The following is a 72,089-nucleotide window of genomic DNA, read 5'->3' on the forward strand; positions in this document are numbered from 1 at the left end:
GCTGCCTTGATGTGGATCTGTCACCCCTCAAGGACCCTCGGCCTCACTGCACGGATGACACAGATCTTTAGGATGATGTGGGGGTTGAACTTTGAGCTCAGGGGTAGTCTTGAACAAAATAGTCGAAAGACCTACAACTGAAGTAATTCCCCGTCGCTCGGTAACACTCTCCAGGGTGCCTACGCCCGCAGGTCAAACAAACTGGGTGAGACAATGCCCTCTTAAATATATTGGCACTCAATCCCGAAGCGGAAGATAAGGGTCTCTTACGTGAGTCAGACCTACCTCCATAACCTGAGCTTTGAGTTACTCCTCTAGATGACCCTGAAGATGGTCTCCCTGATCTATGAGAGCCTCTGGCCCACTTTGCTGACGATTGAGATAGCCTCGTAACCTCTAGAGCCCTCTGACTCTGTCCCACTGAGTCACTCACCTCTTGAGCATTCTTTCATAGAATTGTCTCAACTACTTTAGTATATCGGGTCAGATATGTAAATGCACGAGGGGGATTAACTACTAACTGAGTCTAGATATCCAAATGGAGACCATCCCTAAACTTCCTATAATAGTGAGCCTCGGTCGGGATAAGCTCTGACGCATACTTGCTTAGCCTGAGAAACTCCTTTTCATACTCAAGTACTGTCTGATCACCCTGAGTCAAATATAGAAACTGATCGTGCAGATCGTCAGTTTGAGCCTCTTCAATATACTTCTCACGGAACTCTGACAAAAATAACTCAAGATGGGATTATCTGGCTCTATTACCAGCTCTACAGTCTCCCGCCAATCAATTGTGTCACCGTTTAGAAGGGCGATGACACACTCTAACTTGCTATTGGGAGTGAAGTGTAACTGAGGTAACATGTGGAGTGTCTTTCGGAGCCACTGGTCAGCAGAGATGAGATCATCATACCCGAATCCATAGAAGTCGGTCATCATGTATCGACGGATTCTCTCGACCAGAGACTCTTAATTCATCAAACAAGCTGAAATGGGGGTACAGGTGGGGAATGGGGCATAGAGAACAAATTCAGAGTGACACGCACTATGTGCCTAAGGGTCAAGTTCAGATTGTGAAAGAAAATAACCTCATCTACTCCTTCCTCTGTGTGTATCTCATACTCAGAGTCTAGGGTGTACTCATCGCCGAAATCTCCTGCCAATGAGCACGACTCTCTTTCTGACCCTCATGACTAGGAATCGTATTGTTGGCCATGGTCAAATCCTACAAATATAAGGAAAGAGAGGTCACTATCGAAATTTCATAATCTTAAGTATTCTTGACATTCTAGGGGTATGTACTCACACAGATACTTACTGACTCTGACCCGCGAGTCTTACAAAGAACTAAACCTGGACGCTCTTATACCACTAAATGTAACACCCTAATCTATTCCGACCCAAAGATCCATGGATTATGATATCACTTGGAACCACTGAAATGTTTACAAAAATTTTGTTTTACAACATTTGTAATCATCAAAATAATTCATCATAAATTGCATCAGAAATCAATTCAACGTTTACAAAATATATGAGTCCTCTAAAATACGTACATCGTGACCATAGGGTTTAAAATCAAAGTAGAGTTATGACTCAACTATACAAGGTCCATATAGAATACATGCCCTCTACAAATACTCAAGACATACTATGGTAATCGGCTAGTCTGGAATGTACAGATGCGATAGGATCCCTCAGCGATCCTCAACTAACCTGCGCACAGAAACACATTTCACGCGTTTAGCTCACAAGCTTAGTGCTACGAAAATAACTATGCAATACTACATGCATTCATTACATGAACATACCAGAATGAAAATTCATAAATATGTGTAAGTACATATCAAACATGAGATAGGCCAAGTGGTGTAGTCTGAAGAATTTACGTACATCTCGGACAACACACTAGCCTATCTAGAACATGATAGCTTCGGAGTAATAATTAAAATTTATATGCGTTAGAACTTATAACCCTTATTCTACATTGGATCCTCGAGAGGTTAGGGAGAGGTTTGGAATTTACGTGCATTCAAAGCTCGCATCTCGTACCTAATCGAGCATAGAGTATGATTTCGTAATATACGTGCATCAGAATTCAACTGATGCGACCCAAAATTTACGTGCATCAGATGCATACCAAACAGACAATAGTCGGATATTAACAAACAAATGATGATTGTAATAATGCTAGAGTAAATCGGGTGTTTGAACCGTTTCCCGAGTGTCACACAAGGTCAATCTTATATCATCCTATCTTGCTTGATTTCTAGGTGAGAAATTAGAAGCATTGATTATTTTCATTTGTATTTAACACTTGAAGCTCATATGGGCTCAAAACACCCAAGCTCGTACCCCCAAACTGATTGAAAAAATTGCCAAAAAATCATTGTGGGTATCGATACTGGGCCAGCAGTATCGATACTCACCCATTGGGTATCGATACTCAACTGGGTATCGATACCAAAATTTGCTTCCTTGTTTTGAAAAATACATGGGTATTGGTACCTTGGGTATTGATACCCCTGTAAGTATCGGTATCCTTGTGAGTATCGATACCCAATTTAGCTTCGTGTTTTCAAAAATACGTCGATATCGATACTAACCCTCTGAGTATCGATACCGAGTATCAATACTTCTATATGTAGTATCGATACTTCCCTTGCAAAATAACCTGATTTAGGCCTTACACGAAAAATAGTATCGGTTCTGTTCTTCCAGTACTGATATTGACATACTAGAATGTTATATTTTGAATATGAAAACATACTCAAATTGTAACACCCTTAACTCGTATATGTCTCGATATACGAGTCAAAGATGTCTCATCAACTTGAAAATATTTACTGAACTGAAATATCCTTAAAATTTTATTTCCTTTAAAAACGCTTATGCTAACTTTAAAAATATTTTAAAGTATATCTCAACTTATGATTTATTTCTTTATTACAGGAAAATAAAATCATTTGTTAAGAAGTAATTTTACTAAACCATGTCTTTTCGTAAAATCTTTTAAGAACATAATAATGTAATAAATTCTTGTCATGCATAGATACCGATAAAACTAACTAAGTAAAATAAACTAAAATAGTCCTAGTTTACTATTACAAATTATTTAAAATAAATACGATAAATAGAAACTATAGACATAGTTATACATGCCACTATAAGATAAAAGAAACATCATAGATGTCTTGCTGATACTGATGATATGTATGTCTTTCCAAAAAGATGTTCTGATAGCTCCTTACTGATCGTACTTATCCTTATTAGAAGTTACGCATGAAAATCATCACGCGCTAAGTATAACTTAGTGAGACAGTAATAATGTAAGGTAAGAAAAATCTGAAAATATCATAAACATAAATAAAATAATTCAAAGTAAAACATTAAACTAGCAAAACAACATATCCAAGTCGATTTCTTCAGTGAGACCTGAAATTTTGTTTTAAATCATGAACTCATGAAAATCCTGATACATCATATTTGATAAAATAAGCATATCATACTTTCTGTCAACTGAAAATCATTCACAACTTGCATAGTCATTTTCATAGCCCAATGCATATTTAGAAGAACATAAGATAAGTGAGTAAGGTGCACACTATGCACAACATGGTGCAAATCTTAACTGATATTGAGATATGATGCACTTCAGTGCCATCATAACTTGAATAAGCACCAACGGTGATGGACATTGATACACGAATGTACCAAAGATGATATGATAACATTGATACACGAATATACCAAAGCTGATATGATAACATTGATACACGAATGTATCAAAGCTGATAATGGAGAAATACTCAACTAATGGCATGCCAAGTGTACCAACAGTTCTCACTATAACACACATTGGGCTGATGTATCATAATCAATTCATAATCAAAATATCAAGCTTGGGCAGTTCATACCCTAAATCATTCATAAGATTGATATAGAATATTATAAAAATATTCTTTATAAACTTTATAAATCATATTGTAAATTGGAATGAGGTTGACTTATCGCAAGTCGTCCTCGATCAAAATAAATAAATAAACTCACTCACCTTTGCCGCACTACAGAGTCACAAGCTTTGTCCTTTCCATTCAAATCGTTCGGATTGATAGATTTAATGTAGCCTGACAATACCAAATTATAACACAAAAATTGTTCCAACTACATATTAGTATCGTACTAATATAAGCTCATTTTTAACATTGGAAAATCTATAAAATAAAATCGATATCAACCAAACTCATAACTCCATTATAACTTCAAACTTATCGAAACACTTATTCAATTCCATAAATAATTATTCCCAACATGATTCTTCAACTTTTACCAATTATAAAATCAAACTACATATTCTAAATTCTTTCTAGAATTCAACTCAACTTTTCCTTTAATTCATAATGGTCTTTCACCATTATGATAATTTTACATTAATTACTAAAATTCCAGCACTTGAATAAAATACCCAAATCAATTCTTCAATATTCAAAACATTATAAATTTCAACCTAAACTTTCCTAAACTTTCGATTTTCAACACTTAACTTTATAAATTTGTAATTCAACCTCAACTCAATATTTAATTCAAAATTCAGCATACTAATAAATTTTCCAGCATTCTATAATTTACTCAAATAATACTTCTTCATTTAAGAACTTGCAAACAAGTCCCCAAAGTTTTGGAACCTTTCGAATTCCACCATCTAACCATTAAAATGAATTCTTTTAAAATTCTTCTCAATATATTTCCAATTTATTCAAAATGGTCTCTTGCATTTTAAATTCAATTCCAAGCATCCAAAAATATATTCAACATTTAAACATTACTCTTCATCTTCTAATCCATTTCAACTTAAATTCTAAAATTTCCATATTCATACAACTTGCACTACCTTTAAAGAATCAATATTCTATATTTATATACACACTGGAATTTAATTTTTTTATTCCATTGAAAAATATACTCGAATACGAATCTATCCATATAAATAAATCATTTTAATTCATTTTGTACAATTTATGGTGAATTTTCAAAGTTGACTGACAGAATCTGTTTTGTGCAGAATTTGTTGCCCGTTTTTCTGATCTTTCCTCGGTTAAAAATTCATATCTTTTTGTATACACCTTAACATTGATCCCTGTTTGTTTAATAAAAATAGATTGATATCGAACACAGATATATAAAAATAACCTCCAAATAATTTTTAAAGAGTTTTTGGTGAATTTTCAAACTCACAGCTAGATTCAAAATCTAATTGTTTTCATTAACTTCATCCTTAGGTTCTTTATCAATTCTTACAACCAATTCTTTAAAATCACTTAACTCTTCATAACCCCTAAACACAAGAAAACAACATCCCCTTCATTAACTCAAGATGAACTTGAACATAAACCCTACTGATATTCATGTCAAAACGTAGCGAATTGAATGTAAAACGTTTTTCCTAACTACATCGAAGTCTAATTCTCAAGAAAATAACATCAAAAATGAAAATAAAAATCTTACCTTGCTAAGTAGACTTGGCAATAGCTGAAGATGGAGAGAGAGAGAGTTTGTGAGTTTTCTTGAGAAAAATCTCCCCACTTATCTTTAATATATAATTAAAAATGAATCTTATATTCATTTTGGGCCAAAAACCCAAATTACCCTTAATAAATTCCCACAATTACCTCCATGCCACTCCTTCATCTCTATTTTAATATTATTAAAATTGTTGTAAAATTTTCATCTCTCAATTTTTCATTTTGACCCTTCAATTTTCCAAAATTTCAATTTAGTTACTAAATTTTCAAAACTTATATTTTTAGTTACTAAATAAAATTTGGGGTATTATAATTCGTCCTCGAATTCATACATATCTACATACTTGTATTAAATAGATGAGGAAAATTTTCCTTCATATATTCTTCTCGTTCCCAAGTTGCTTCCTCAACTTTACGGTTCCGCCAAAGAACTTTTACTAGCGGTATCGTCCTATTTCTTAATTCTTTGACTCTATATGCTAGAATACTTACTGGCACCTCTTCATATGATAAGTTCGATTGAATCTCAATTTCCTCTGGTGTAATCACATGTGAAGGATCTGATCGATATCTTCGAAGCATTGATACATGAAATACATTATGAATCTTATCCATCTCTAGAGGTAAAACCAACTGATAAGCTATTGGTCTAACTCTCTTTACAATCTCGTATGGTCCAATAAATCTTGGACTCAATTTTCATTTTCTTACAAATCTCAGAATCTTTTTCCAAGGTGACACTTTAAGAAATACCTTATCACCTACTTGATATTCAATCTCTTTTCTTTTTAAATCAGCATAATATTTATGTCTATATGCAGCTATCTTGAGATTATCTTGAATGATCTTCACTTTGTTTTCCATTTCCTTAATTAGATCTGGACCAATTACATCTCGATCTTTTAATTCATACCAATTCAGTGGCGTTCGGCATTTTCTTCTATATAATGCTTTAAAATGAGCCATTTTGATACTCGATTGATAATTATTGTTATAAGCAAACTCTGCTAAAGGAAAATAATTTTCCTATGATTCTTTGAAATCAATAACACACGCCCTTAGCATGTCTTAAAGTATCTGAATAGTTCGTTCAGATTGACCATTTGTCTAAGGATGATAAGTTGTGCTGAAATTTAATCGAGTTCCTAATGCCTCATGCAAAGACTTCCAAAATCTTTGCTTGCTCCATTCTATCTAGACAGTTATTATCTTTATTTTGAATATCCTTGATTCGATCTACTAGGGTAGGTCTCAATCTCAATTCTGTAACCAATTCACCATTTTCGTCTATTGATAGTCGTGCATCTAATGTTCTCATAGCAGCAAAGGTTTTTCGGCTAAGTATGTCAGCTACCACATTAGCATTCCCATGATGATAATCAATAATCACATCATAGTCTTTGAGAAATTCAACTCATCTCTTTTTCCTTAGATTTAACTCTTTATGAGTGAGAAAATATTTTAAACTCTTATGATCTATATAAATGTAGCATCACTCACCATATAAATAGTGCTGCCATATCTTCAGAGCAAACACTACAGCTGCTAGCTCCAAATCATGTGTCGGATAATTGTGTTCATGTAACATCCTCAATACCGGGTTAGTGACCAAATTGTAAAGTTTCAAAAATTGGTGATTAAAGTAGGATAATTGAATAGTTCAATGATTTATTGGAAATATAATGAAGGTTATTTAGTAATTATTGAATGAAATAAAGGGTAAAATGGTCAATTGACAAGTAAGATTTTTATATTCCTTTTATAAGATAATGAATCACGTGGGAAATGAGAGAATTATCCAGAGTTTTCTTTCTTCTTCTTTCTCCTCCCATATCTCCAAGCTCAAAGGTGAGTTTCTTTGTTTATGGATTAATTGTTGATTTTAAGGTAGGGGTTTGATTATTAGATGATAACTAAGCTTAAGGAAAGCTTGAGTTATCTTAAAATCAAAGTATGATGGAGTTATGAGGGATTAAAGATTTGAGGTTCTTGGGTGAAATCTTGAAATAGAGTTCATAACTAGAGTGGGAAGTTAAATTTAACTTGTCAAGGGTCTAATTAAGAACTTAGAAGCAATAGAATTGATTTTGGAACATGTTGAAAATTTAGTGTAATTCTTTAATTACATATGGAGAATAGGATTTTGATGTTAAAGAGGTGATTAATGAATAAAAATGAGTTTGAATATGTGTATGTGAGTTGAGACATGAAAGAGGATGAAAGATGAAGCATTTGAGTAGATTTTCGGGCTTAAAAAATGAATTCTGGGCTATGTGCATCGATGCATATTCAAGGTGCACCGATGCATCAAGGGTAAATCTCCAGAAATTGTTCAGTGTGTATCGATGCACAGGAAGTGCATCGATGCACCCCTTAAAAATGGAAACATCGAATGCAATTAGTGCATCGATGTATAAGGAGTGCATCGATGCACATGTTAAAGGATGCATCGGTACACTGTAGAATGCATCGATGCACTTCAAGGGGAAATTGAAATAGACATTTCTTTTGGTCTAAGAAATGATAGATTAGAGTATATCAATGGGATATTGATATGTATTAATGTATGATTATGTAGATACTGAACATGAACAAGTTCTGGAACGAGTATCAAGTTAAGATTCGATCGAAAGAAAGGAAATCATAAAAGGGGACCGAAACTTAGTGAGGCCAAGGTGAGTGCATATTCGATAGTATATGATAGATGATGGAAATAAGACTTGCGACAAGTCTATTTCCTATAGTGTTGCGTATGAATTTATGAATAGTAACTTGTGTTTAATATGAGTGTGTGTATGCTTGTTTATATGAATTGATTTGTTCTTGTATGTGCTATGTGAATATGAAAATGATCTATGTGCATATGTGATATATATGATATACAGGAACATATGTGAATAAGAGATGAAAAATGATATACATGTTATATGAACACATGGAAAGTGTTATAAGATAAGTGATATATGAATATGAAATCATATGAACAATGATATGTACATATGAATATGTGACATGATAGATTACTAATGCCCATGTTGTGTAAAGAGAGCTAGAGGTATAGTTGGCATGCCAAGAGTTGAGGGTCTACGGGGTCCTTCGGGACATATAGTGATCCTTCGGGACAAATTTCATAGCCCCTAGTGGGACCCCATACGAGATGTGGTGACAGCATAGTGCACAACCTTAATAGACTCACATATCTATAGTTCTCATAAATGTACATGGGCTAGACAAAGATATAACAATAAATATATTACATGTGAAGAATATGCTTTTGTGATATGAATTGTATTATATGATTAATATGATGATATGTGTATGGATTGAATGAGTTATATGTTGATAAAAATGTATGATTAAAGGATATAAATGATAATAATATAGATAGTGAAATAAGATTAATTAAGTAAATGATGAGTGTATGTCTCTGTAAATGATGAGTGTATGTCTCTGTGTATATTTGATTATACATAATGTTATATTGTTTTGTGTTATAGCATAGTATGATATGTGCATGCATGGTTAAGAAGTTAGAGTTTTTCTTATAAGTTTAATGACTCACTAAGTCATAGACTTAGCGTGTGATTATTTCACACGTAGGTTCTGGAAAGCAAAGTGAGAAGCTAAGAGGAGCAAGACAGGTCAGCATTTTCCTTATAAAGTTTCAGATCAGAAAATAATGATTTAAATGTGTTTGGTTAATTTGAATATAGTTGGCATGTACTAATTGATTGAGTTGAATATGCTCTTATCGATTTTGGTTATTTTAGTCAATTTATGTAAATAAACAACTTTTATTTTAATGAAAGTTTTAAATTTTATTTGAATTTTGTCAAGAGTCAAAGTTTGAAAAGTCAATGTGACACCTCATATTCGTATTCGGGTCAGATACGGGTTGAGGGTGTTACACTACCACTTTACCTTTTTGCATTAAAACACATCCCAAACCATTATTGGACGCATCACTGTAGATTACATAATCTTTTCCTGACTCTGGTTGCACTAACACCGGGGCCTCTGTCATAATCTTTTTAAGCATATTAAATCTTTCTTGACACTTTCAATCAGACAAATGGTACATCCTTTTGAAGTAACTTAGTAAGTAGGGATACAATTATTTAAATATTCTTCACAAATCTCCGATAATATCCAGCTAATCCCAAGAAACTTTGAACTTCCGAAACATTTTGCGAAGGTTTCCACTCCACTATTGCTTGCACCTTCTTGGGATCTACTTTAATTCCTTTTGCTTAAATCACGTGTCCCAGAAAGGCGACCTCTGACAGCCAAAATTCACATTTTGACAGTTTAGCATATAACTTTTTATCTCGCAACGTATGTAGGATGATACGGAGATGTGTGTCATGCTCTTCCTTAGTTTTAGAATACAACAAAATATCATCAATGAATACAACCACAAATTGATCCAAATACAGTTGAAATACACGATTCATCAAATCCATAAATGCTATTGGAGCATTGGTCGGTCCAAACGGCATCACAACAAACTCATAATGAACATATCGGGTTTTGAAAGCCATCTTGGGAATATCTTCATCCTTTATCTTTAGTTGATGATACCTTGACCGAAGATCGATCTTCGAAAATACGGAAGCACGCTTGAGCTGATTAAACAGATCATCGATCCTTGGGAGGGTATTTATTCTTCACCGTCACCTTATTCAATTTACGATAATCAATACATAATCTCATCGATCCATCTTTCTTTTTAACAAAAGTACCGGTGCACCCCATGGAGATATACTCAGTCTAATAAAACCTCGATTAAGTAGCTCTTGCAATTGAGCCTTTAATTATCTGAGTTTCGTTGGAGCCATCCTGTATAGAGCCATTGAAATAAGTGCAGTGCCTGGGAAAATATCAATTTTAAACTCCACTTCTCGATCAGGAGGTAATCCAGGTAATTCATCAGGAAATACATCTGGAAATTCTCAAACTGTCGGAATATCCTCCAATCAAATTTCAGGTGTTGTGTATCAATCACATTTGCTAAGAAAGTTGTACAACCTTTTTTCCATCATTTTCGTTGCTGTCACTGCTGATATTACATTAGGCAAAGATCTCTCTTTTTGTCCAATTACTACCTTCCACATCCTTTATAAATAATCGCTTCATGTGACAATCTACCCAACCATAATGTCGAGATAACCAATCCATGCCCAATATAATCTCAAACTCGTCAAATGGTAACTCCAACAAATTCGCCGAGAATACAACCCCTTGAATCTTTATCGGACAATTTCTACTAATTTGTGTACCTCTAGAACTATAACCCAGTAGATTTATAGTTATCATATCACTATTTATGGGTTCTAACGGAATATTCTTATTTTTAACTAATTCTGAACTAACATAGGAATGCGTAGAACCCGGATCAATAAAAACAAATGCAGGCTCATCATAAAGATAGAAGATACCTGCTATGATCTTTGGGTCGTCACGGTCCTCATTAGTCTTCATGTTGTAAGTTCTCGCTGGAGCACGAACATCAGACTGAGAGGATGTCTCTGAATATCCCCTCCCTCTACCTCTGCCTCGACCACCTCTCTGAGGCATTGCCACTGATCACTCTATCTGAATAGATCTCTCTCCTACCATCAGGCAGTCTCTGATATAATGACCTGGGTCTCCACAATGAAAACAAACTCCTGATCCCGCTTTACATTTACCAGAATGATACTTTCCACACCGTGGACATAATGGGTGTTGTCCCTGAGACTGAGTTGTTCTGCTAGCTCCTGTAGCCATTGTATGTACCTGACGCCCTTTTTCCTTAGCCTCAGATCCTCTGCAACTAGATGCACCGACTTCTGATTTACTGTGGTACTGATATCCTGAACCTCGACCTCTTTTAGATTGAGATAAGGATGATGCTCCTTATCTTTTAGACTGTCATCTCCGCTCTATCATAAAATTCTCATTTTACGCCATTTCCAAATCTTTTGCTTTGTTCACCACTTCTTGAAAAGTGGTTAAGTTTGTAGCCAACAGAAGTTCCCTGAGTCTGGGATTAAGACCTCGAATAAATTTCTGACATATATCTCTCTCAGTGGGAACCATCTCCGAGGCATATCGAGAAAGTTTATTAAACTCACATTTACACTCGTACACAGATTTACCACCCTGAATCAGATTGAAGAAATCCTACTTCATCGGGGTAATAAACTGCTCACCGATATATTTCTTCTGAAAGGCCTCTAAGAAGAATCACTACGTGATCTGATCTGGAGGAACACATGTTGTCACATTCGTCCACTATATACGAGTCTGGCCTCGTAACAGTGAAACTACTCCATCCAATCTTTCATCCTCGGAACAGTGAAGATTGTCCAACATTATTTTCACATCATTTAGCCACATATCTGCCACTATTGGGCCTTCATTTGCTTCACCTTTAAACTTATTCAATTCCATAAATAATTATTCCCAACATGATTCTTCAACTTTTACCAATTATAAAATCAAACTACATATTTAAAATTCTTTCTAGAATTCAACTCAACTTTTCCTTTAATTCATAATAGTCTTTCACCATTATGATAATTTTACATTAATTACTAAAATTCCAGCACTTGAATAAAATACCCAAATCAATTCTTCAATATTCAAAACATTATAAATTTCAACCTAAACTTTCCTAAACTTTCGATTTTAAACACTTAACTTTATAAATTTGTAATTCAACCTCAACTCAATATTTAATTCTAAATTCAGCATACTAATAAATTTGTCAACCTTCAATAATTTACTCACATAATACTTCTTCATTTAAGAACTTGCAAACAAGACCCCAAAGTTTTGGAACCTTTCGAATTCCACCATCTAACCATTAAAATGAATTCTTTTAAAATTCTTCTCAACATTTCAATTTTTTCAAAATGGTCTCTTGCCATTTAACTTCAATTCCAAGCATCCAAAAATATACTCAACATTTAAACATTACTCTTCATCTTCTAATCCATTTCAACTTAAATTCTAAAATTTCCATATTCAGACAACTTGTACTACCTTTAAAGAATCAGTATTCTATATTTATATACACAATGGAATTTAATTACATTTATTCTGTTAAAAACTAGACTCGAATACAAATCTATCCATATAAATAACTCTTTCTAATTCATTTTTACAATTTATGGTGAATTTTCAAAGTTGACCGACAAAATGTTTTGTGCAGAATTTGTTGCCCGTTTTTCTGACCTTTCCTCGGTTAAAAATTCATATCTTTTTGTATACACCTTGAAATTGATCCCCGTTTGTTTTAAACAAAACTAGATTGATATAATAACACAAATATATAAAAATAACCTCTAAATAATTTTTATATAATTTCTGGTGAATTTTTAAACTCACTGACAGATTCAAAATCTAACTGTTTTCATTAACTTCATCCTTAGGTTCTTTATCAATTCTTACAACCAATTCTTTAAAATCACTTAACTCTTCATAACCCCTAAAACACAAGAAATCAACATCCCCTTCATCAAATCAAGATGAACTTGAACATAAACCCTAGTGATATTCATGTCAAAACGTAGCGAATTGAACGTAGAACATTTTTCCTAACTACACCGAGGTTTAATTCTCAAGAAAAAAACTTCAAAAATGAAAATAAAAATCTTACCTTGCTAAGTAGACTTGGCAATAGCTTAAGATGGAGAGAGAGAGTTTCGTGAGATTTCTTGAGAAAAATCTCCCCCTTATCTTTAATATATGATTAAAAAAATGAATTTTATATTCATTTTAGGCCAAAAACCCTAATTAACCTTAATAAATTCTCACAATTACCTCCATGTCACTTCTTCATCTCTATTTTAATCATCTCTATTTTAATATTATTAAAATAGCTGGAAAAATTTTATCTCTCAATTTTTCATTTTGACCCTTCAATTTTCTAAAATTTCAATTTAGTTACTAAATTTTCAAAACTTACATTTTAGTCACTAAACAAAATTTGCGGTATTACCCAAATCTCACCCAAGCACTCTCATAAGACTAGTAAATCTTATTAATTTCTTATTTGAGGTCTTAGAGGTAAAAATGAACCATCTTTCATGCATATAACACACAAATATGAATCTTGCCATGAAATTACTCTAACATGCTCGCATGAACAAAACATACATTTTATGCACATTTAATGAACTACATGTGGTATGGACAACTTAGAATTGTGTTACCTTGTTGTTGGCTTGCTGAAAAACATCCCCAAATTACCCAAGAGTGAGTTTTCCTTCCCCCTTGGCTTAGAGCTCTCACCCCTCTCTTGAACTAATTAGGACAAATAATATTTATTAACTCATTTTAAAGCTTAGGAATGTGTTAAAAACAATCCTATAACCCAAAACTTCCCCAAAATGGATAAACCCCAAGGTTCTATAAACACCATCAAAACTCGTTTTTGTGAAACTTAACCAAAACTTGCTAATAGGGGTTTGAATAGAAGCTTGGGAGATGATGATTGCAATTATTACCTTAGGATTCACGAAGGATACCTGGAACTCTTAAAGTTAAAATCTTTAGTTTGATTTCTTGAAGAGGAAGAAATTGAAAATAATAGAGAAAGAAGAGACAAACAATACATGAAAAAAGGAGGAGTGGCAGATGTGATATCATCAAAATTCAATGGAAATCAGCTTTGATTTAAATAAATGGGTAAATTAATCACCTAGTCCCTCCACATTTAGGTCCAGATTAAAAACACCCTTTTTCTCACTTGTTAGTCTCATCCCAAACCCAAATCAATTACTACTTGGGTTAACTCTTCATGGGATAAGAGGATTTTATTCTAAGGTCCAAATCATATATACCCGAAACTCCTAACTCGAAATTCGGGGCGTTAAATTATAGGAAATTTTCCTAATTATGTGCTTAATTTACGATTGTGATTGTAAATCTTTATTGTAATTTGAGATATTTCCTATTTTAAATAAAATTAGTTGTTTCTATAATATATATATAAACATGTACATATTTTGAAAAAATAATCATTTTCAATTGTTTTATACTAAATATAATCTAATAGTAATAAAATTATTATTAATTTTAATAAAATATAAAATTCTCCTTGAAAAATAATTGTGGAGAGTAATATTTAACGCGAACAAAAATTAGATTTCGTGAGTCAATTATGTGTGAATAAAGTTAGAACACTTTCACTGTACCTAAAATCTTGTACATATAAAAAATGAATGTTGTTTTATATTTAAAAAAATGCTTACATTATAAATAAGTAAAACGTTATTTTTTTTATCTAAGTGCCTAAATTACATATCTTTAAATTTGTTTAAAACTTCACGCTTATACCAACTTTTTCTGTGGCAGTTATTTTCCTTGGTTGTCGGTTACACAACTTTCTACCTCTCAGGCAGCGATGGTGACCTTTAACGGTAATCTCTCTGTTATGTTATTCCTCTTTTCCATTAATTTTTATCATACTTTTACTAGTTTTCAATTATAGTTTAATAAATTTTAATAATAATTTTTTTATCATTTTCTGGTAAAGGGTATCATAACTATCGATGTTTTTGGACTTTCGGTACATATTTCTTCTTTTGATCTTCTTCTAGGTATGTGATTCTACATGATTTCATGGTTGATTACTTTTCCTATATCTGATTTCTTTGTTCATTTATCCATGACAATCCGTTGATTCTCGAATCGCTGTGCCGGATGGGATTGTCGTTAAGGGGAGATCGCTTTTTCATTTGTTCGTTTTTGGATTTTCTTCAAGTTTTTATCATACATGTTCGATGCTCGGGGCCGTTGGAGTGATCCATTTATGTACGTCGTTGCCTCAAATGTTTACGCTTTTGCTTACCAGACAATCACTAGTCGATCATTGTTATATTTTACTTATGATAGTCACAACTGTACTTGTTCAGTTTGTATTTGACAAGACGTTGTTGATGATGATAATGCTTCCAAGAAATGAATATATCATAGTTCTACTTAAAAAAAGAAAAGTGCCTCAAGTACTTTTTTGTTCAAAACTAATACTTAAATTTATCTTTTAAGTCAAATAACTACATAAAATATTTTTTTGATCAAAATAGATACATGAAGAATTCAATTTTTCATCTAATTTTTAAAAAATTTAACATGTGACATTAATTAAAAATATTTTAAATACTTAGACTTGACATGGAAATTATGAATCTCATTGAAGATGGACTTCAGCAGTGAGATTTTGACGTTGGCGGTTCTTGCTTCTTTTGTTCTTGTCATTAACAAGAAGAATGAGGCCATCTGGGCATATTTCTTTGACCCTGAATCATCATCATACATGGACGGCGATCGCAGATTTCGATGTAAAAGCTAAACGGTACGAAAGTGGATGGAAGAGGGAATAAATAGAAAATGCCCTAGAAGAGCGATTATATTTGTATCATATTTAAATATTGAGAGTTAATTTTTAAAATTAGGAGCAAATCATAATAAAATATAAAATTTGAGGATTATAATGGTCACTCAAATTTGAGTAAAAGTATTTTTAACACTAATAAATTTCTTATTGATCTTCTGTTGTTGAATGTATATATATAATACAGGCGCACGTACGTTGTTTACAAAGGAGGAAAAACTAATGTTAAATAGGTGTGTAGCTGATTTAGCAGTTGCAACGGCTGTAAGTTTTTTGAAGTTGGTTAAATTTTCTTTTGTTTCTGTTGGTTGTTAAGCTCTCGTCTTATTGGATTATTCTCTTGTATCCTCCCTATGCTTGTTGGTATTGGGAAAAGTACTCCATTTGGTTTAAATTTATTATATAATGACTATTGCCATGTCGACGAATCTTTCTAGAGGGAAAATGGCTGCCTCTTCACACGCTTGCTGCGTCTCCAGAAATTTGGGCAAACTATATATATATTTTGAATAATACAGGGTAAGTACATGACAGTATCTGTTTAAAGATAATTCTCAATCTTTTGACGTTGATCGCTCACACTCCTGACATTTATAGAGTTCGAACCCATCTCTTCAAGAAATAATAATAATAATATTTTTTTATCACGGAAGCGACTTTGATTCGTACATTTGGGCAAACTATATAAATTTGTTATATTTGGATCTTGCTCATCCGAGACTCTTGAAGTCGGTTATTTGTAAAGGCAAGCTGAAATTGAGGGACATACTGAGCCTGCTTGTAACCGAACTAGTAGATGTTCGTGTAACTAGTATTAGTCGGGGGATAGAGGAAGGAACTACTTGAGCCTGAAATATTCTGCGATGCACGGTACATGTGCACCGTCGAAACCCTTTTTTCGTCGTCAGAAATGCTTGACGCTGAACTTTTTTTTTTTTGTCTTCGAGATCACTGGCGACACTCTGAAACTCTACTCCAAGCTTTGACAAATGATCATTTCTAAGGTTAAGGATTCCGACAAATGAGTTCGATGGAAAATCTTTGAAAGGATGATATATTAACTGCGACAACCATTAAAAAATATATCTCTTATAAATCATATCAAATGTCGGTCAACAATATAGAAGAGTCAAAAGATTGGGCTCAAGTGATAAAACGGTACGAAATCATGCTAATATGCCACATCAACATTTGATAACCTCCAATAACATTTATTAACGATAAGGAATCGATTGCTATAAATTAATAGCATTAATGATCAAAATATTAATTTTAAAACATTAGTATGATTAAAAAATTTATTCAAAAATTAGTGATCATTTTATGTGGTTTATCTTAGACTAATTTATTATTACTTTTTAAGTCAAGAGACTCAAAACAAATCTCTCTATTCGAAAGGGATTATATGAGTATTTTATTCGACAAAGAAAGACACTTAGGTGGCGTTTGATTCGCATGAATCTCATGGAATTAGGGGGAATTGGAATCTCTCATGACTTCAACTTTCCATCAAATGAGGGAAAGTGAATTTCATTCATTCTATAATGGAATTCAAGTCCCTTGTTGGAGAGAATTGAAATTTGACCATAATACCCTCATATCTTTTAGTAATTTATTCATATATTGAATAAAAATATTTTTTTATTATTTAGGGTCGGGGCGGGTTTCTAATTCATATATTCTGGTCGGGTCGGTTGAAACTTTATTTTGGTCGGGTCGGATTGATTTTTTTTAAGTGTGATATTCAGGTCGAGTTTGGGTTTAGGGTGAAAAATACCCAACCCGACCAGACCTAAAAAAATATATAATTTTACCTTATATATTTAGGAATAATTACAATAATACGCATCTATATATATATATTTTTTCAATTAAGTCACTGTTTTTATTGAATAAAAATAATTTTTTTATTATTTCAGGTCGGGTCGGGTTTCTAATTCATATATTCGGGTCGGATCGGGTGAAACTTTATTTTAATCAGGTCGGGTCTCAGATAGAGGTTCCCTTGTTCTCGGATCGGGTCGGGTAGACCAAAAACCCAACCCGACCTTTGACAATCCCTAATTAAAATGATTTTAACTTATGATGTTTATTAACATGATTTTTATAATTTATTGAAATGAATAATCAATCAATAAAATTAAAATTTAATATTTTTTAAATTTTTATAATATATTATTACATGTAATTTATAAAACAAACTAAAATTAAGCAAAAAAAAATAAGAAGGACAATCTTATCATTTTATATTACTAAAATCAAATTTATTTAAAATATCTACGAATTAAATAGAATATAAAATTATATTACAATTCAATTTACTATTAATCAAACATATATGAAATTGGATTTTAATTCTCTCTGACATATTCCAATACATAGCCAACCAAACGCCAAGGGTTTATCGGAAAGCTAAGAACTTTAGCCCCAAACCGGCCAAAACCCCCTCAAAACTTCTCCACTTCACCATGAAGAAGGCTTCACTTTCACTTATTTCAAACTTCAATCGTCAAAGATTGAGGGGAATTTCCTCTTTCCTCACCAGAGATTATATTTCTGTTAATTCTCCATCATCGTCGTCGTCTTCTTCACCGCTTCACTCAATAGACCGTCGTATCCAATCCTGTGCCAAAACCCATGTCTCAATCCTTAAAACCATTCAATTTCAAACAAACCCGTATCGTTATCTCGGTAGCCTTGCGGGAAAACCAACCCAATTGTCTTCTAGGCAGAGAAAACTGAGAGAAAAATCTGATCTTGAGGAAGCTTTTGAGTCTGCCAACACCTCTGAAGAAATGCTCAAAGCATTTAAAGATATGGAAGCTTGTTTTGACGAGAGAGATCTGGGTTTAGCTTCACTCAAAATTGGACTCAAACTTGACCAAGAAGGTGAAGACCCTGAAAAGGCTCTATCTTTTGCTGAAAAAGCATTGAGAGCATTGGACCAAGATGGTAAACCTTCCTTACTCGTTGCCATGGCTTTACAATTGATGGGTTCTGTTAATTATAGTCTAAAAAGGTTTAGTGATAGTTTAGGCTATCTAAATAGGGCTAATAGGTTGCTTGGTAGATTAGAGGAAGAGAAAGCTGCTAGCGTCGAGGATATCAGGCCGGTTCTGCATGCGGTGCAGCTTGAATTGGGGAATGTGAAGACAGCTATGGGGAGGAGAGAGGAGGCTCTTGAGAACCTTAAGAAGGCTTTAGAAATTAAAGAGATGACTTTGGAAAAGGATTGTAAGGAATTGGGGGTGGCTTATAGGGATTTGGCTGAAGCTTATGTTTCGGTTCTAAATTTTAAGGAGGCGTTGCCATTTGGTTTGAAGGCACTGGAGATTCATATAAAGGAGCTGGGCCATAACTCGGTGGAGGTTGCTCATGATAGGAGGATTCTTGGTGTTATATATACCGGTATGGAGGAGCATGCAAAGGCATTGGAGCAGAATGAGTTATCACAGAAGGTTTTGAAGAACTGGGGCCTTGGTTCAGATTTGCTTCGTGCAGAAATTGATGCTGCAAATATGCAGATCGCGTTAGGGAAGTATGATGAAGCTGTTAATACTTTGAAAGTTATAGCTCAGAAGACAGACAAGATAGCGAGAACCGAGCTCTGGTGTTTATTTCGATGGGAAAGGCTCTATGCAATCAGGAAAAAATTGCTGATTCAAAGAGGTGTTTGGAGATTGCTTGTGGAATTCTTGACAAGAAAGAGAGGGTTTCTCCAATTGAAGTTGCCGAGGCATACTCTGAGATATCAATGCAATATGATAGTATGAATGAGTTTGAGACTGCAATTTCATTGTTAAAGAGAGCATTGGCTTTGCTGGCAAAGCAACCTCAGGTGCAGCACTCTGAGGGAAGTGTTTCCGCTAGAATAGGATGGCTACTCCTGTTGACAGGCGAGGTGCCACAGGCAATTCCATACTTGGAGAGTGCAGCAGAGATAATGAAAGAGAGCTTTGGTTCCAAGCATTTTGGAGTCGGGTATATTTACAACAATTTGGGGGCAGCATATTTAGAGTTAGATAGACCTCAATCAGCAGCACAGATGTTTGCAGTTGCAAAAGACATCATGGATGTCTCACTTGGTCCTCATCACGTGGATTCTATAGAAGCTTGCCAGAATCTTTCCAAGGCTTATAGTGCAATGGGAAGGTAAGATGTTTTGCTTGGCCTTTTTCTTTTATTATTGGTGCTTGACACTATTACACTAGTAATATGGTGATATCGTTCTTGCTATGTCTGTTTATATATCCTTACCAGAACTCTGAAGCCTTTAGCTTTCGGCAGGTTGAGATTAGTCCCCTGAACAGCCATATTTACCTAAATTTAAAATGGTTACCTTATACTCCATTGTTAAACGACAAACAATATGAGGATTGCATTTTACTGAAACACTTGATGCTTCTATCTTGTTGAAATATTGGTTTCTAATGGTTAATCACATTTTAATTAGTTTTCTATTGGTATATGAATAAAAAGTACTGGATAAAAGAGGTTTCAAAAGATAAATAAATGGAAATTATTGGGGGTCAAGTTCAGGAGTGACATGGGAGTAGCCTGGGACAGTGCTGAAGTGAAATAAGCTCTCAGCTATACTATAAAGGGAATGAAATGGAATTTTAAGGGGGCAAACAGATATGAAAGAGGTCTAAAGGTGAAAATTTCAAGGTTCAATACTATAATAAATCGACAGGATATTATATGGTCATATACATTCATTAAGCTGTTCTTAATTCTTCAACCTCCAGAAATATTACCACTTTGATTTATATTTATCTAGATTCTAATGTATGCTATACAAAACATACATACACGTTACTCTTATTATTGTCTAGTACTCTTAGAGTCTAGAATGACGCATGTAGATGTATTAACATATTGTTTGCCTGCCAGTAAACATTTTCTGAAATGAATCTGCTTTACAATGTGTATTGGCTTTGAGTTGTTAAAATTGGATCTGAAATTTTAATTTTCGGATGTTGTAGCTATCCCCTTGCAATTGAATTCCAGCAGCGAGTAATCGATGCCTGGGAAGGTCACGGAGCAAGTGCTGAAGCAGAACTCAGAGAAGCACAAGAAGTCCTTAAAGAGTTAAAGATAAAGGCCCGAGGTAAATCAACCAATCTGCATCCTACAAAGGCCTTGCCTTTGCCTCAACATAGTCTTGCTTCCAGAAATTTGCAACCCGATGTTCCTCTCAACCAGAATTCAGCCAGTTCAATACGGTAGACTTATAGTATTATTAAGCCATGTGATCACCATGTTAATGCAGTGTCCCTTTGGTCTTGACTGTCATTTGAAATAGATATGAACACATTTTGGTTCCTAAGCAGCAAGTTTGTGTTTGTGTTTAATTTTTCTCCTAAGCAGCAAATTTCTTTAATGAAGTGAACTTTTTGTTTCCTTTTTCAACGAGATTCTTTAAAGAAAAAGTATTAGAACGTATAGATACAAATGTCAAACATGAATACTTCAAGAAAAGGTAAAAGAGTTGAGCAATGTTAGCAACGAGTCAAACGATTAGTTGCAATTGAACAAAATCAATCCTGCAGCAAAATGATCTGTACAAGACGAAAGAAGTTGGTTTTATTTCTGTAACGTGGCAGAGTTACTCAATATTGGGTCCCTTCTCACTTTACTCCACCCTTCTCTATCCCTCCTCTGTCTTTCTCTGCAAACTCAAAGCTTAGAATGTCTTGTTTGCAATCATTGTCGTTCATGAAGAGCGAGTCCTCAGAAATGGAATGAAATCAATCTGATCCCCACAGTGCCTCGAGCAATGATTTCCCACACCGATTTTTATTTTGTTTTTTGTAAGGATTCATTTGCTTTTTTTCTTTCTCAGTGTGCAAAATATCACTGAAAAGTCGCTCTACGCTCTTTTGCTTTCCTCATTTGCCTCAAAAAAATCCATCTTAAAGAAAGCAAAGCAACAAAAAGCTAATTTTAAGCAATCTCTAATTACAAATCAAAATTCAGGCAGGAAGTACAACGTTTCTGGGTCTCCGGCCATGTTAAAATGGAAATAAAGATGTACGAGCTCTATTACTGCATTATTCGGTGGTATTACTCCCTCCGGGATGTCTGTTTTGTTGAACGATGGCTTGAACCGGTTGTTGAAGCTGCCGGTCGACGGTGGAATCTAACGAGAAAGATCTCCTGATAGGTTGGGTTGACAAGTCATCTTCTTTCTGTCTGACGTCAATGCACTCAATTTCCATAATTGAGAGATGGTGCTGATGCTGTTTTCTTGATTTTAAGTTCCAATGCTTCTGCTCCAGCTTTTTGATGATTGACCCCTAGGCTGCAACGGCAACGACGACAACGATTCACTTGAATTGTCCCTTTCTTGTTGTCTATATGACAATATGGAATCTCCATCTCCTCCGAGTTCTATCACTATGAAGTCCTCGTCCCTACTGATCAAGCTATCGGTACTGGATGGCTGTGAGTCTGGAGGTGAAGAGCTAGATGCGACAATATGATTGATCGGATACTGCAAATTTCCCAAAACGCTCGTTCTGCAAATAGGACAATTGTCGTTGCTTTGGAGCCATATATCGATGTAATCCAAGTGAAAAGCAAGGCTGCATTTGGGAAGAACTCTAAGCATGTCATGCTCTTGAAAGTCATTCAGACAAACCACACAACCGTACATGCTTCTCTCGTTGCCTTCTCTTTCGAACCTAAAAATTGGTCTCTCTCAAATGGCTGATTCATCGAGGCCCATCGGAGAGAAAGCAATGAATGTATCCTCCTCCCGTATCAATCGAAACAAAGATATTCGGCTTAGCAGGTTAAGTTGGCACTAGCCAGAGATGCGACATCTGCTCACAAAAACAAAATAAGCAGCCAGCAAGAAAGCAGTACACATATTGCTTAGCACAACAATGGCTAGAACTGGAAATGCAGGGTCTGAAGTAGGCAAGGGAGGCTGATATGCTGGATTCTGTTGAGCTCTGATGAGTGAAAGAGATTGAAATACCAGGTTATGGTATGCTGCCATGAGCAAAATATGTACTTGAATATATCACATAAAAAGGCTATATTGAGAAAGAATTAAAGAGTGAAGAGGGGGGAATATTAAATATGGTGTGAGAAAATTATAAATAATGTGTCAAAATATGAAAACTTATAAATACCGAAAAGTTGTCTTGATAAATTGCCAACGCTTGTCAATTGAGTTGGCTCAAGAAGATATCACAAATATGTACAAAGAAAATACATGGAAATTGAATGAAATTTTAATATGATCAATGACTTGCAATTGTTTGTTTTATGCACACATCACAAAGCTAACAGTGAATCATTATAGCATGCTCCTAAATCTTGAGATGAGGATTTTCAAGAACCAACCTTATCATCATGAATCTATATACAACAAAGAATACAGAGTTTCAGGAGAAAAGTACCACACAAAAAGCTAAGTGCTTAATAGATCAATTGATACTTGGGGGCCTTAAATTTACAGTGGGAGTTTCAGGAGGTCTACTGTAAATATCATCGAAATGAAGATTTACATCTTCTCCGGCTTCGAGATCGTCCAAATAAGTTGTCCGGGATAACCTCCGAGAATCCCTCCAATCTAGGAATTGATCATGCTCTTCTACACTTCTCTCGGAGAAGTTATCATAAGGGTGGTTTGAAGGATAGTGGTTGAAATCGGGAGGCTCAAGGAAACTTGTTTGGGGTTCCGCACCATGTGGATCAGTTCTAAGCCACCAACAGCTCCGCGTATGTTGTTGCATCGTTTCATTTGTATCGTTATGCTGAAGTACACTCTCAAGGAAGAAAGGAGCTGACGTCGAAGCTTCGAGATGTGACCGTAGCCCATCATCAAAGAGATGTGGCCGGTATTCTTCATCTCTTGCTTCGTTATGTGTTGTGTTGATCGGCACCCAATAATGATCATGCTGTTCCTGAACTGGTTCTAATGGCCTTGTTGCAGTGTCTCTTCCGTAACTGGGCACACAGTGAGCTCGAGAGGTATAATACCAATCTAGAAGATATGGGTGATTCTTTTGATCAGCCTCGAGTAGCCATAAAGAACCCATATTGAACCCCGTGCCCTGTATATTCTGCAGTGTTTGCATTGAATAAAGGCCGTTTCTATCACCGAAAGCTCTCGGCGGGCTACCTTGCCAATGTCTACCTGAATAATATGCATGTCTAGCTCCCTGCCCTTGCAACATTTGCTCCCTGAAAGTTCTAATATTCAACAGAAACTGCTTACCCTGAGTATCTGGTTCCCATGAAGGGTAGCTACTCTGGAAACTGCAATTGCAAAAAGATTAAAGATTATACATTAGAGGAGATTCGACGCAATATAAAGTGGAGAATAACCATGAAAAATCACAAAACTGAGCTTTAAAATAATGGAAAAAGAAATTTTGAAAGATATGGGGGAAATAATGACGAAGGATACGAAGGCATTTGAAGCAATCAACCAAGAAGTAATCGTAACTTGTAGATAAATGGCATTTCTTACAAAGCATTAACATATTCAAAGCTTGCTGTCAGCTCTTATCAAAGAGAATACTTGATGGAGAGTAAACTCTAAACAGCTCATAAACTTTCCCAAAAAAAAAAGAAGGTGAACGTGACTGAATGAAGGTGATTTTGGATTTACAAAACTACATTCACCAAGCAAAGAGCAAGAATGAAATGTGCAGGTGTAGGCAAGAATATAAATTTGGTTAACCTAATCATACCTCAAGAATGATTTCTCCATTTTCCCCTGGGAGCTCCTCTGTTCATGAGGTGCATTGTGTGGAGAGCCATAATTACAATTGCCATGTTTCTGGAAATCAAAGACACTAAAACTGCAATCAAGGAAAGGAAAAATTATTAGACACATTATCTCGATTTAACTGGACATGAATGTGCTAGTAATGAACTGGTACCAAAAGAATCTCTACCTGCAAACGTGACCAACACCTTCAACATCCACTGTAAAATCAGCAATGAACTGCAAGATGTCATCCACCCGCTGCAAAAATAAACAAACAACATTTTAGTACAAAAGTTAAAATTTCAGGCACAGGACAACGATAGAAATAATGACCAAAAAAAAACCTTTGGCACAACAAATAGAAGCAAGAATGGAGTGAGGAAAATAGAGGCCATCTCCTCCAGCAACATCATTCCAGTATACTGCATCACAACATTAAAAAAATACGACGAGTAAAAATAATTCAAAAAGTCTTAAGTAAATAGACGAAAGGACCAAAGATATTTTGTTACTTAAAAATCCTTAAGACTTCTTGGAGATGTAAAAATAATAAACTAGGAACACAACAATTAAACTGGGCTTCGAACAACTAGGAAAGCAATGAGAAATGCAACTACTCATATGGCTATATGACAGTTAAAACATCTTATAGTCGATTTTTACAATTGAACAAGCATGCAAATCCTAAATTACTGGTAAAACAAAGATAAGAACCAAGCTTGATTACCTGAAACAGAGTTTCAAACTCTATTCGGACTGTTTCAGTATTTTCTTTACCACGCCATCTCTTTGGCATATAATGCGTATGTTGCACCACTATAGACATTGCTCCTTCTGGATCAAGGACCAAAATTTCATCTGTAACAGCAGCCCGGCTAATAGCTGTTATGGTTCCAAAAACAGCCGCATACCAAAACAAGTTCCGACCAAATATCTATTACATTCAACAGCAAAATAAATAAATAACTGAATTGAAATACAGATATAAAATAGAAGACACTGAAAAGATGGAAGTTCAAAAACATTACATGGCCTTCTAACAAAGATTCTTCCAGAAAGGCAATGATGATCAAGACAGCAGCAAAGCCACCAGATACAAATGAAATAAACTTTGCAATGATGGAAATAATTGGTGAGGGGAATTGCTTTAGGTACTCAGACGCATGCATTACACTGCTATTAATCCGATGCTTGAATAAATGGTCAACCTGTAAGTCAAAAGGCAACAGCGTATGCAAAGATACAGTATTACAGTATGTGAAAACAGGAGAATCTAGAAGTATAAAATATCCAACTGAAGAAAAAATTGTTGTCATCTATTTTCACGGTAGGTTCCACGATAATTTTTCTTTATATATATATATATGCGCATGTATATTGGATTTGTAAAAATTAAAACATTCACAAAAACAAAAGAATGTAACTTCAAACAAATGACTGCTCGAGAGTCCCAGTTCATAATAGCAAACTTGTGAGGTTAGGTAGTGTATCAATCCTTAGAAAGGGGGATGATGGTACCTCGTTGAATTCCCTAAACATCCACTTTGCCAAATTTGACCATCTCCGGGATGAAGCTGTGCTTGGGTGATTATAGAATTGTTCAGCATGTCTTAAGAAGAGATAAACCACCATGAATATAACAAGGAACGGGGAGAGAAGAAGCATGGCAAGCCCGACAACCATGAGCCTCTTCTTCAATGTTCTAGGATTAGAAATGAAGTCCCCTCTAATGCAGAACTTTCTGTAAAAAAGAAATACTTGGTTATAACCCCCTAAAGTTTAGTAGTTTTCTTTTCTTCAAAAAACTCAAAAACTTTTCCAATGTTAATTTCAGCATAATATTTTAACTTTGAAGTACTTCATAATTTTGTTTCTTGCCAAAGAAAATTTATTGTAATCAACTCCTTCTAGCTACTTATGACACCATATCAACCATTAAAGACCCAGCACTACCAAAGTCAAAGACTTTGTATGAAAAATGAAAAATGTAGGTGTTTCTGAAAATTAGAGCATCAAAATCAGCTTTATGTGCTGAAACCAGGAACAAGATGATACAAAGAAAAAGTAAATCTTTCCTTCACCACAAAAATGTCAAAGCTACATAGACACGGACCATTTACGCAGAGTTATCCAAAAAGCACCCACCAACACCAAAACTGCATTTTGTTATGCCTCTTTGCAAAGAAAGGATTGTAATTTGTATAATATTCTTGAAAATGAAATATTACGCATTAAAAAAATAAAGAAATAAGTAATTTTATTATTAGTCTGACAGTAGGAAGTCATGACATTTCCATAGATTACTTTGCTAAATATACATGTTGGAACAAATTGGGAAGAACATACATAAATAAGAAAGTCAAATGCTCATTGAAAATTAGACATACCCGTCAAACATGCTCTGCAGTATACACCAATTTAAGGCCCATTCAAGTGTCTTTGTCAGTATTAGACGATGTTGCATTCCATCAGGGCCAAGTTTGAAAGTTGGACCAGCACCCGGAACCCAGGTCGAGAGAGGAAATGCAAGCACTCCTTTGTTAAGCATTCCAATCAAGTAGTTCTCCTTCCGCATCAATCGCATAACAACATCATGAGCAGAAAGATCTTTGACTACACAGAGTTGCTGTGAGATTTGTAATCGGACAACCCTTTCCAGAATCGTTTCCCAAGGCATGGTTTGAATTTCATTGTCAGTAACATGGAGACTGCAAAATATAATTTCAAACATAATTAGTCATTTAACATTTATAAGAAATTCCAAATGTACCGAATGTTAAACTAAAGCTTCCAGTGTATCTTGTAACTTATCAAATATAAACTTACCTATTATAATAGAAATGGCGTATTTCAAGTGTATCTTTTAATTGTGCAAAAAACCTAAAAAAACAGAATATCCAGTAGATGGAAAATAGCCCCAAATATCCAACTATAATTGCTTTTGAAAGTGTTAACGGGGTTAATGGGTGCTGGTGAAGAGCTTCCTTAGAAAGATCACATTGCTTTATTCCAGATTCAAATGCATCCATACCACACTTTGCATTTCGGAGACCGTTCCAATCAACAAACAATAAGAAAAACCCAGAGAAACATATGGTAAAGCCTAGGCTCAGGAGTTCAACTATCCATTTTATAATGATGCACCAAAGGCCTTTCTCACAATAGTAGCTATAGAGCCGTTCAAAGAACAAGTCCAAGTCAGCAATCGGTTCCACATTCAGAGTCTCACCATTAAGAAGCCCTGAAGGACTCTCACTACCAGGACTTGGTGGTACTCTTCCATATCCAGATAACTCAATTTCAGGAGGTGCATCACCTAGTAAGCCTGTTGTCAAAGAGGATTCACCACCCCATTTCCACTTAAATATGCCAATAGAATTTGCAGCCTTTTGCCTACGGAACATCATTTATAAATCTTGATGGCAGGGAAAAACAACCAGTCCATCCCAAAACACAAATGTTTATTGCAAAATTCTGCCAAAGAGAAGAAAATCAGATAAATTCAGTTTTGCATGGTATGTATGCAAATGCCCACATGCACTGGATGCGGAGGTAAATAGAAGAAAAACAGAAAGTTAATCCCTTATAATATGCATCAGAACAATGAAGGGTCTAAACAACATTATGAGTTACACAAAACTTAGTGGAGATCATTCTAATATAAAATTCAACTACTGAAACAACAAATAGAACAATAAATGAAAGAAACAAATCATTGCAAAAGATTTTTACTACTGCTTAAAATAATTAACTGAGTTCAAATACCTGCAAATCATAAGTTGGAGCAAAGCCACAATCTTTCCTTAGAAGAACCAGCTTCCAAGAAGCTACAAGACGCAGCAATTTGATCCAAGAAACTCAATTGTGATCCTGAACACAAATAGTAGCGACTAAATCAAATATCCATATAAATTCTGCAGAAGAAAAAGAAAGTGGCAAAATCAAATACCACACCAAGATTATCCGATCATGAAAAATAAATATCAAAAAGTATCGGAATTCACCTCCGACCCACCAACGAGCACCTCCAATAACACCGAAAGAACAAAAGTGGCCAACACCCACTAAGGATTATTCCACGAGAAATCAATACAGCATAAGGTTGACCGCTACAAGGAGAACTCCAAGAAAGGAAGGAAGGGAATAGAGGGGTTTGTTGCGTGGAAGGAAATAAGAAAGAAAAGATTCAATCTTTTAGTGAATCGTTTCTAAAATTACAAAGTTAATCAATTTAAGAAGTTACAGAAATGGGTTTATTCGGGCTTCTCTTCCTCTCCTTCTCCTCCTCCTCGTCTGTGAAAATTAAAAATTGAAAAAAAATGAATGAAGGAGACGTGAAGGCGAGTAATACCTCTTGTTGTTTTGGTTTGAGCAGCCGAAGAAGGCAAAAGGGAGAACTTTCTGTATTTGTTTTCTTGTTACAATGAACACAAAAGCAACAATCTCGGACTCCAACATGTTGTAGCTTAGTTTAAACCCAATGGGCCTTTCCAAGAAATTAGCAACTCTTTTTAATATTTTGGGCCATCGCCAAGTTCGTTTTGGGCCTGATTTTTAAATGGGATATCCCTGTGTAAATTAGACTAACCGTTTACACTGCTCTCCATACAAGCCTTCAAAGAATCCGCGGGACGTAACGAATCAAATTGGCGATAATACACGTGCCAATCATAGGTAGCTGTTCCTTCCCGCCAGGAAAAAAAACAAAAAAAAACCTTTCTTATATACTCCCACTCTTTACTTCTTCTGCCGTAAAGTCACCTGATTAGGCTTTTTTTTGTTTGTCTGATCTGTAAGTTTTAAGCTATGAGCTCCTCAGATTCTCTCAAATCAACCCCTTTGAAGTCCAAGGCTTCTCGGAGCCTAACCTCGAAATCTCCGGTTTCCAAAACCCCGGAAAAGAACTCCTCTCGGCTCCCCAACCGTGCTTGTAACCGTGAAGTCGCCCTCTCCGCTAAGGAGATCCGGCAAGTGGCTCAGACTCGATCCAAAGCTTCTACCCTCCAGATCAAGTCAGCCCGAAAGCAGATCTTATCCTGGCCCACTGAATCTCCACCACCCAAAGCCTCCGGTGGCCGTCCCGATAAACTCCCTGAAAAGTAGGTCCGCTTGACACACTCAGCCTAATTTCTTTTTTTTTTAATACTGTTACTGATTGAAGGCTTTTGGAATAGGTACGAGATATTGTGTGAGTTTTACGATAGTTTAGATTCTGCAATCCGGCTGCTAAGATTGAAGGGGTCAATGCCCACTTTTACAAATATCAGCCCCAAAATAGAGTGTTTAACTGATAGGTAATTTCACCTTAATCATCTCAGTTAGTGGTTTGTTTTTAAGTTCTGTCTGGCTTGTTTTGTTTGAGTATTTTATTTTTTGGGTTTGATGTTGTTTTATAGGAGGTTTTTATACAGTCACTTGGCTCAACTAAAGCATATTTTAGCGGAGGCGATTGAGATAAAGAGAATTCTTGTGTTTGATGAGATGACTAGTTGTATGAAACCAGATCTCCACGTAAGCATCATTCTGGATGCGATTGACTTTGGGGACAACTTAAAATCCGAGACTAAGAATCTGAGGTTAAGGAAGGTTTTTCGAGCTCGTCTTGTGGACTATAGCAAGGCTCATCCTGAGGTATTAATACCAATTTGTATTAGGCCTAATGGTTAAGTTCTAGCATTCTAGATCTTAAGCTTACCTAATATTCTTTTAATTGGAAATCGCAAATTACCATGAAATGAAAAAGAATAACTAAGAAACAGTGGTGTTATGAAGCTGTTCATTTAGAAATGCAAGAAACTCATTTATTTGGACCAGTAACCATCTGTTAGATATGGTTTGCTTGTATGTGAGGCCTCTAGGCCTTTAATTGATGAAGCCCAATGGCTAGTTCTAGCAATAACCCCCTGGTCAAGGTACACTTGTAGTTATAGCAAATACATACTCTCCCATTACTTTTTGAGCCTTGGGTACCAAAAAATTGTGCTTAGTTCTAGGGTCTTGGTGGTTAAAGTTACTTGAAATACTTATAAATATGAAAGATTAGTCATTCCGAGGCTATTCATTTATTAAAGTTCAGTACTTGGTTTTGTTTGTAGCAATGACCAACTATTTAGAATGAAACAAATCTTATCATGTTGTTCCTAGATTAATGCTTTTACCTGTACTTGAAAATGAAAGCTTATAATTAGTTAAGTCTTGTGGTCAGTTCTATTCAGCAATAACGGTTTCGTATGCTCACGGAAGACCCAAGTTAAAGCAAACATGCAGTGGCAATGTTAGAAAGCCTACATTTTTGTAGAAGTGATGAAAAACATTTTAACTCTGGAAGATAAAACTTACCTAATGCTGTTCTAACTGTTTTCTTTTCAAGTACCATGTTGGTTTGACTACAATTATTTTGCTTCCAGGGTGATGAAATTCCAGAAGAAGATCTCCCAGAGCCGTTCAATCGGTCAAAGCAGAATTTGCAACTGAATGCATCATCAATTGATACACTCACTGAGAAGAAAACTTTGGCAATGCAAGGTGAAGTTATTCAAGAGGAAGTAGAGCCACATCCTTCCAATCATACAAAGTTCAATTCAAAGCTAGCTCCGGAGACTTTATCTGGTTTCGTTAATGACCAGCAACCTGTGGTAGCATCACATGTATCTAGATCATTTAGAAAGCGCTTTTCCCTGAAAACCACAAGCAAAGCTCAGGAAGCTTTGCAAAAATGTTCAGATTTTCAAGTACCAGATGTATGTACCGACAGATCTGCCTCCAGTGGTGACACTACCTTTGCTCCAACTCCATCCCCAACAAAGCTTTTATCTAAACAAACTACCAGTGAGACATATCCAAAAAATTGCCTCCCTGCAACTCCAATCAAAGAGTTAAAACCGTTAAAAACTGCAGATGAGTCCCCTATGAAAGCTGTTAATATTGATTCCACTCCTGTGAAACTCGCTTCAACTCCTGCCAGGCTGATGATGGCCACACCTACTCTACAGTCACAAAAGAGATGTTACATGAGCCCAGATGAGGTTTCTGTTACTTCATCAAGCAAGCTGGTACGCCGACCACCACGTACCAGGTCCTTGAAATTTGACACTCCCCTGAAGGAAGAGAAACTTGTTGGTGAAGTGCAAGAAATGGCAGGCAAACCAGTTGATAATGATGAAGATGATGTTCTTTCTATTTTGACTGAAAGCCTTCAGCACTCGGTAAACCCACTTAGAAATCCTTTTGCTATCATCTTTTTAAAACATGAATTATGTGTGTTTTAGTTTCTATTGGATATAATACTTCCATCTGGAAATGAGTCATCCGTGTTTCATATCCTATCCCAAGGAGAATGGAGGTTCATAAATTAGTATTTCCCAACAGTGTTACTCTCAAGATTTCTCAGTATCATTTAGCACAAAGTTCAGTTGGAAGTGAAATCAAATAGTGTATGGGGGTTGTAAGGGTTTGGCCTTGATTGAATGAGTAAAAAGCATTAGGTAACCGTTCATTATCCTTGCAGACAAGGGAGAAAGAGAGGAAAGCATTGGAGGAGCGAGATCCAGCAATCTCGGAAGCAAAGAGACGGCAACAAATGATTGCCTGCCTACCTAATCTCTTCAACATGATTCACTATTTTTTCCAGTCCATAAATTGGTCGGTTATTACAAAAGAGGAGCTTATGCACAAACTAATTGCTGGTCATTGTGATATTGCAGATAGAGGTAAACCTTTTGGCTAAACAGTTTGCATCTCATGATATTTGATTGGATCGTGAAACATTAGTTGAACTGCCTTTGGTCTTCTTTCACAGGAGAAGTTGAAGAACAGTTAAAACTGTTGCAAGAGCTAGCTCCAGAATGGATATATGAAAAGATGGCCTCTGCTGGGGATTTACTTGTTTGGTGAGTCTTAACTAAATTTTTACCCTTATTTGGTATGTTGATAATTGCTGATGACTGTCCACCTATTTTATTACAAAATCTAGCATATGTTTGTATTTAAGAAATTCTTCTATTCGATTGAATTATCCATTATTTGCAGCATCAATAAAGTGGCAAGCCCAGAATCAATACGAATGTGTCTCCAGGAGGCAAAATGAGAGGAGAATCAGTGCTGTGTTTCATTAAATTATTAATATTAACAGCTGGAGTTTGAAGTTTCCGCGTAGCTTCAGCTTTTGTACACAATTTAGATGTATGTATAACCCATATTTATGTATTTAGATGGTAGGGATGCTAAGATGAAAATTCATAAATGCTTTCCATGACTGCTTTTGGTATCTTGTTTTTAGGGTATCTTTACCACCATCACAACGTGAAAACATTCCTGTTGGTCTTGAGTTTTGATGATAATGTGATCCTTTTTCCTTTCCACAGTAGCAAATGTGAACCGATGATACCAATTGCTCCACCTAGTATACTGAATGGTAAAACAAGAAATAGTGTTTTCTAGAGATAATATAGTGCTTTGGTAAGTATGAAATGAACCATGGCTTTTTGTTTTCGCCTACCCAAGTGTAGTTTTCAACCAGAATAAAGAATGCAGAGAAAGGGGAATAAACATTGACAAAGACTGGCCCTTTTTCTTTCAAGCACCAAAACTGGAGAAAGATAGAAAACACCAGAGCATACAATTCCCTGGCATATTCAATTCCAAACTACCTGCCTCAAGACAATGTTTCCAACAAATATATATATAACTAACACGTTTAAAATATGGTAGCAGCCATGAAAATACAGAATATGTAACGGTCCAGAAACGGATACTGAACATCTTGATCAACCATGCAGCCAGTCTGTGCTGTCCGAGCACCGTGAAGACAGCAGATTGCTGCACGGCCCCGATACAATTCATTCACATGACGTTTGTGACAGTTGCGCTGGGCTACAACTGCCTACAGAGTTCACCAATTTTATGAGAAATTGGGAATTTATGCTAACTGCATTGAATAATTTTGATCTAAGAGTTGCTGCAGTACGTGTATGCGTGACCTTATTTTTAAAAGGTATAATATCAAAATTAGACACCATCATTACTAAAATGGTCATTTTGGTCTCAATTCTTTTTTAAAAAAGTTATTTTATTCTCAATTTTTATTTTGGGACAAAAAGGTCCCTCCGTGGATGAAAACCATTATTTAACAAAAGGTTTTTTTATTTGAAGTTAACAAACGGTTAACGCCCTAAAATAGGGGCTTTTTCTCTCTAAGATGAAACGTTTGGGGTGCTAAAAAGCTTCATGGTAAAAGAATATGGGTCAAAGTGACTATTTAGTCAAATGTTAGGACCTTTTGCCCTAAAATGAGACATTGGAACCAAAATAATTAAAAAAAATGAGCCAAAATGATCATTTTGATAAACGTTGGAGGGATAATTTTGATACTACTTTAAAATCTATTAAAACTTTGAAATATTATGTGTGATAAGTCAACTTTTATTTTAGAGTTACACTGTAGGGTCAGATCCATTTCTGAGATTTTAGTGGCCTGGGACAAACATAGAAATTAGGCCTCAAATAACAAAAAAAAATTGAATTATAAGAGCAAAAAAAATACGTGTAAATTATTTTTATAACGTTTAATAAACTATCTAATAAATCATCATATTTTAAACAGAAAACATCAATAAATTTTATTAACACCCAACTACTCACACAAAACAAACATGACCCTCTTTTAAGAGGGTCCAAGTTCGATTTCAACCTTCTGTTTTGTTTTGTTTGTGTTTCCCTTGATGTATACTAGAAATGGCCATCAAGGGAACACACCTATATCAGTTAATCTATACCGGCTAAGTCTTATGCTTCCAACGAACAATAGTACTAGGTCATATGGAACAGAAACCAAAAGATAATGTATTATTGTAAAAGAATTGATGTAATAATACATAATTAAATGAAATTAATTAGTAATTCAATTAATAACACTCATGTGTAACTCTAATCAAACGTGTAGAGTCTTTTTGAGTTGAATAAAGGTGATTCGGATCTACTGGAGAACAGTGTGGAGAGTGATCACCTTCAGAACATGATATCGAAGAGTAAGATCATATATTTGAGAATTTACTTAACATAATTATAGTGTAAGCTCTAAAAGATGCAAAACAGGATTTTTGGGTCAAAATTTGGTAAAACGAATTCAGGACGCTGAAAAATATCGAGATAGAAGTCTTAGAGAAAGAGTCAACAGGTCAAAGTCAACGGTCAACAGTCAATGATCAATAGTAAATAGTGAACTGGTTGAGTTAAAGTTAATATGTCAACTTAGTTTGGTTCAGGTTCGATCAACTTGGATGAGTTAGATCGATTTAAGATCGGTCCAGTCTGACTGGTTCAACCAACTAAACCAGTTTGTAAGAAAAGTAACTCAATACGCTCAATGGCATTGTGTGTGGCGCATGGCCTAGACTCCGATGGCCGGCATTACACCAAAAGTTCTAGACTTATTTTTTCGACGTAGAGAGTCCATTGTTAAGGCTAGTTCATGACGAAAAGCACCAGAGACGCGATTTATATAAAACCTGAAAATTAACCTACTCCGCCCCTATTAACGACATTAATAGTGATAAATCCAGGACCACCAGTAGAACAAAAATAACAAGTCGAACAGATTGACGTTAGCGGTGACGTTCACGACAACAAGAATCATGACGAAATTAAAAAAAAACCATGATCGAAGAGAGAGATAGAGATGATTCCATAAAAGAAAAATGAAAATTAGAAAAATAAGCAAAATTGAAAATATATTTTTAAATACCACATTTTTGGTTTAATTATAGAAGAAACCCTTACACTATTGAAGATTCCACAAAATGATACTAAACTTTAAAAATTAAAATGTTTAACATTTAACCCCATTTTTACGTGCGACAACTTTCCCCTTAAGAAAATTTCAACCTCGAAATTTTCATGACAGAATCTAAATAACTCTCTCAAACTGACCATCAAACCACAGATGATAAGATTAAGATGTACCAATGTTTAGTTGAATGCACAAAGCCTTCAAGAATGGCGATGTAAATCCCAGATCTCCAGTAGAAAATTAGTCGAGGGAATCCCACGAAGACGAACAACCTTAGAAATATAAAATCGAGCCAATTTGTCCAGAGTACAACTAGTTTGAACTAAAATGAAGTAGCCAGACTTATTAAGAGGGTCAATAATAACCCAGACTGAATCTTTTTTGGACTCTGTCAAAGGTAATCCACCGATAAAGTTCGCATTTACTCATTTCTTTTTTTTACCCCGAAATTTGCATGGGTTGAATTAAACCAAACGGAAACTGATATTTAATCTTCTTACCTTCAGAATCATGCTTGAAATTGATTTGCTTCATTAGAATATATTTTAGAGTTTAATACTTATGTTGGACACTTACTACACATCAATCAGAATTAAAGTTCACTTAACGGTAACAAGTAATATATAAACTATACACAGAACTCTTGTGCAGGACACCTTTCAGAATACTTCAGAACATATACAAAAGTTTTAGAATAATGAACATAAAAAAACATAGTTGACGATACCGGAGAGGGATATAGCAATGTTGGGTCATTTCCCTCAAGACAGACTGAATCAGAATAGTACAAATATTATATATTTCCAATTTTTAGAACATTTTCATTAATATGAATGAGAGAGCCCTTAACAAACATTGGAATTGATTTATTAAGAGTCTCAAGTTCAGACAAAAATATTTCATTTCAGAATGTAAAACATTACATGAATCTTTAATAGTTCTAGGGTTACAGATATATCGTTGTCAAAAATCATAATTTCATAGTGAATCACGATGTGATTGAATAAAATTCAAACAATATCACACTTAACGTTTTTATACAAGTTCATTTATGTGCTCAGATTATCGTACAGAACCAGAATTTTATCATAATTCACAATTGCATAAGAATTTGGAAAAATATTTAATTATAGGACATATATGATCCTTACGAGTTACTTCTTAGGAAGGATTTCTTAACATATCTAGAGATTTCAATCAGGTTTTTTTAAGATAAAACTGAACATAATGTTGAAAACCAGACATAAACAAATTTTTTACAAGAGAAAATCATGAATAAATTCAAAATTTCTGATAAAGTTAATTTAAGGAAGACTAAAAAGTGCTAAAAGAAAATCAAGAACATACATATCTATCTTTTCTAATTCAGAAGTTTATTCAACCGCATCAGTTCAGACAGATAATGACTTTTTTGTAACAACCCACAAATTCAAAACAAATTATAACTTTTCATAAAAATATTCTCATGAAAATAAGTGAACTTTTGAAAGATTTTCTTCAAAAACAAGAAACAACTTCCTGAGCATAATAGTTGAACTAAAACACCATCACATCAGATCAATCACAATTAAATTAATTATTGTTTTATTACACTTAAGTCGACTTCGAAAAAAATTATAACACTAAATAACGATCATTTATTACTAATGACTAGTCACCAGAGTTTAGATCTTAAAACCGAAGTAATCAATTAAGGAGTCTCAACGACAACAAATATTCATAAAAAACTTATAATTACTTAAAAAAAACATTAAACTAAGATTACAGAAAAGTAGTAACTATACGAAATGGCATCGGGGTTTCAGAAAATACTTGAAAATCTTGTGGCATGATTTTCCAAAAATAAAATTTTCATACTTGTCTAAAAAATCATTTTGCAAATTATTTAAAAAAAACTTATAGAATTATATAGAGCTACACAATCCAAGAGCATAATCTGGCTTTGATACCACTAAATGTAACCCCCTATACCTAATCTAAGAGTTACAACTAAATCAGGGTAGCCACGTTAATCACATGAATAGTTTACGAACGAAATTTGTTAAATAAATAATTTTAAAAACATTTATTAATTTTAATATCAGTGATAAACTCATGCCATAGTTAAAAGAGGTTGAAAATAAATATTTAACCTCATATAGTATAAAGTCAAGACTACACCTTCAATAGCTAAACAAGTCATATAACTGGATAATCTTAAAAAAAGACAGAAATAGAGTGAGCTACAAAGCTCAATATATCCTATATATGTAATCAAATAATATAAACCTCCGATAATTTAAGCATAATGTAATAAACAAAATAACATTAAGACACTATTAAAATCCAGATATTTATCAACAACATGTCACAACAGAAGTTCACAACCTTACCTTTCATTTTGAATTAACATAACAAGAATGTTACCTTTCGGAGATGAACCAGAAACCTATGAAGATGGCCCAAAACAAAAAACAAAAAACAAAAATCAGGATTGAAACGTTACCTTCTGAAGAAGAACCCAAGTTAACCTCCAATGAGGAACTCAACAAAAATCAAAATGAGGACATAGCACTCTGAAGAGGATCACAAACAGAAACATGACGGGGATTATAACATCCTAATCCAGTATGACCCGAAGATCCATAGATTACGATGTCACACAGAACCACCGAAATGGTCAACCCAAAAATTTCTTTTCAAAGTAGTTTATAATTATCAAAATCATCCATCATATTATATGTGAAATCGAAATAAAGTTTACAAAATATGGGAGTCTCTCAAAATATGTACAATACAATCGTAGAGTTTAAAAACAAAATAGAGTTGTGACTCGAATACACAAGGTCCATATAAAATACATGCCCTCTACAAATACTCAAAACATACTCTCCAAATCGTCTGGTATGGAACCGTCGAATGTAATAGGATCCCTCAACGATCCTCTATTAACCTGCGCACGGAAACACATTTCATACGCTGAGCCTACAGTTCAGTGCCCAAAAATAACTATGCAATACTACATGCCTTCACTTCATGAACATGCATGAATGCAAAGTCATAAACATGTATATGTAAATATCAAACATGAGATAGGCCAAGTGGTGTGGTCGAAGGAATTTATGTGCATCTTGGACAACACACTAGCCTATCTAGAACGTGGTATTTTTAGGGTAATAACCAAAATTTACGTGTGTCATAACTGATGGCCTTTAGTCTTCCTCGGATCCTCGAGAGGTAGGGGTAAGGTTTGGAATTTATGCACATCGAAAGCGCACATCCTGTACCTAATCGAGCATAGGTACGATTTCAAAATTTACATGCATCGAATACATACCGATACGACCCAGAATTTACGTGCATCAGATGCGAACCAAACAGACATTATTTAGATATTCACAAACAAAGGATGATCGTCATAATACTAGAGTAACTCAGGTGTTCGAAACATTTCTCGAGTGTCACACAAGGCAAATCTTATGACATCCTAACTTGCTTATTTTCTAGGTGAGAAATTAGTGATCTTAATTATTTTCACTTGTATTAGATACTTGTAGCTTATACGGACTCAAAACACCTCAGTCCGAACACCCAAACAAATTAACTAAAATTGCCAAAAATCTCTGTGGGTATCGATATTGGGCCAGCAGTATCAATATTCACCATTTGGATGTTGATACTCACCTGAGTATCGATACCAAAATTTGCTTCGATATTTTGAAAAATACTTGGGTATTGATACCCCTATGGGGAGTATCGATACTCTACCCTGGTATCGATGCTCCCATGAGTATCGATACCAAAATAGCTTCAATATTTTCAAAAATGCTTCAGTATCGATATTTTCCAATTGAGTATCGATATTGGACCCCGAGTATCGATACTCCTTGAAGGGGTATCGATACTACCCTTGTAAAATTACTTGATTTGTTATTCTACGAATAATAATATTGGTATTGTTCTTCCAGTACTGATACTGACGATCCTGGGTACTCTATTTTGGGCACGAAATCATACCCAAAACACACCATTCACTCCCTTAAGACTAGTAAACTTTTTTAAAGTCTTATTTGGTGTCTTATAGGCAAAATGTGTCATCTTTCATTATTATAACACACAAATACGAATCTTGCTATGAAATCCTTCTAACATGCATGCATGAACAAAACATATCATTTATGCATATTTAATGAACTGCATGTGGTATGGACAAGTTAGAATCGTGTTACCTTAAAGCTTGGTGACTAAAAGCATTCTTAAATCATCCAAGGACTAATTTTTCCTTTCCTCTAGCCTTTGAGTTCTTCCCTTACTCTTGCTCTAATCTAAGCCATGAAAATGAGTTGTTAACTCATTTTAAACTTAAAGGAACACTAGAAATAATTCCTACAACCCAAAACTCTCTCAAAATGGACTGAATCACTATGTTCCTTAAACCTCTCTAAAACTCATTTTTCCTAAGACATCCAAACCTTGCAAATGAGGGTTTACCTTTAAGCTTAGAAAGTGCAGATTAAGAATCTTGCCTTGGAAATTCTAATTCAAGCTTGTAAAACTAAAAAACTTGGACCTTTAACTTGCCTTGGAGAGGAAAAAAATAAGGAAAATGAGAGGAAAAAGACAACAAAGGGATGAAAAAGAGTAGTTTGGTACAGACGTGATATCATCCCAAATAAATGGATTCAACCTTAGTTTAAAAAAATAGGTTAATTATCTCCCTAGTCCTTCTTCATTTGATGCATGATTAAAATCATCATTTTTTAAGCTTGTTGGGCTCATCCCAAGCCCAAATCAAATCTACTTTGGTCCAAAACTTCATATACTAAAAGAAAATTATTCTAAAGCCCATTCGAATAAACCTAAAACTCTTAACCCATATTTTGGGGAGTTACAGCTCTCTCATCCTAAGAAGAAATTTTGTTCCCAAAATTTACCTAAATAGAGGATGTACGGATACTTGAGCTATATATATTCCTCGGTTTCCCATATTACCTCTTCAACACCATGGTTCCTCCACAAAACCTTTACTAAGGGTATCCTCTTGTTTCGCAGCTCCTTAACGTCTTTAGTAAAGATTCTGATAAATTCTTCTTCATAGGTTAGGCCTTGCCTTACCTCAACTTGTTCAAGGGGGATGATGTGAGATGGATCAGATCGGTATCTTCGAAGCAAAGAAACGTGGAACACGTTGTGGATACGCTCAAGCTCTAAAAGTAACGCCAAACGATAAGTTATTGGTAAAGCTCTCTTCAAAACCTTATATGGTCCAATAAATCGTGGGTCAACTTACCCTTACGTCCAAACTAAAGTACCTTTTTTCATAGGGAGACCTTGAGAAACACTTTGTCTCTCACCTAAAACTTAATATCCTTGCGTTTCAAATCGATATATGATATCTTCATGTTATATGTCTCTTTCAATCGACTCTGAATCAATAGAACTTTCATTTCGGTTTCGCGGATCAAGTCAGGACCTACAATCTTACCCTCGCTGAGCTCTATCTAACACAATGGGATTTTACATTTATGTCCATAGAGAGCCTTATACAAAGCCATTTGAATACTTGATATATAATTATTATTGTACATGAACTCCACCAAGGGTAAGTGATCATCCCAACTACCCTCAAGATCCCAAAATAGTGCATTAAAGCATATCCTCCAAAATATGAATAACTTGTCCCATCCGTCTAAGGATGAAAGGAGATGTTAAATGCAATTTGGTACTTAAATCTTCATGCAGTGTTTTCTAAAATTGAGAAGTGAAACGTGGATCTCTGTTGGATATGATCGAGCCTCATAATCTCATAGATGTAAAGCTGAGCCAACATCTCTAATGTATAGTCCATACGAATTTAGAAGGAAATTAGTAGATTTGGTCAATCGATCCATAATAACCCAAATGACATCGTACCAAAATCTAATCATCGGTAGACCGGATAAAAATTCCAACGTCACTCTCTCTCATTTCCACTATGGAATCTGAATCAGCTGCAATAATCTTGAAGGAACCTGATGTTTCGCCTTGACTTGTTGGCACACTAAGCACTTAGCAAAAAATTCAGACACTTCTCTCTTAATGCTTGGCCACCAGTACAATGGTCAGAGCTTTTGGTACATCTTGTTATACCTGGATGAACTGAAAGAAGACTACGATATGCCTCATGTAAGATCTTATCACGAAGTTATCTATCGGTCGATACACATAAACACCCTCGGAAGTACAGTATACTTCCATCACATAACTCAAAATCGAGGGCCTCACCTCGAAGGACTTGTTCCACTCGAGTCTTTAAATGGTCATCCAAATCTCGTAATATTTTAAATTCACTCACTAGATCGGGTTCAACCCTCAACTCAACTAACAAACAACCCGAATAAGTCAACCTTAGATGTGCTAGTAAATCTCTCAGCTCTACTATGGTCTTCATGCTCAAAGCATCTACAACGACGTACGCCTTACCCAGATGGTAATCGATCACACAATCGTAGTCCTTCAAAAGATCTACCCATCTTCGTTGCCTCAAGTTCAACTCTTTTTGAGTGAGCAGGTACTTAAGGCTCTTGTGATCTGTAAAGACGTGAAACTTATCTCTGAACAAGTAGTGTCTCTAAATCTTCAAATCAAAAACTACTGCGGCGAGCTCTAAATCATGGGTATGATAGTTACGTTCGTGAGGCTTGAGCTGATGGGACATATATTCTAGAATATTTCCTTATTGTATTAGAACATATCCAAAACCATTTAGTGATGCATCACTAAACACTGTGAAGTCCTTACCCGTCTCCAGTTGCGTCAAAATGGGGGCTTACGTAAGGATTTCTTTCAACCGATCAAAACTCTCTTGGCACTTCTCATTCCATACAAAAGGAACTCCTTTCTGGAGCAACTTTGCCATCAGTGCTGCAATCATGGAGAAAATCTGGACGAAACGATGGTAATAGCCTATAAGGCTTAAGAAACTACGCATCTCAGTGACATTCTTAGGCGGTTCCCACTCTAATACTGCATTGATCTTTTGGGTCTACCTGGATGACATCAGCTGCTACAACGTGACACAAAATTGCCACTTCGGTAATCCATAATTCACACTTTCCAAACTTGGCATATAATTAATGCTCTCTAAGCGCCTATAAAAGATGCTGAGGTGCTGATCATGCTCTTCCTTGGACCGAGAGTACACAAGAATGTCATTGATGAAGACCACTACAAATTGATCTAAGTAGGGATGGAAAACTTGGTTCATCAAATCCATAAATGTCTTCGGGGCATTGGTGTGTCTGAATGGCATCATAAGAAACTCGTAATGGCCATATCTTATCATGAAGGAGAATTTAGCTATATCGGTATCCTTAACCTTCAACTGATAGTACTTTGACCTCAAATCAATCTTGGAGAACACACATGTGTCCTTAAGCTAATAAAACATATCATTTATCCGAGGGAGAGGGTAACAATTCTTGATAGTCAACTTGTTTAATGGTAGATAATCGATGCACAACCTCAATGATCCATCCGTTTTCTTGGCAAAGATGATCGAAGCTCCTCAAGGTGAAACTCTCGGTCGAATGAAGCCCTTATCCAATAACTCATGAATTTTATTCTTTAATTTCTTCAACTCTGTCGGTGCCATGAGATAGAGTGCAATGGACATCAGATCTGATCTTGGCAAAACCTCTATGGTGAACTCGACCTCACAGTCAGGCGGTAACCCGACAACTTTTCCATGAATACATCAAAAAAATTTAAACAGTACGGAAGTCCTCAAGTGTCAGAACGGAAACTTGGGTATCCACCGCATGAGCCAAGAAGGCTTTGCACCCCTGATTCAACAATATCTGAGCCCTGATTACTAAAACAATTTTGGTAGTGCAACTCGTACTCCCACTGGTCATCACCACCTTGGTCTCATCATCCTTACGAAGTTTAAGATACCTCATCTTACATCTTAAACTTGCGTAATTCTCGATAAGCCAATTCATGCTTAATATCACATCGAACTCTCGAAATGATAGCTCTATGAAATCGACTAAGAATATTTCACCCTGAATCTCTACAAGGCAATGGCAGTGAACCTTGTCAACCAAAACGTCTAATTATAGGGACTGAACACTCTAACCCCTATCTCTAAGTCCTCAATTAGGATATCTCTCTCTCGAACTAAATCATAACAAACATAGGAGTGGGTAGAACCGGAATATACTAATAGTAACAGGAATAAAGAAAACCATAAATATAATTGAGATCACATCTACAACATCACATTTCTCTTGATCTCTGACGACATACTGGCCTGATGCTACATGGGCTTCTGAATGAACTTCGATCTAGTAGTTCCCCTGTTGTACTACCCTAAACCAGCTCTGCCGCCCTCAAGGACCCTCAACCTTGCTGAACAGATGGAGCAGACCTCTGAGATGATGTAGGATTCAACTTTGAGCCTTGAGACAGTCCCTGACAAAATGGTCCAAGGACCCGCAACTGAAACATCCTCCTATCACCCGATAACATTCTATAGGGTGTCTCCACCCATAAGTTGGACACACCAGATGATCTGGTGCCCTTTCTGATTTACTGGCACTAGATCTGGAAGCTGATGATAAGGGTTTCCTGCAGTATCCAGATATATCTTCTCGATTTAAACTATGGGTTGCTCCCATAGACGACACTGATAGCAACCTCCTTGAACCCTAGGGTCCCCTGGCCCTTTTTGCTAATGACTGAGACTGTCTAGATGTCTCTGGAGCCCTCCGGCTCTATCCCACATAGTCACCCATTGACTGAGCTCTCTTGTTCATAATATTCTCGATCGCCTTAGCTTGGCGGGTCAGATCCATAAATACACGATGGGGATTGACTGCTAACTAAGTCTGAATATACAAATAGAGGCCATCCCTAAACTTCCTACAGTATTAAACTTCAGTTAAAATAAGATCTGGTGTATACTTACTTAACCTAAGAAACTCATTTTCTTACTAGAGCATTGTCAGGTCGCCCTGTGACAGATTTAGAAACTTGTCACATAAATCGTCAGTGTGGGCCCCTCTAATACTTCTCACGGAACTCTAACAATAAGTACTCTCAGGTGGGTCTCTCTGGCTCCATCTCCAGCTCTACGGTCTTTCACCAATCAATTGTGTCACCCTTTAGAAGAGCAATGACACATTCCAACTTCCCCTCGGGAGTAAGGTGCAACTGACGAAGAGTACGGAGTATCTCTCGGAGCCATTGGTCTACGAAGATGAGATCTTCATTCCTAGATCCATAAAATTCAGTCATTTTGTACCTATAAACCCTCTCAACTATATACTCCTAAGGAACTATAGCAGGCCGGACCAGTGGGGAGGTGGCATAGCGAACAGATTATATATGATGCAGACTATTTGTTGAAACATCGAGGTCAGATGGCGAAAGAAAGTCACCTTTTCATACTCGTCACCAAAATATTTAGCCAAGGGGCGACTCTACTACTGGCCCTCATGGAGAGGAACGTCACATCGGCCATAATCGAATCCTGAAATTTGAAAGGAAATAAAGATTATTATCGTCATTCAGAATATTAAGTATTCTTTACACTCTAAGGGCATGTACTCACACAGACACTTACTAACGCTGACCTGTGGGTCTTAGGAATGACTAAACCCTAATATTTATGGATTACAATGCCACACGAAACCACCAAAATGATCAACCCAAAAAAGTTCTTTCAAAGCAGTTTTTAATTATCAAAATCATTCATCATATCATATGCAAAATCAAAATAAAGTTTACAATATATTGGAGTCTCCCAAAATACGTACAATACAACCATAGAGTTTAAAAACAAAAATGAGTTATGACTTGAATACACAGGGTCCATATAGAATAAATTCCCTCTACAAATACTCAAGACATACTCTGTAAATTGTCTGGTCGGGAACGATCGAATGTGATAGGCTTCATTAACGATCCTCTACTAACATGCGTATAGAAACACATTCCATACATTGATCCCACAGCTCATTGCCACGAAAATAACTATGTAATGCTACATGCCTTCATTTCATGAACATACCGAAATATAAATGTAACACCCCCAACCTGTACCCGACCCGGATACAAATCCGATGTGTCACATTGACTTTTCAAAACTTTATTCCTACAAAAATATGAAAATTTTAAACTTTCATTAAGATAAAGTGAACTAATTTACATAAGTATAATCAAAATATTATAAAATGATCAAACATATGGGATTTAAATTTGATTACATGTCAACATAATTAATACAACAAAATGATATATTGTTAAAATCACTTCTGATCCGATCTTCTGAAGAGGTATGTTGCCGTGTTGGATCCTAACTCTAATTTTTCTGCTTCTTAATACCTACATATGAAACACCCACACGCTAAGTCTAAGTCACAGACTTAGTGAGACATATAGTATAATAATGCAATATCTAAGTCATGAACATATAATCCAATCATTTCAGTATGTAATCACAATCATCATATAGCAATTAACAATAACATATATGATCATGCATTTAACAAATAACGTGTCATTTTATCATAAAGGTAATTCTTTTATAACTTTTAGGTGCCCATGTATATTAATGAGAAATTAAGGTATGTGAGTACATTGAGGTTGTGCACATATGCTGTCACCACAGCTCGTATAAATTTCCACTGAGTGGCATATAAAATTGTCCCGAAGAACCTCATATATATCTCGAAGGACCATATATATCCCTCGACTCTTAGCATGCCAATTATACCCACAACTCTCATCTCACATAACATGGGGTTGAATATTTATATGTTTCATATGTTCATAAAAAAGGTTAACTAATTTATCATATATACATGTATTCATATAACTCATATCATTTCTCATGTAATCACATATGTTCTATCTCATGACATATAGCATATGTGCATATAATCACTTATCTCATATCATATAGCTTATGTTTTGTTATCTTATGTTCACATGGATCATATAACATATTCCATAATATATAATCATATATCAATTATGCATGTACTCATAAGGATTATAACATATGCATGTTCATAACTATGGAACCATGAAATCAAACATAGGAAATAGACTTATCACAAGTCTTGTTTCCATAAAACAACATATATACTATGGTATGCACTCACCTTGGCCTCACTGAGTCTGATCAACTTTATAACTTTTATCTCTATCTTGATCATTCTTAACTCTTCGATCATTCCGGAACTTGTTTATGCTCGATATCTACACAATTATACATTTGATATGAATATCATATTTCTATGTATTATAATTTGATCCTCGATATCCTAAGCTAAAAGAAGTACTTAATTTAAATTTCCCCTTTGAGTAGTATCGGTACCCAAGGTATGGTACCGATACTTCCTTTATTGTGGTATCGATACTGTGCTTTGGTACCGATACCCTTTCCCGACTCTGGAATTCTATTTCAAAAATGGTATCGATACTTGCCTAATGGTATCGATATCCTTGGTATCGATACTACCCCTTAGGTATCGATACTCCTTGAGTAACTTATCATCTTTTGGCTTATGGTATCGATATTGTTCATACAGTATCAATACCGTACCTCAAATATCACCCATTTCTCTATGAAGTATCGGTACTGAATGTATCAATATCAATACTCTTTGCCTAGAAATCACTCCTTTAGCCTAAAAATTTCCAACACTTCACTTAAACTTCACTTTTAGAACTTCTTTCATACCATTAGACTCAACTATATTCACTTTAACCCTCTTTTACACTCTAACATATCATATCTTCAATATCTCACCTTGATTCATTCAACTAAGAATCTTACTAAATTTTCAACATGCTCTAAACTCATTTCTAACACTTAATACTTTTTATTATAACTGATGACAAGTCAATTTCAACTTGAGAATCCATTTATTTCCTCTTATTCCCAATTCCACTTAGAAACTCTTATATTCAATCTCTCTAATTCATCCCTCTTTGAATTTTAAATCATTTTAAACTTTCCTTAAGCTTTCCTAACCCATCAAGAATCAAAACCATATCTAAAATGCAAAGATTAACCAACTAAAGACTTTCTTACCTTAACAAAGGAGCTCACGAGAGAGAAGAATAAAGGAATGATAAAGAACAAGATAAGTCTCTGGATATGTTTTCTCTAATAACTCCTTCCCACGTGTATATAAAACACTCAAAATGAATTTTAAATTCATTTACTTGCTAAAAGACCTTTCTACCCTTCCATCTTTCCTTTCTTTACTAAACAATCCTACACAAACAATTTTCCAATTAAGTCATTGAACTTTTCAATTTATTTACTTTGGTCACTAAATCTTAAAATTTTACAATTTTTTCACTGACCGGTGTTTGGGATGTACGATAAAGTCATAAACATGCATAAGTACATATCAAACATGAGATAGGCCAAGTGGTGTGGTCGGAGGAATTTACGTGCATCTCAGACAACAAATTAGCCTATCTAGAATGTGAAAGCTTCAGGGTAAGAATCAAAATTTACGAGCATTGGAACTTATGGCCCTTATTCTACCTCAAATCCTCAAGAGGTTAAGGTAAAGTCTGGATTGTGCATCGAAAGCTCACATATCATACCTAATCGAGCATAGGGTACAATTTTTGAATTTACGTGCATTAAAATTTGTACCAGTATGACTCAAAATTTACATGCATCGAATGCGTACCAAATAGAAAATACCTAGATATTCACAAACAAAGGATGATCGTCGTAATACTAGAGTAACTCGAGTGTCTGAAATATTTCCCGAGTGTCACATAAGGAAAATCTTATGACATCTTAACTTGCTTGTTTTCTAAGTGAGAAATTAATGATCTTAATTATTTTCACTTGTATTGGATACCTGTAGCTTATACGAATTCAAAACACCTCAGCCCAAACACCCAAACAAATTAACCAAAATCTCCTTGGTGAGTATCGATACCAAAATTTGCTTCGATCTTTGGAAAAATAATTAGGTATCGATACCCCTATGGGGAGTATCGATACTCTACCCTGGGTATCGATACTCATGGGAGTATCGATACAAAAATCATCTTCGATGTTTTCAAAAATGCTTCAGTATCGATAGTGACCAGTTGGGTATTGATACTGGACCCTGAGTATCGATACTCCTTGAAGGGGTATTGATATTGCCCTTGTAAAATTACTTGATTTTTGCCTTCCAAGAAGAACAATATCAGTATTGTTCTTCCAATACCGATATTGACGGACATGTGTGCTCTGTTTTAGGTACGAAATCATACCCAAAATACACCATTCACTCCCCTAAGACTAGTAAATGATTTTAAAGACTTATTTAGTGTCTTATAGGTCAAAAGGTGTCATCTTTCATGCATATAACACACAAATACGAATCTTACCATGAAATCCTTTTTAACATGCTTGCATGAACAAAACATATAATTTATTCACATTTAATGAACTACATGTGGAATGGACAAGATAGAATCATGTTACCTTGAAGCTTGGTGACTAAAGGCGTTCTTGAATCACCCAATGACTAGCTTTTCCTTGCCTCTTGCCTTTGGGCTCTACTCTTGCTCTTGCACTAATCAAAGCCATGAAAATGAGTTGTTAACTCATTTCAAACTTAAAGGAACACTAAAACTAATTCTTACAACCCAAAACTCTCTCAAAATCAGACTAAATCACCAGGTTCCTTAAACCTCTCTAAACCTCATTTTTGCCTAAGATATCCAAACCTTGTAAATGAAGATTCACCTTGAAGATTAGGAAGTGTAGATTAATAATCTTATCTTGGAATTTCTATTTCAAGCTTGCAAAACTAAAAAACTTGGACCTTTAACATGCCTTGGAGATGAAGAAGATAATAAATGGATGAAAAAGAGGAGCTTGGTGCAGACGTGATATCATCCCAAATAAATGGGATTCAACCTTAGTTTCAAAATTTGGGTTAATTACTTCCCTAGTCCTCCTTCATTTGATGCATGATTAAAATCATCCCTTTTCAAGCTTGTTTAGCTCATCCCAAGCACAAATCAAATCTACTTGGATTTGAAACTTCATATACTAAAAGAAAAATATTCTAAAGCTCATTCAGATAAACCCGAAAATCTTAACCCGTATTTTGGGGGCGTTACAAGGATATTACCCTATTTAGACGATCTCATTCAAAAATAGGATGGGAATATTGTCCTCCATAGATGATCTCGTGCAGATTACAAAAATACATCAGTTCACAAATCAAAGATGATGCAATAACAATCAATAATCGAACATATCACAGATAAATACCACTAGAACACGAACATACTTGCATATAACAACATACAATCACTACAACAAAATAGAGATTTAGCGGCATTTTTTAGTCCTATAGCGACGTTTTTAAGCGCCGCTAAAAACACTTGCGGCAATAGAAAAATGCCACAAAAAACGCCGGCAATACCAGTGCCGCTAAAGTTCGCGGCGTTTGAGAACAAAAAATGCCGCAATAGGTCAAGATCTATAGCAGCGTTTTTGTAACAAGATCGTAAAATGTCAGATATATATATAGCGGCATTTTTTTGAACAAACACCGTAAAATGTCATATCTATAGCAGCTTTTTTTTGGAAAAAACGTCACAAAATGTCAATCTATATCGGTGTTTTTGGAACAAACGCCGTAAAAGTCAGATCTATAGCGGCATTTTTTTAAACAAATGCCGCTAATTACCTCTCTTTAGCTAAGATTAATTGATTTTGCATATTTATTTCTGCTCTACGTCACCTAAATTTAATATCATGTAGATTTATTAATTAACAACACAAGTTATGCGAAAAAGACTTAACAAAATAAATTAAAATTTATAAACATTAAAATTAAATGTAATAGTTTTACATTGTTCTCTAGAATTTAGTCTAGGTTCTTTCACCTTCAACTAAAAAAAATATTGTTCACTAGAATTTAGTCTTCATTGCTCCTTCTGGAGTTTTGATAATTTGAATGCATCTCTTGCTTATCTGCTCTATTGGATCAATTCCAACAACTCTTCCAGCAGTGATAACATTGGCATTATGTTGCACAAACTTTTCCTTTTGTAAGGTATTCTGGCAATATCTACAGTGCCAAGTACCAGTTGGAACGCGTGGTAGGGATATACACTCTGCAGCCATTAAAAAGAGCATGAGCCCAACACGAATCCGTACTGATTACAAACTAACAACTAAAGTGACATTTGCGTGGTAGGGATATTTCACAATCTGTTTGTATGGAGAAAGCAAGAAAAATGCATTTCCCAAAATTCCATTGGTTCAAAATACGTGTAATGAAAAATGTTGCAAAATGCTCAAATCATTCTAAATGGACAAAAGCACAAGGAGATCATAACTATGTAAAAATAAGTCCCAAAAAGGGTACAAGATAGTAACTAACTCTCAACTCTCCAAATTAAGTTCAGTCGCAAGTCAAAGAGATAAGGTAAAGGGGAAAGGAGGAAAAAACACTCCTGAAACCAAAACCAAGTTATGTTCACACATAAATCACTCCATAGAATTATTGCATCCACAAATAATCAATTTCACTTTGCAATAAAAAAATATCATTAAACACAGGTAATTAAAAAACTAGAAAATGACATTAGAAAACTATTTTTCCTTCACTAGAGCCTTCAGTTAAGAAATGCATTATGGCCAACCAATAGCAAAAGGCAAAAGTCTCAACTTGAGGCAAAATATTCTATGTAAGACTAGTTACAATTTCACAAAATTTAGAAGTTCATGAGGGGAAAAACCAAATAAGTTTAGAATTTAGAATATGGTTTGGCATTCCCTAAAAAACAGAGGTGAGGGTTACTTTCTTTACTGCCATTGCTTAAATGCATCCAACACATCAATTATTATACAAACAAGTGAATCCTGAAAAGCTGCCGATGAAGAGAAAACCCAAGAATAAAGTTAAAAACTAACCTGCGTGAAAAGCCCTCGGTCATGTATCAATTATTATACCCCATTTGATGTGTAAATATTTTGAAAACTATAAACAAAGTAAATGTTAAAATAACACTCATGTTCATATATACATACACTAAATGCACCAAGTCATTATTATAACAATTACAAGATAAAAAAAGACCAAAAACAATGAGGTATTGACAACTAAGACTGAGCAGAAACTTACGACTTGTAACAACTAGAAAAACCAGCATGAGCTTGAAACAGTGAGGGGCTTATCCGTGCTCTTATAAAACAACAAAAACAAAAAATCAAAGAATTTATGATGCAACAAAGTCATTGGGAAAACGAAGAGAAAAGGGTACCTCTGAATTGCAGCAGGTGCACAATATTCCAAATCCCCTTTTATAACCAACAAGCATTTTCTGTAACACATCAAATAACCAACTAGTAGACATAGTTGAAATAATAAATCTTACGTTTAAGCATATTCACACAAACCTGTCCGCAAACAGAATAGCCTAGTTCAGTCCCGTCTGGCAACCCATCTTCCTCAAAACTAATTTATGCATCCTCATATCCCTTCAAAAGCAGTATGAAGGAGATTAATTCATATACAATATCAACAAAAAATAATGCCAAACGTGACCACCTCAACTATAATCAGCAGAGTGAATATCATATGTGTAAACATAATACATAAACTCAAAACTAAACTTACTTTCTAGTTACTCTACCCTGACTCTTAGCTTGTGATGAATTGCATTTTAAAGCACTCATTGGAGACTTTGGAAACACAGTTGGCTTGGGTGATCTGAAGTAAACCCAAAAAGAAAACAAAAATAAAATAAGCGGGTGAATGAGTTAAACTTCAACAGAAATATCTTATCTTTAATCATGAAAATAAGAGAAAAATGATACTAACAAGCATGTAAATGCAATGTGGAGACTATCTCTTTGCGTTTAAATCTAAAAGCTAGCATGCAAATTTCATAAGCTGCAAATATAACTTCCAATCCACATTCATACAAATTTGCTACTCTTTTATCGGGAACAATCATAAACCCCCTCAATACTCATAAATTTGATGAAAATTTGCATTTGCGTTGCAAAAACACTAGATGCCAGAGCCCTTGATTATTCCCCGAAGGCCATTACTCCCTGAAGCTCTTGTAATGAAAACATTACTACAAAAACAACTCGAAAGGGTTCAATGCCCGTACAATTATGTATGTAAAAATGAAATACTAGTGCTTTTCGCAGAACGAAAACCCAGTGCCCTGACAGTGAAAAAATCCTTGAAAATTAAATTTTACCCAAAAATGAGAACCACTAAAAAAATTTAAAAAATTATTTTTGGGGGTTAGAGGAAGACGACGACGTTAGGGCTTAGTTGAGGTTTTAGAAAGTAAAAAAATGAAATGAGAAAAGAAGAGATAGAATATAATAGAATAGACATTTCGATTCTGCTTTCTCAAGCACCATAAATCTTCAAGTAAAACAAACTAAATAGGGTTTTCGAATGCAAGCTTTTCAAAAACAAAAAAAAAACCTGAAGAGCAAAGAGCGTCATTGGTTCAACATCTTGGTGTTGGTGCGTGGAGCGATGGTAATATGCTCGGCCTCTTTCTCACAATCAGTCAACTTGAAATCCAGTGAGTTTTCCGAATTCGCTGGACCCGTCTCATCTCTAACCAATACAACTTGCAAATTTGGCACACGACCTACTTCTCTCCCAAAGACAAAATGTCAGCAGATAATAACATAAAATAAAAAAAAAACCCATAAAAAGGAAGTAAAAATTATAACCATTAGAAAAAGGAGAAACCCTAGCAATAACAAGAACAAAAACACTGAACGAACCGATCGATTTTCCTCCAAAGTTTAAACTGAACATATTGAACCCACGTGAAATCAAATAAACTAAGAACGAAATTAGGGCCACGAAATGATTTAAAAAGAGTGCAAGAAAAGGAAAGGCATAAACCTATGTTTTCTAAAGTAAAAAAGAAACATAGAGAAAGTTCGAGCAAGAGAATGAAAAAATAGGTGAAGTGGGAAAAATAGGTGAAGTGAGAAAAATGAAAAAGGGTTAAAGGGGTGTAGGATTTAAAAATTATAAATTTGCGGCGTTTGTAAACAAAAATGACACTAAAGTACGAGTCTATAGCGGTGTTTGTTCTAAAAACGCCACTAACATAATACTCTATAGCGGCGTTTTTACAATAACGCCACTAAAGTTATGAGTCTTTAACGGCGTTTGTATACAACGCCACTAAAGTACGATTCTATAGCGGCATTTGTTCAAAAAACACCACTAAAGTACTAGTCTATAGCGGCGTTTGTATAAAAAAACGCCATTAAAGTACTAGTCTATAGTGGCGTTTTTATAAATACGCCACTAAAGTACAGTCTTTGGCGGCATTTGTATAAAAACGCCACTAAAGTACTAGTCTATAGCGGCGTTTAATATAAAAACGCCACTAAAGTACAAGTATATAGCGGCGTTTGTATAAAAACACCACTAAAGTACTAGTCTTTAGCGGCGTTTGTTCTAAAAACACCACTAAAGTTCAAGTGTTTTATGGCGTTTGTTCTAAAAATGCCGCTATAAACCCATTTTGCTGTAGTGAATATAATAAGATAAAATTATTAAATGCATCCTACGGGTCAAGGGAACACCTATATTCGCTAGTCTATACCGACTAAGCCTTACGCTTCCCACGAACAATAGTATTAGTAATTCAATCAATAATATTATGCGTAACTCGAATTAAACGTGTAGAGTCGAGCTGAGATGAACAGAGGTTATTCAGACCTATAGGAGAGTGATACAGAGACATGTGATCACCTTCAGAACATAATAACATAAAGTAAGATCATAGATTCTAGAATTTACTTAACATAATTATACCATAAAGCACTAAAAGATGGAAAATAGGATTTTTGGGTCAGAATTTGGCAAAACAAGTTATAGAAACATATTTAGAATGTCGTAAAACGTCAAAATAGAGATCTTCAAAAAAAGTCAACGGGTTAAAGTCAAAGTCAAAGTTAACGATTAAAGTCAACAATCAACGGATTGGGTCAAAGTCAACGTGTCAACTCGATTTGGTTCGGGTTTGATCAACTTGATCGAGTCAAACCGATTCAAGACCAATCTTGTCAAACCGGTTCAACCAACTAAACTAGTTTGCAGGAACAATCGCACCCACATGCACCGCAACGGTGCATGTGACGCGTGGGTCGTGCTCCGATGACCAGAATTGCACTGAAAGTTCCAGATATCTTTTTTGACGTGGGGAGACCATTGATGAGGTCGGTTCATGAGGAAGAGCACCGGAAACACAATTTCTACAAAACCTGAAAATTAACTTACTTGACCCTTGTTAAATATGACAATAGTGACATCTAAGAACACCAATAGAACGAAAATGACGAGCCGAATAGATTGACGGCAGTGGTGACGTTCACGGTAGCAAGAATCATGACGAAATTAAAAAAAATACTACAGCCGGAGAGAGAGAGAGAAAGAGTTTAGTAAAATAAAAATAAGAAAAAGAAGCAAAGCTGGAAATATGGTTTTGAATACTATAAATTTGGTTTAATTATAGAAGAAGCCCTTACACTTTTGTAGATTCCTTAAAAATGATACTAACGCTCCGTTTGTTTCACTGAAAATATTTTTCGGAAAATATTTTTGTAAAATGAATTACATTTCCTGAAAATATTTTCTAGAAAACGTTTTACAATATTTGGAAAGGTTGTATAAACCATTTTTCACTAGTTGATGAATTTTTAAAAAATTATTTATTTTCAAATATTAAATGCAATAAATAATATTATTTATCATAAAACTTAGTATTATTATTTTTAAAATAGTAGAATTATTTATTTATTTATTATTGAAATATTATTAAATAGTTTTATTAATAAAAATATTAAGATTAGTATATTTAATTGAAATAAAAATATTATAAATTCTATTAATTATTTATTAAAGTAATAGTATTATATTATATTTTAAAAAATATTAATTAATATATTTTAAATATATTTATTAAAATATTATTAGATTATCATATTAATATTAAATACATAAATAATGTTATTCATTATTAATAATTTATTACATATTATTAAAATATAATATCTTATGTTATTATAATATAATTAAATATTTTATTATAATATTAAAAATATATATTAAATATTTTAATAATAATATTTTGATTAAAATGATATTAAAATATTTTATTAATTATAAATTCATAGAATAAAATTATTTTGAGTATTTATTCTTTGAAGTGAAAAGTTCGAAAAATGACTTACTGAAAATCATACCGTAATTCATTTTTCAGAAAACACAAAGAAAATTGACCTGGATTTTTTTTACGTTAACCAACCAATTTTTCTCCAACCAAACACTGAAAAATAAAGAAAATATTTTTCAAAAAATGTTTTACGTGAAACAAACATACCCTAAAGTTTAAAATGTTTAACAGTTATCCTCATTTTGGGGTGTGATATATATATTTTTCACATTACTATACATATATCATATAGAGTTGAGAGACTCGACTCCAACTTAAAAAGCAATCCACCGATTACTAAAAAATTTAAATTATTCCAGTTTTATTTTATAGTTCAACTCAAATTTAAAATGTTTTAGAGTCGAGTCGAGTTTTTTTAGCATTAAATCGAGTCAAAATTTTGATATTTATGAGTAGAGTTTTGCTCATTGTAATATCTGAGACGTGGGTTTGGATGTATTTGAAAGTATCTTTTAATTTGAGTATACTCTGTTCAGGTCATTTAACATAGCAAAAATTCCTTGTACATTTTCAGGTGAACCGGGGAAGCCCACAAGCTTCGAAATGCAGATCCTTTGTACAAAGTGATTATCCTGACCCCCGTCAATGATGTTAAAGTTCCAGCAACTTCAGCCATTCACGGCGGCTCCTTATATCGCCGCCCTCAATCCTGGCGCCAAATGCATGATGTTAAAAAAGAAGAAGAAAGAAAGAAAGATCTATTGATTGAATAATCAAACCAGGGAATGATGGCTATGACGAATGTCAGAGAAGGAACAAATGTTGACCGCAGAATGCTGGAGAAGTGTATCTGAAGCTAGCAAAGTACATGTTCATCGATAAATGCCACTCTTATCTTTCCCTCGAAGGAATAAGAACCAAATCTGTGTTTGTTGTTTCTAAATTTATGGTGAAAATCAATCTTTTTAAACTCAATATATTCGTATTATATAAAGCATAAGTACTCCCTACTCTATATTTCCTTATGAGACACAGCAAAGTTAACCCCAGATTCCACAAACACCACAACTTCCATCTTTGGCCTTTATTTTACCCTAGAAAAAGAAAGGGCATTGGTTAGGCAATCCACAACCTTCCCATAAATAACAAAAACAACTGTAAACGAATATTTTCCATCTAACCTTTGGACGAGACTGTATAGCTAATCCCAGATATAACCGTGCTCAGGTGTGGTGTATATCGAATGTCATTGCCGTCGAGAATCCATGTTTTCAAGGTTACCGAGTCGAAACCGACAACACATTGCCGGATTAGATGCGGGTTTAGTCCATGCATGTTGAGGCATCTTGTTCTTATGATATACAAAATTCTGATGTAGAAAACTAACAGCCGAGTGCACAAAAAGTGGAATGAAGAATATAGAAAAGAGCATATATGTCTCTTGACACATTCGGGATTTTGTACTACTATTCAGCCTACCCTTTTAGCGGTCTCCTTTTCCCCTTCACGAATATTGTCAAAAGGCTTGGAATCTTGTTGTGTGAAGAATAAATCACAACTTGTTTAATGTGGCATACATTAACTCATTTCCCATCCGTACCGAATGCCTGGGATTGCAACCTTAAGCTACATTGAAATCGACCGAACAAGAGATGGAGAATCTTGGCTACATGAACACTGATATCTCATCTTGCAGAGATAAGTTCTATGTTGTTTTAGAATAATTTTTGCGTTGGCAAGTAAGGTAAATACTAAAGACCATTCATTTATAGCAGAAATCGATCGGTTTACAGATATGGTTGAACTCTCCACCACACAAAACACTAATTCCTAATACAATTTGCGATCATCACTGACAAATCAATCTTATTTTTCCTAATGCCAAATTCTAATATATTCTCTGATGTTCCTTCATGGTTCCACTTTTAGTGCTGAAGCTACCTCTTCCTTGTTGGATACCTTCAGCTCCACGGAATGTGACGACGGAAGATCTTGGCCCTTGTTGTAGTATTCATCTTTCTCTTTGCCCCACAATAGGAGGTATAAGCCAATGATAACAGTGACTCCACCTAGTATGCTGCAACACAAAAGTCAATCAACACTGATGAGCATATGATCCATAGCAGTGCCTTGATTCGGCATTTCGGATTCTTTCACTTCTTACCTGCCCGTATACAGTTTTTCACCGAACACAAAGTATGCTAGAACCGCGACTACGACCGTTTGAAGAGGATTAAACATGGACACAAAGACTGGACCTTTCTCCTTCATGCACCACAACTGAATGAAGATGAGGAGCCCAGAGCCGATAATTCCCTGCAATATACATAGCAGGGCTTAGTACTCGATTTCGAAAAGGGGAAAAAGAAGAGACAAGTAATGGTCATGAAGTTACTAACACAATATGTAATGGCCCAGAAATCGATTCCGAGCATGCTGATAGACCAAACACCCGGTTTATGTTGTACCAACACCGCAAAAACAGCGGATTGTGTTCCTCCGATGAAGCTAATCCACGCTGTAAGTGACAGCTCTGCTGGATATTTCCTCATGGTAAATGTCTGCGAAGGATTATTACATGTTTTCAAAAAAGTTGACAGATAATTATCACAATCACCTTTTAGTTTGTAGAGAATAAACAGAACCCGTTACCTGCATAATGTACCATGAAGACAATGTTATACAACTAGCTATTGTGAGGATTGACCCTTTAATCCAGTTCTCGTGAATAGAAAGTCTCCTCATGTGAATTGGAGTACCCCACATATTTTGCAGTGCTGGTCCTTTGTATAAAGTGATGATGGTGACCCCAACTAATGATATTAAGGTACCGAGGATTTTCGCCATCCCACGATAGCTCCTTACATCAACAACCTCCATCCTGCAATATTCAAGATCATTAATAGAATATTGTTCATGAAACCTCCTTTAACTGTTTATAAAACTTAAGGAATACTTATAGATTCCTAGTCTTGTACCTGAACAAGATGGCGATCAAAAAAGTCAAGGATGACACAGTGTTGTACACTGCCGAGACGAATGTCGGAGAAGTGCATCTCATACTTATGAAGAACGTGATGAAGGTTAAACATATCCTATTTTTTGCATCAGGGAGAGAAAAAAAAACAGGAAGAAAATTGTGAGTGCTAATTATTGATTAGCATTATATACAAGTGAAAAAGTAGCCATATATTGCCTACCCGAAGAGAGAAACCACAAAAATCTCCAAAAACATTACTAATGTCATCTTTGGCCTGGATTTCCTGCAGGAAAAAGTTGAACAAATTAGGCAGTGAATCTTCCCATGCCAATAAAAAAGATTAAACCAAGAGTTGCGGGAGTCATGCTGCGTGCGTGTCGAACCTTTCGATGAAATACGCTACCGGAAACATCAACAAGCCGGCTAGGATAAACCGATAACTGACATAGACAAAAGTGTTTAGGCCTTCATTGAAGGCAGCTTCTGTAATGAAATACACAATTGCAGACAAAATTTGGACTAGAACCATGCTTAGATGGTGTCTATATTTAGCAAAGTTGGCCATCAATGTGTATGCCATATCTTTTGCTTGTGTAACGATGCCCTTCGCTTATTACTCTTGGCTTATATATAAAGCGGGAAGGCATCTTGATACTGTTGCTGAAAATGATATAAAAATTCTATTACACTGTATATAGGTATGCTTGGGTGTTTTATCTTGTAAGCATCATTTTCCTCCACGAAAATTCTGGTGTACCTGTTTTTAATTAATGGCTGCCCCCAATATACAATGGGTTAGAAAATTTAAGAATGTAACGCGTTAAATACTTGTTAAGAAAATTTTACTGTGACTATGGTCTTACCCAGTTTGATGAAATTTATCTTTGTTTAAGCTATTAAATGGATAGATAAATGACATTCATGGTTAAAAATCAATAAATCTTAATTGTCTAGTTTCTTTCGACTAACGATCTTAAGTCTATCTAAAATTATAAAATTTAAATTCTATAAGTGGATGCTAAACTTTTTATATATATATATTATTAAAAATTGTTTTAACTGCTAATTTCACAAGTCTTACAGTGCATAAAGTGAATCCTAAACTTTAACAAACATTATTAAGATGATAAATATTGTATCTGTTTATTTTATATATTCTAAATATTTTTACAGACATTTTTCATTATGTTAACGGTACTCATAAAAATATTTTCACTATTGTTGTACCAAATAATTATCTATAATATAATTATATTATGTTATTACGTATAAATATATCTATATTGCTATGTCGAGTTGCTCATAATGTGGCTAGCACTAACAAATGTGTCCGTGCCCGGAGAGCACTGCCGATAACAACATTTATAATATATATATACAGAGACAGTCCGAGTGAGTGATGAGTTTATCTAATTCTTAAAAAAATTAATTTTTATATATTTTTAAATATTTTTTTTATATTTTCGATTGAAAATCTACTTTCATCTCTTAAAATTTTATAAATTTATCCTCCTTAAATTTTATAATTTTGCTCCTGTAACCTAAAATTATGCATCCATCCTATTAACTAACATTTTCTAATTAGGTGGGGGATATAAAGCAATTTAGCGTGGTACTTAAAACTCAGTTCAATACACATATAACTAACATAGATATATTACCTAACATTTTCCTCATAATTAGGTGGGGGATTTAAAGCAATTTGGTGTGGTACTTAAAACTTGTACATATAACTAACATATATGGCACTGAAGCTAAAGTATATTTGGCTGATTATGGAGAGTTATATACATTAAATCGTCAAGTGCGAGCTATCATAAATTGGCTACATATACAGCATACATGCATAACAAAACTAGAGAATCTTAGGTTTCTTTCAAGAAAAAAAAAAAGGATATGTATTGTTTTAGCTGATTATCATTATACTTCTCAGTGAAATCTGGTTGAAAACTGCAAAAAAATTGTGAACAAGAAGTAATCAGCTTTTCCATTGCATCAAGTGTAGTGGAAAGCCTATAATAATTTAACAAATAAGCAACAAAGAAGTTGACATATTTGACGCAAACATGGTAAAAATAAATGTTTTATTACATCAGGAGGATTAGTATGCTGTAAAAGGGACAGCAGCAGACGTTGAGTGTGATTCATTGTAATAGGTATTTTAGGTACAGATGTCGCCTAGGAAAGTGAATTGTGATGGAAGTTGGAGAACCACCATCGTAGTCATTATTATAATCTTAATAGTGTTAATATTCCTCTAATCTCTCCCCACCACCATTTTTTTTTCTGGACAAGAATATAACCTCTTGGCGCTCTCTCTAACCTCAAAAATTGCTTTTCACTGATTCATCTTTTGATTTGATTTGTTTGTCCATTTCTTCTTATCTGGGTCTAGAGGTTTATTCGATATGCAGCGAGTTCGAATGCTGTGTTACAGTATCAGCCTGTGGTTCTACATGTTTCATACACCATAAAAGGCCTGCGTCCCATAAATATTTTTGTCGTGGTTACGAGTCCAAAGGGAAAGAAAAAAAAGGGACAAGACTTAATTTGTATGAGTGGAATGTGTGGTTGGACATTGCACATCATGTCAGTAGACTGAGTAGAGGCACTTTCAATGTCTTGTTCATGCTTCTACTGTTGCGATATGCGAATTCATCATTTACTCTAGCTTAAATTGCTTCCAGAAGGAAGCAATGACAAGGAAGTAAATAGATTGATTGTTGTGCCATGGACATGGAATACCATTGGACTAAAAGCTATTGTCTTACAGTGCATAAAGTGGAGCTGAAATCCAAATTGTTTCACTCTTTTCAAAGGAGGAAAGAATATTAGTCAAACTTTGGTTAAAACAATCTATATTTAAATATCTGAAAAAAGTCACTATCTAATCAATACGGGATTAGTTTTTTTTCTTCGTATTACTCGTATTTCTTCCACTTGCGTAAAGAAGTATAATCTTTAAAAAAAAAGGGGAAAAAAAGAAAAGAAGGAATAACAATAAATTAATCGCTTAAGTACTAATATATGTCAGAATTAAACGAATATGTAGTGAAATGAATTGTTCTTCTCTTTAACAAGTGAACGAATCTTGATTTTGTTAAAACAAAAAATTAATTAGGATGCCAAACCCCAATTTTACATAAACATGCATTTGGTCCATTATTGATTTATGGCCAACCATCTGAAGTTGTAGTCGTTCTCCAACAACATATTTCTTATCATATTTGTACTGTAATTCTTCTTTAAAGTATCTTGACAGATTTAATATATTCATTTTTATAAAAAAAAATGGACCAAATAGAATGTTCATCATGTAGCTTAACATGTGACCTTTAACCTTCTTATCATATTTCTTAAATTTGACTTTGGTTAAGACCTCAACATCACAATCTTCAATATTTTTGACGATAAAAGAATTGAATAAGACATAATTTACTCCAAATTACTCATAGAATATCATCGTTAAATAATGAAGAAGGAATATGTCACACCCCAATTTAGGAGCTAATTTTACATTAATCTAAATTAGGATTTCATAGAAATTCTGAACAATTGATAATATGGGAGAAAATTAGAAGACTCAAGGAGTAATTATAATTATAATTAAATTAATTAGTCTTAATTTATGATTATATATTAATTATAACATAAATATTATAAGAATCTATTTATAAAAACAATGAATATAAATTTAATTAAAACTTATTAATTTCATTAAAAACTATTTATAACTTCTGATATAAAATTTAAATAATAAAAAATATTAAGTAAAAGACTATATTTAAAGGTTTTAATAGGTCGCAAACGAACTGATTGTTCAACGAATCGTTGCTTATTTATTAAACAAATGAACATGAACAAGATTTTATGTTCGTTTAATTAAATGAACGAATCGTGAGCGTTTGGTAATTCATTTGTTTATGTTCATTAGGTTATGTTTGTTTATATTCAACCCAATCTCCAAACTCGTTTACAATATTAAAATCTAATAAAATTTAACCTTAAACGCATTAATATTTTAAAATCCAATTAAGTCTAAATCCAAATTAAAAATATTCAAATCAAACGAGCTACATTCATTAATGAACGAACACGAATAAAAAAATTACGTTCATTTAGTTATTCATGTTCATTTTTTTATTCGATTCCTTAAAGTTAAGTTCACATGTTCATTTTTTATTCGAAAGTTAAACATGTCATCCGTCTTCGTTCATGTTCTTTCGATTCATTTGAAGGCCTACGATTTTTTTGGGGGGATGTAAACGAGGTGAAATTAGTTTCTTGGCAAAACCCACGTCTTCCTCGTTTCTCGGAAGTGAATTAAATTTATATATGGTTCATGGTTCTACCTTACTCCACTGGAAGCTGTCTCCTTGTCAGCAACCATTATCCCATAAAAATTCGAAGATGAAGACTTTTCTCGATCCTTGCCCCACAAGAGCAGGTATGTTAACCAGGAATCCACCAATAATGCGTTAATCATTATGTATGTATACGTTCCAAGTTTCTCTATACTTGTTTTTAAATGAAAACAGTGTTTTACATACTCTTTCACCACCCAATAACAAAACCTGCACCATAACCGTTTGAAGCGAGTTAAACATGCATGGCCGCTCCTTCCTCTTTCGTGCACCAAATATGAAGTTAGAGCATATTCCCTGGCATTCAAATTTCATGCACCAAATGTCGTTCAAACTTGCAGTGCTTGTTAAGGGATGAACAGTTTCTGTTTTTATCATCAATGGGGTAAAATAAGATGTAAATATTATTGTTCGAAATCTTCGAATCTAATTGCAAACTGTTTCCGTAATCATAACAGTAATGTTAAACACTCAAATCTTAAACTAAACTTTTAAAAATATTTTTTCAAAAACAATGTTAAACTAGTCCGTAGTCTTTTTAGATTTATGTTTAAGGGATACATGTTTACTTGTTCTCGATGTTAAATGTTACCTCTTACCTGATTTATTTCATGCTGTTATGGCTTTAATTGTTTTTGTGTTTACAAACTCAAAAGCATGTCCCCATGCTTTCTGGAATTATAATTAAACTTTGTTTTTCTTCCCTTTCTGTTTGTTTGTTTGTTCATGGATATATAGTAATGCCAATGCAGTAGCAATCAGTGTCGTGCTCAACAGCAAGATAAGCTTTGTGTGACCAAAGTGTGTATTAAAACAGTAGAGATTTAGTATCATTTTAGGTTATGATTGCTTTTGCACTGTTTCCAATTTGACAAACCCTTTTCATTACAGTTTCCAGGTGTGCATTATTCCTGCAAGAAAATATTAATCCACTTCTTCAACAGCCAACAAAATTTCAGGCATTATCCCATTTCTACAGTACAGAAGATCATGAGAGAAACCGACTTAGAAGGCTATCTTATCCATATTCAAAAGGTGAATGACTGCCTACAAGTATCTTCTACGTGTCCAATACATATATGTTGAATTCTTTTTTAAAAAATTCATGTATTTCTTGAACACCCGTATTATTTTTTTTTGTTGCCCTCCCGGTTCTAAGGTTTTACCTTGACTAATCCGGACCAACACACCTCGCACACTTAGTTTTGGTGAGTGACAACATAGATTTTATGCCTACAGAAAGACTCGAACTCGAGACATTGCTTAAGCGATATCAAACTGCTTACCTTAAACACCTATTTTTCATAATTGATATTGGTTAAAAAGAATTTTATATATTAATCTTTGAAATTCAAACTTCAGCCCTGCTGATTAGCTGTTATCTCCACTCGTTTAAAGAGGAGACAAGGAGCAATTTTGAACCAATTAAGTTTGATAATAAGTTGAAATTATAGATTCTTCTAGCTGTTTGGTCTTTTCTCACTCCATTAGGAGCAGATAAGTGGGACAGAGAATTATTGGTGGTTTGGTTTCAACCACTGCATTCTGGCTATCTTAAAATATAGTTTTTTTTTTCTTTTGACGAATTTCTTTATAAGACAAAAGGAGATCTGCACCAGAAATTAATGCAATTATGCATCGGATCCAACTTGTTATAGAGTTCTGTGTAATGTAAATTCCTTTTTTATTCCCCATTCTCATCAGATATTTTTATAAATTGCAGCAGAATCAGCGGGGCAGTAGTCTGAGTAAGCTCCAAGTCATATATGACAAAGCTCCTTATTAGTTGAAAATTTTCAATGTTGGGTATATTTTCATTTTCATAGTAAAATCCCACTCAACATTGTTTAATAATTTCTTTTCACCTTTACGCATGGGTGGTTAAAGGTACAATAAAAATACTTCATGTAAAAGGGAATAATAATGATATTAAATGAAACATTCCGCCATCTTAAAAAGGATTTACATTCTTCAAATGTCATCACCACGTCGGAATGAAAAGGCATCACCGACTATTCCTTGTTAAAATATATCTATCAAGATTCGGACATTGGAATCGAGGCAAGTGGGGTGCCCTAGGTCTCGGTCTCGGCCTCAGACTCGGACAGTAAGCACAAGTGATCACGTAAGAAGGTGATAATATTATAATATTCTTTTAACTGGCCACCGTTAGAACACAAGACACCGAATCCAGTTTCTTGTGTGGCTGGTAATAACAACATCAGATACGTGGTTTTTATGGGATCGAACATTGTAAGTCACGTTTGCTCGGCATCAGTCTCCACGGTTTTATTAAATACAATGAGTGGATGTCAGTATCTATCGGTTTTTGAGAGAATCCCATTCCTTTTGTCTGATCCTGCGACTCTATAAGAGTGATGGTTCCTTCAGGTTCCAAACTATCCATTTTCTACCCACGGAATCATATAACATATATTCCATGCTTTCAGACTTTACGTGTGCTTTGAATATTTCTAATCAAAAGTCGGCTTACATGTGTTTGAATGATTTTTTTAAGACAGTTTTTCATAGTTCATTTAATTTAGTACATCATTCGCACTAATTCTGTCAACAATGTCACGTACGCATGCTAAATGAGCTTTTACATTAAACATTATTTGATAAAATTAATCGGCACGAACCAAGCGACCTTAGTGATTTAGGGACTTATTATTATCTCTAGATTTCGGGTTTGAGCATCGACAATAGTATGATCGTCCATTTTCAATTAGTTGAGAGTATTTAAACATATACTACCTTGTATTCACCCCAAATTTATCAACAACAAAAAATTAATCAAGTGATATCGATAATTAAAAGGATGATTGTCATTTTTAGAGGTTTTATATTTGAGCACTACATATATAATATAAGATTATTTGAACATTTATTATCAATTAGGGTTTGGAGCAAGCCCAGATGAAGTGATGGCCATAAAACATTGCCAGGTAGTGAAACCCTTGGGTTCCCTAAAGGCTAAAGCTGTAAAATGAATGGCCCTTGCAATCTACAGGTGGTGCAAAGTTGTGGAAACCCACTTAAGCGTATCACTCACTTACTACTTAAATTAAAGGGGTGATCTGATCTTTTAACGTATCAAAGGAATATGTCTATTTGTTATTTTCAACAACACTCTTGGTGCTTGACTAGGGATGATAAAAAAAATTGAACCGAAAGCGCTTTGATTCGGATTAGATGATCGAATTTGAATTTTAAGAAATTGATCTCGGTCTGAAATTATTATAAAAAAATATCCATTTATATACCGCTATTATTCGTCGGCTTGTTGGGATTTCCTCACCAATTTTATATCTCGATCCGATCATACATACTGTCGGAACCATCTTTCGGTTGAGTCCGGAATTGGGTTTCGACTTGAAAAATGGATTGGAGTCGCCACCGATCATTTATTTAAAAAATAAATAAGTTGACCGGATACCTTATTTCTTACCTGATCTGCGTCTTACCAGTGGTATGTTAGATTCGGGAGTCGGTTACAGTCAAGGAAGGGCTAGCACTCTTAAACTGCCCTTTCAGTACTATATAATTTCCAGTTGTCTTTAATTAAGAAAGCCATAAATTTAAATTAAAATATAAAATAACGATCCAAATTACTTACCCTTAATGGATTTAAAAATGCATCCTTAAAAAGTTAAGAGTAGCGTTAAGTAAAGTAAAATAAATAAATTTGGCCAGCTGAAATCAAGTAACAAGAAAATGATAAAGGGTAAAAAAAAAAGGAAAATAAATAACAAAAGATAAACGCACAACGCAACGTTAAACAAGTATAAAGAGTAATAATAATCCTAATAAAATAAATACGCTATATAAAAAAAATGAAAACCAAACAAAATTAATTAAAGAAAAATGGTAATTGAATAGAATAGGACACAGGACAATAATAAAACATATGTATGGAAAAGAAAAAGAACAAATGAAAGAAGACATATATAGAATAAAAAGATAAAGCAAATGGAAAACTAAAAAAATTTACATATATAGTACGAAGTAAATAACAAATAAAATCAAAAAAATAGTATTATAATAGACGTATAGATAAAATGATAATGGTATACATATGTATATATAGTGGTAAAATGCAATAGAAAAATAATTAAAATATACGTGTAACAAAAAAGTTTATAAACTACTAAATATATATATATATATATGTATAACGATATATAAAACACAAAAAAGGGGAAAAAGTAATATACATATATGATATCATAATAATAATAAAATATATAATAAAACTTAATATATTAAATAATAGAAAGGTAAATGAATAAATAAAATTAAAGTAATTGGCTTTAACCGGGGGCCAAATTGAAAATGTAAACAAATCAAGTGTCCAAATTAAAAGCAAATTGGAGTTTAAAATCAATTTTGGGACCAAGATGAAAGTTTCTAAAGTCAGAGGAGCCAAAAGCGCTGTTTACTCCTGATGAAACAGAAACACGCGGATCCTGAGGGTTACTGGGTCGGGTCGCGCTGGTCACTCAACTATAAATGCTAATTTTTTTAAAATCTTCATTCACTCTTCTTCTCTGGCCGAGAGCTCCCCCATCCCTCATTTTCTCTCGTCATGACCGTGTTCTTCAAATAACCCAGAACCAGCTGTGTGCGCCGCCTCGCCGCCGCCGTTAATCGGCGGCAAAATTAATTTTTTGTTTTTTTTTTCAAAAGCTATCCTCTGTTTTTTTCGAAAATCCAAAGATTTTTAAAATAAAATGCCTCCAGGGTGTGTAGATCTAAGAATATCTCTCGGAAAAACGCCCCTATTCATCGGTCAGGAATGATTTCTCGGGGTTTAATCTCAAGGAAATATCAACATGCAAAGAGGGAAGGCGAACGAACGAAGGTGAAAAAAATATGCTACCTCTTTTATTTCTCTCAAGACTTGCTACAAATGCTTCGATGCCACTATCTACTTGCTCGTATTTTTTAGAATTTTCGTGAGTAATCCTTGTGTGTGTGAGTGTCTTAGTTACATGTAATTTATAGCCTCAGATTTGAAGAGTCATGTTCCGATTATAATGCTTATTTGTTGGTTTTGTGGGTTGCTGGTGAGTTGGTGAAGAGTGGGGGCGATCCAGGGTTTCTAAAAACCCTAATCTTCTGCGTGGGCTACTTTGTTGGGCCACTTTTATTTGTGTGTAACGGATATGGCATTACAAAGTAAAGAAACTGTATTAATATAATAATAATACCATACATATATATACTATATGATGTACACAGTGCACGCTAAAATATGTAACACGCATATATTGTATAATATATATAGTTATAAGCAGGACGAAATTGTGTGTTTATATATATATATATATATATAATATAATTATTGCTAAATCAACTCGACCGAGTCGAATAGAATTATAAAGCTTTGGGTCGGGGTAAAATAGCCTTGCTTACTTAAAACCCTAACCAAAGAAGTCTTGTTGATTTAGTTACTGGCCTCGAAGGATTCTTTAAGCCCTTGAAATTACAGCCCAAGCTCGCTACCTTAATAAACTAAGTGAATGACATGAATACCCTCAACCTTGGGAGTTAATAAGGTCCGTGCCACTGTATCACCTTATCCTAACCTACAGTATCTTCCGCCGTGGACGCTTTCAAGCTCGTTGAGAGTCCATTACCACTTGTACTCTCAGTTTTCTTTCTTTGATTGCAAACCAATCCGCCTCTCTTTTTTGTAAGTATTTTAGTTCACCTCTTCTTTTAATCCATCTCCATCAATTTATATCAACTTGAAGAAAAAACCACCCCTTTTCAGTTTTTTAATGCGATTCCTGTCTGGGTTTTTAATTTAAAGTTGAACTTTTAGTAAAAATCTTAACTTTCTTGGTTTGGTTTTGGTGGAAACAGAGTAGAATTCTGAAATTTGTAGAGAACTATAGTCAGTGTTATGATGAGAACTGGATATCCTCGAAAACCGAAATTGTCATATTTGGAATTAGATTAAATTAAGATGAACAAGTAATGCGAATGATTTTGGAAATTCAAAAGAATAGTATTGACGTTGTAGTAAGTAATCAAGCTGAAAGTGAATGAACCCGCGCTGCCCATACAAGCTATGACATTCTCACTCAAAGAATGCCCATACAGGCCGTATTTTCAGTTGCATTGTATTTATCGCAATTGCGCAGACATAATGGATGCTATTGCGGCACCATTACCGCTATATAGCCGCCTCCATTCTAATAGAGGACTGCTATTTAAATTCCTAGTATTTGAAAGTGCTGCTGTATTCTGTATAATGTAACAAAATCATGCGAAGCTACTGTGAATGTAAGGTTAAGTAAAAGTGGGATGAGATGGCTCCTCCAGTGGTTGGATTTCAGTTAACCTTTTCCCATTCAAAGCATTCTGAACCCTTTTCTTCAACTAAGAGTTCATCAGATTGTTGGGAATTGGAAAGGTTAAGTGCGACCTTTAAAAATAGGAAAGATTTCATTTGTGTTTAGGCTTGTCTGAATCCCTAAGCCCTGTAGATGTGCATCCCTTCAATTCCCTTTTCTTGTATACTTGCTAACTTCAAACTTGGAGTTTCTGTTTTCGTACTTGTAATGAGCATAGGTCTTTTACAAGGATTTAGGTTAAGGCAGGCGGGACATTCTCTTGTAACTGCAATGGCTTCTTGATAATCTCTCTTCAGTTGGATATATGACTCCTCTTGTTTCCGAAGAACTTGTTGAAAGGTGCTCTGATTTTGTTATGACTGTTATATTGCAGGTAAGCCTATTTATCTTTGTATCATTTGGTTTGTTTTACTTAATTCTTTATGTTTTCTCTTTCATACAATATGACACTGTACCTAGTCTAAGTCCAGCATCTCTAGCAACGTCAAGAATTGAAATTCTTCAAGCAGACTTGTAGGCAAGCAAATGTTACCGACTCATTGAATAAGTTTTCCTGCGAAAGTTTCATTACGAGTTTTGATAAGAAACATGTAAAGAAAGATACATCGAGGAGAAAAGCTTTTGGAGTTTCATAATGTTAGAAACCTAATTTTGCATTGTTGTCCAGGGAAAATTTTTACAAGAAAAAGTTCTTGCATTTGCATATTGGCTTCAATTCAAGTTGTAGGTATTTTCTATGATTTGACGGCCTTTTTTTGGTCAATTTGATGACGTTGAAGAACAAAATCTTTTATTATGAATTGCTTTAGACCTAATTTACTTTCTATTATTTTCCTAGCGTTTGAATCGTGGATGGTCAGCCAAATCCTGATTCTCTAAAACTATAGAAGTGCCCCCTTGTTTTTAATTTAAATAATCCATTAGGTCTGCACGAACCAAGCGATCTCGGTGGTAACTGGTAAAGGAATTGTTGATATTCCTTGAGGTCCCAGTTTGAGCACCAAGAATGTCAGCATTCAATGTCAAATGGTAAAGAGTTATCTATAAACAGATACTGACTTGTACTTATCTCATATTAATTAAAAAAAATCCATCAGGTCTAAAGACCAATATCTTTTGGTACTTTGTGATTTGAAGTTGTTTTGGAAATTGTCTGAACCAGGTGAGATATTAGTGGGAATATCTGAAAAGTTTGTTTAGCAATGTTACTTGACAAAGAGGTGAAGAGTATGGGAGAAATGATGATGACTAAAGTTTGATGTGATTTAAATTTAACTATTAGTTTGTTAGGAGAATTGGCATGCAGAGCAATGATTTTCTATCTATTTTATCTTTATTAATATCATTAACATTAGTCTTCGGAGTGAAGAGTTCCTAATGCCAGCAAGGTTTGGGAATTTTCATGTTGTAGGAATAATTTATGGGGTAAACTTATCCTGTCGTTCTTAGAAGTATTTTTTCGTCATTCAAGAAATTGTTGATTTCCACTGTGCAAGAAGAATGTAACACGGTAGCTAAGGAGATGGGTAAATACCTTGAATCTTATTTATGAAATTAAATTTTCTATTAGATATGTTGTATAGAGGTGTCTACTTTTGTCACACAAGTATTCTGGTTTTCCGAGCTGGTTTCCACATGCGCATTTGATCGTGTACGAGCATGATGGAGAAGGCAGACTGGAAAATCATAGCTGATTCGATCGCAAATGCAAAATCGGTTGTTCTTCCATACTCGATAAACCTTGTGAACTCGTTGATATGCAAAGCTGGAAAGCAAAAACAACAACCCTGTGGTAAGTGTGGCACCTATAGTCCATCTGGTTTACCACCCACCAATAAACTGGAAATAATCCTTGGAAATTGCATCAATGTGATTCTGTTCTATTTGATATACTTTGAGCAATATAAGAGAGTTATTTTGACAACTGTCTTCGCTCACATTTATTAGACACATGTGTGTCCTTTAACAACTATGTTTTGATTTGCATGAACAGATAGCGCCCATCAAAAAGCCATCAGCATTGGCCCCAACAATCAGGAACAAAAGATGTTTCTGGACATCCAACAGAACCAGAGATTTCAGCTTGCAGTGAAGTTCAAGATTCCCATGGAAATTTATTAACATTTAAAAAAATGAAATGCAAGTTATCCAAGATTAAAGATAGTTGTGTATACATGCCATAAATAATTATGATCAGCTTCCCCACCATTACCTGCCTTAAAAAAGGTATGGCTGAGCTCCAACTGGCGGTAACTTTTTGCCCTCCGGCCTAATCCTAGGGTAGCTTCTAGTTCTAGCATCCTAGGTGAAGGTAATCAGATAAGTTAATGAGTTTATTTTATAACATAAATTTTGTTTAGAAAAAAATTCGATTCGAATTGAGTTAATTTGTCTAAGTGTTTATTTAAATTTAATTATAACTACTTATAATATTATTGTACTATTTTATTTTAATTTAAACTATTATACTTTTATATTTTTTTTATATGTGATATACACATATCATGTAGAGTTTAGGAGTTTTACTCAAACTTAAAAATTAATCTATCAATCACTAAAAACATAAGTTATTCGAATTTTATTTTATGATTTAAATTTTATTTAAAATTTTGTAGAATATATTTGAGTTTATAAAATTACGAGTTGAATCAATTAAAGTTAAATATTGGTTTTTTTCGTGAGTTTTGCTCAATCATATTCTTAATGTTTGTATAGGTTGACAATATTCAACATTAAAGGCGAATAAAAATTAATAATGTACAAATATGCTATG

The 72,089-nt window shown here is 34.5% G+C and overlaps 3 protein-coding genes and 2 pseudogenes across 5 annotated transcripts; 2 read left to right on the forward strand and 3 right to left on the reverse strand.

Moving 5' to 3' along the window:
* The first annotated feature begins 18,306 nt into the window (after window positions 1-18,306).
* LOC120158219 lies at window positions 18,307-21,211 on the forward strand (annotated as a pseudogene).
* A 670-nt stretch (window positions 21,212-21,881) lies between these two features.
* Window positions 21,882-22,912, reverse strand: LOC120158193 (annotated as a pseudogene).
* A 335-nt stretch (window positions 22,913-23,247) lies between these two features.
* On the reverse strand, window positions 23,248-29,025 carry LOC120158217 (autophagy-related protein 9-like). Of its 3 annotated transcripts, none has more exons than XM_039169113.1 (11): window positions 28,642-29,025; window positions 28,403-28,464; window positions 27,464-28,111; window positions 27,025-27,345; window positions 26,156-26,378; window positions 25,666-25,845; window positions 25,365-25,571; window positions 24,982-25,059; window positions 24,825-24,895; window positions 24,618-24,728; window positions 23,248-24,180 (listed from the first exon to the last, which is right to left on the reverse strand). In XM_039169113.1, exons 3-11 carry the CDS (start codon window positions 28,042-28,044, stop codon window positions 23,346-23,348), a joined length of 2,607 nt encoding a protein of 868 aa, XP_039025044.1. In that variant the 5' UTR covers window positions 28,045-28,111; window positions 28,403-28,464; window positions 28,642-29,025; the 3' UTR covers window positions 23,248-23,345. The 3 variants fall into 3 exon arrangements, with proteins under 3 accessions (XP_039025044.1, XP_039025043.1, XP_039025045.1); XM_039169112.1 differs by having other exon boundaries at window positions 28,403-28,507; XM_039169114.1 differs by lacking the exon at window positions 28,403-28,464.
* A 380-nt stretch (window positions 29,026-29,405) lies between these two features.
* LOC120158220 (CDT1-like protein a, chloroplastic) lies at window positions 29,406-32,865 on the forward strand. Its single transcript, XM_039169115.1, has 7 exons — window positions 29,406-29,736; window positions 29,812-29,931; window positions 30,034-30,268; window positions 31,045-31,842; window positions 32,145-32,346; window positions 32,436-32,526; window positions 32,666-32,865. The coding sequence occupies exons 1-7, from the start codon at window positions 29,444-29,446 to the stop codon at window positions 32,721-32,723; spliced, it is 1,797 nt and encodes a 598-aa protein (XP_039025046.1). The 5' UTR covers window positions 29,406-29,443; the 3' UTR covers window positions 32,724-32,865.
* A 24,581-nt stretch (window positions 32,866-57,446) lies between these two features.
* Window positions 57,447-59,187, reverse strand: LOC120158202 (WAT1-related protein At4g08290-like). The gene is made up of 7 exons (XM_039169097.1): window positions 58,971-59,187; window positions 58,808-58,870; window positions 58,586-58,702; window positions 58,260-58,488; window positions 58,007-58,168; window positions 57,772-57,923; window positions 57,447-57,684 (listed from the first exon to the last, which is right to left on the reverse strand). Exons 1-7 carry the CDS (start codon window positions 59,165-59,167, stop codon window positions 57,519-57,521), a joined length of 1,086 nt encoding a protein of 361 aa, XP_039025028.1. The 5' UTR covers window positions 59,168-59,187; the 3' UTR covers window positions 57,447-57,518.
* Window positions 59,188-72,089: the final 12,902 nt, after the last annotated feature.

Source organism: Hibiscus syriacus, unplaced genomic scaffold (genome assembly GCF_006381635.1).
Source record: "Hibiscus syriacus cultivar Baekdansim isolate YM2019G1 unplaced genomic scaffold, ASM638163v2 tig00111309_pilon, whole genome shotgun sequence".
Classification (NCBI taxonomy): domain Eukaryota; kingdom Viridiplantae; phylum Streptophyta; class Magnoliopsida; order Malvales; family Malvaceae; genus Hibiscus; species Hibiscus syriacus.

Coding starts and splice junctions, on each gene's coding strand:
- LOC120158220 (XM_039169115.1), top strand. CDS start 29,444: ATGAGCTCCTCAGATTCTCTCAAATCAACCCCTTTGAAGTCCAAGGCT. Junction 32,347..32,435: donor TTGTGATATTGCAGATAGAG/GTAAACCTTTTG, acceptor CTTCTTTCACAG/GAGAAGTTGAAGAACAGTTA. Junction 32,527..32,665: donor GCTGGGGATTTACTTGTTTG/GTGAGTCTTAAC, acceptor CATTATTTGCAG/CATCAATAAAGTGGCAAGCC.
- LOC120158217 (XM_039169114.1), bottom strand. CDS start 28,044: ATGATGTTCCGTAGGCAAAAGGCTGCAAATTCTATTGGCATATTTAAG. Junction 24,896..24,981: donor TTCTATTTGTTGTGCCAAAG/GTTTTTTTTTGG, acceptor TTATTTTTGCAG/CGGGTGGATGACATCTTGCA. Junction 24,181..24,617: donor ATGGAGAAATCATTCTTGAG/GTATGATTAGGT, acceptor TTGCAATTGCAG/TTTCCAGAGTAGCTACCCTT.
- LOC120158202 (XM_039169097.1), bottom strand. CDS start 59,167: ATGGCATACACATTGATGGCCAACTTTGCTAAATATAGACACCATCTA. Junction 58,169..58,259: donor CTTCATGGTACATTATGCAG/GTAACGGGTTCT, acceptor AATCCTTCGCAG/ACATTTACCATGAGGAAATA. Junction 57,685..57,771: donor GAAAAACTGTATACGGGCAG/GTAAGAAGTGAA, acceptor TTTGTGTTGCAG/CATACTAGGTGGAGTCACTG.